General features: G+C 40.5%; 6 protein-coding genes and 1 long non-coding RNA gene across 8 annotated transcripts; all 7 read right to left on the bottom strand.

Annotated features, from left to right (window-relative positions):
- Positions 1-13686: 13686 nt before the first annotated feature.
- LOC117571582 (uncharacterized) lies at positions 13687-17609 on the bottom strand. Its single transcript, XM_034253798.2, has 3 exons — positions 17164-17609; positions 16897-17078; positions 13687-15027 (listed from the first exon to the last, which is right to left on the bottom strand). Exons 1-3 carry the CDS (start codon positions 17255-17257, stop codon positions 13852-13854), a joined length of 1452 nt encoding a protein of 483 aa, XP_034109689.1. The 5' UTR covers positions 17258-17609; the 3' UTR covers positions 13687-13851.
- Positions 17610-18407: 798 nt separating this feature from the next.
- LOC117568515 (uncharacterized) lies at positions 18408-21633 on the bottom strand. The gene is made up of 3 exons (XM_034249216.2): positions 21213-21633; positions 19898-20073; positions 18408-19831 (listed from the first exon to the last, which is right to left on the bottom strand). The coding sequence occupies exons 1-3, from the start codon at positions 21382-21384 to the stop codon at positions 18716-18718; spliced, it is 1464 nt and encodes a 487-aa protein (XP_034105107.1). The 5' UTR covers positions 21385-21633; the 3' UTR covers positions 18408-18715.
- A 150-nt stretch (positions 21634-21783) lies between these two features.
- Positions 21784-24409, bottom strand: LOC117570642 (uncharacterized). Its single transcript, XM_034252412.2, has 3 exons — positions 23688-24409; positions 23066-23238; positions 21784-23006 (listed from the first exon to the last, which is right to left on the bottom strand). Exons 1-3 carry the CDS (start codon positions 24271-24273, stop codon positions 21906-21908), a joined length of 1860 nt encoding a protein of 619 aa, XP_034108303.1. The 5' UTR covers positions 24274-24409; the 3' UTR covers positions 21784-21905.
- A 335-nt stretch (positions 24410-24744) lies between these two features.
- Positions 24745-25321, bottom strand: LOC117569664 (superoxide dismutase [Cu-Zn]-like). Its single transcript, XM_034250911.2, has one exon. The coding sequence runs from the start codon at positions 25286-25288 to the stop codon at positions 24821-24823; it is 468 nt and encodes a 155-aa protein (XP_034106802.1). The 5' UTR covers positions 25289-25321; the 3' UTR covers positions 24745-24820.
- Positions 25322-25416: 95 nt separating this feature from the next.
- On the bottom strand, positions 25417-27451 carry LOC117569663 (glucose facilitated diffusion protein-like). Of its 2 annotated transcripts, XM_052005512.1 has the most exons (4): positions 27334-27451; positions 27088-27273; positions 26741-26916; positions 25417-26681 (listed from the first exon to the last, which is right to left on the bottom strand). In XM_052005512.1, exons 1-4 carry the CDS (start codon positions 27449-27451, stop codon positions 25545-25547), a joined length of 1617 nt encoding a protein of 538 aa, XP_051861472.1. In that variant the 3' UTR covers positions 25417-25544. The 2 variants fall into 2 exon arrangements, with proteins under 2 accessions (XP_051861472.1, XP_034106801.1); XM_034250910.2 differs by having other exon boundaries at positions 27088-27451.
- Positions 27452-28131: 680 nt separating this feature from the next.
- LOC117569666 (uncharacterized) lies at positions 28132-29643 on the bottom strand. Its single transcript, XM_034250912.2, has 2 exons — positions 29335-29643; positions 28132-29279 (listed from the first exon to the last, which is right to left on the bottom strand). Exons 1-2 carry the CDS (start codon positions 29641-29643, stop codon positions 28158-28160), a joined length of 1431 nt encoding a protein of 476 aa, XP_034106803.1. The 3' UTR covers positions 28132-28157.
- Positions 29644-32844: 3201 nt separating this feature from the next.
- LOC127565693 (uncharacterized) lies at positions 32845-33580 on the bottom strand. Its single transcript, XR_007955019.1, has 2 exons — positions 33125-33580; positions 32845-33067 (listed from the first exon to the last, which is right to left on the bottom strand). It is a non-coding gene; the product is annotated as an uncharacterized LOC127565693 (long non-coding RNA).
- Between the last annotated feature and the right edge of the window lie 18443 nt (positions 33581-52023).

Below are 52023 nucleotides of genomic sequence, written 5' to 3' on the forward strand. Positions count from 1 at the left end.
ACCACATATACTAAAAATATATTAAATATAGGTACATATATATATATAGTAAATACGATTTGTGCATGTTATACGGCATGCAATCCAGAACCCAGGTCAGTTATCGAACTTCCAAGATGTTGTATATACATTATACGTATGCATATAACATATACTTACAATACTACTTACTATCCACTCGTGTGTACTAATCTAGCTAAGTAAGTACTTATGACTAATGTAACTCGAACTAACTCTCGACAACTATTTGAATACTAATCGTGTATTAATCGACGTACATATTTAATGTATGTAGACAGTATGTAGACAGAGGTTGTAAGTACTACTATACTATACTATATATATACAAGTATATATTTCCTTTGGTTTATATCTCAATATCTGATATACTGATATTTGAGTCGATTTCTCCGTTTCCGAAAACTGCATTTTCCAATTTTGTAAAACGAGGAATTTAACTCAAGACATATGCTGTGTACAAATTTATATATATTTATGTATGTCTAAAAATATAAAAGGTAGATTGGCTCTCATGTACATATTCAAACACTATACACAAATAATGATATATCCAAATATACACTCAGAACATGATAAACCTTTAGCTGTTATTCTGTACATAGATCCCAGTAAGATATCCATTATGAAACAAAACCAAATGACTGACAACATTGATGAAAATACCAATAAAATGATAATGATAAAAGCAAAATCGATAAATAATTGCATTACGATGAGAGGAGGAAAATGTTAACTAAATGTATTTGATATATTCAACGCATATTCAGCGAATACACGAATGAATCGCCAGCTGAATCGAATCAGTATTCATATATGATATGACACGATATCTCGTAGTATCTTCACACACACACACACACACACATACACAGAATTTAGTGTTTCCATTACAATAAACTGTCGTTCGTCAACGTGTAGATAAATGTTTTTAAAAACCAAAACGAAAAACAAAAAATGAGAATTCTAGAAATCAAATAGCAAGTCGTAATCAAATATTGAGACACACATAAAAACACACACGTACACACACACATACAGACATAAGAAATGGCCAAGTTAAGAGCAGCAAACTACAAATTAATATTAACAAAAGAGAAATTACAATTAGTTCGTATTGAGTAATCCACATCATAATTAGCTGTATTTTAACAAATGGAAAACCAAGACAAGCATTAGCAAAAGAGATCAATAGAACTTTGAGAACCCTTTCGGAAACCATGTGCCAAAATTTGTTTAAGATCAAACTCAAATCAAGAACAAGAAATCGTATTAACAAAATATACAATAACTTAACAGCAAAGAGTTATAGTCTTAAGCGCCAGAAATAACAACAAAACAAATATAGATATACAAAAACAAAAAAAGAAAAAGAAAAAACTATATAGCAACTACAAGACAATTTACAGATCACAGTCGAGGGCAGTTTTATAGATGCCTTTGGCAGCCAAGAAGTCTGTAATTAAGAGTTTCATTTGCTGCAGCGTTAGAAACAATTAACAAACTATGGAGAAAACTAACAACTAAAAATAATTAATAGAGTTTAAATGCAGCACTTTTTTTAATCATTTTTAATAATTATACTCAAGCGAGGGCGCTGCAGTATTTTTATTCGTTTTTATACGCATTTATTTATATAATATGTAATAAATGGTTTATTAAATTTAACATCGAATTTTACGAATTTATTAAACGAAAAACGGAAATGCAAAATCACAAATCAAAAAAGAAAAAAAAAGATGGCAATTAACTTAAAAACCAAAATAATACAATCAAAATGCAATACAACAAAACAATATAAGATGAGTAAAAACCAAAAACAAAAACATTTTTATGTTTAATTATATAATTAGCACAACAACTACAAAAGTAAAAACAACAAAACTATTAATGTAAAAAAAAGAAAAGCATTAAAAAGTATAAAAATAATTACTAAAATATTATATCGAGTTTATTCTCTTTCTTGTGACTCAAATCTAAGCAAACAAAGTCAACGCCAGCAGCAACTAAACGTTGCAAACGTTTACTGAACAAACATTAAACGATACAGCGATAGATGATAGAGATGGTTGAGGGGGGGAGCAGTTGACGACGCTTTTAAAACGTTTACCCCGCCGGCTATTTAAGCTGTGGAGCTGCGACGCCAGCGATATCAGTTTGATTTGTGTATTCAGTGGAGCATCATCGGGCCCAACGGCAACGTAAGTTGAACTCTTATCAGTGCCGTGTGTAAAAAGTGTAAACTAGTGCAAAAATGTCGCATGCTGATAACACGGCAACTACTCGTAAGTCTGGGGCAGAGAGACAGCCGCCAAAGGGCTGCAATGGCTGCTCTGGCTTACAGCCACGCCCACAACTTGTTGACTTGGAGGACATGGATAAAATTGCCCTAGAAACGCTTATACGCAAAGCGAATATCGCTCAACATATGCTCAAGGATCTCATGAAGCAACTGTCGAGCATGCAGACCAGTCAAAGCAACTTGATTGGATTTCAACTACTGAAGGGATTGAATCACAAGGATTGTTATATCTGATAATAGCAGTAGATTAATGGTAAGAACTTGGATTGTGTGGCTAAATATCATGTTAGACTCAATGGATTGTGTCAAAGAGCAGCAGTTGAGTATGAACATGGATTTACATATGTATATCTGATATTTATGCATAAACTGTGTATTTAACGAAGAATAAATTCTGGTGTCATGTATAAATAATTATCCTAAATGTTTCATTTGTAAAATTATATAAAACAACATTTCTGTCTCTCAGTGCATTTGAAATTAGCGGGCGATATATATATCGATTAAATTTATCGACTTTGAGTGCAATGCTTCTAAAACCTGTTTCATTTATTGGTGGTTGTTGCCTCTGCTAAGGGCAGTTTTTCACACCTGATTTGTCCTCGCTGCTTCAATAAAGGACTTTTTCTTTGGTTCATGCACAGCCTGAAAAATTACCCCATTGTTAAAATGTTAATAACAGTGCGGGGAAATTTTTAAATGTGGACCATGTCTCGGCTGTTATATTCTCAACGACTGTTCTTGGCAACGTTCTAAACATAACGAACATTAACAGCCCTCGAACCCAACGACGCTTTTTAACAGCTTGGTTCTACACCCCGCTAATTGACGAGCACGCTCCACACCCAACGGTCTCTGTAAATTGTTATACGCAGTCTTCTACTAAACAGGCCGAAGAAGTACCAATAGAGTGAAATTTAGCTTGGTACTTTAAAATTGTATCTAGAAAATGTCCAAATTATAATATAATTGGCTTGTCAACTGTAGATTGGCCAATACATATTGGCAACTGTTTGGCGTGCGACGAGGAAGGACATCATCAATCACCAAGGCCACTTACACACACGCACGATTCCACACACACCCACACATAGAGACAGAGAAAGAAAGAGAGAAAGAGAGAGAGACGCCCACCTATTGTCGCCATGACAGACAAGTTTTTGTGTGCGTTAAAATGTCGATCAAGCTAAGACGTTGGCCAGCCAATAAATAAAAAGGGTTATTTGAGGCAAAGCGTAGAAGCTTTCGAATAACCAGCTAATTAACATGCAAAGCAGCAACGAGCTGCTGTGAGAGCTGCGGACTATCAAAAATATCTATTTATTTTGGTTTTTCCTTCCGTTGGCCAAACTCTTGACCACAAAACGCCTTTGGCGCCATAACAATTTTATTAAATAACAATTTTTTGCACAGCCCCGGAAAAAAAAGGCGAGAAATATAATAGATATATGTGAAATGGGCAACGAACTAGGCGAATTTGGCAAAAAAGGAATGAATTACTTATATCTATCTATAAATACATATAAATTGGTGAATGGGTCGAAGGAGTTGGAAACCAATTCGTAGTTCTTCTTCTGGTTCTTTGTCATTTGCCAAGCAATTTTCATACGCAAAAACAGTTTTTGCTGTCTGGTCAGTGCTGAGTGTGTGTGTGTGTGTTGGTGTGTGTGTGGCACGTGACCATAAATGCGTCTGTTTGTCTTTGTTGTCGTTTTTGGGCTTTTTGTGTATTTCAGTCATGTAACGGTAAAAATTGTTTGCATATTGTTTTGTGCTTCCATTGTGATTTCCTTCTCCAACTGAACCGAACTGGGTTGAACTCAACTATTGCGGAACGTGTGCCAGATTGAATAAGGCAAATGAAGCGATCGTAATGATGATGAAGATGCCATTGCGACACATCGACAACTTTCACTTTCGCTTTTGTGCGCTGGCTTTTGTTAAACAAATTAAAATAAAATATTTGCTGCTCGGTTATAGGCCTTGCAACTGACGGTTTGCCATTGGTTATTCCTCCTGCCTGCCTCCCTCCTGCCTCCCTTCGACTGTCGACTGTCGAATGTCGCATGCTCTGGTCACGCACGTGCGCCTGTGGCTATGCAACATTTCTCGCCCATCCGTCTGTCTGTCCGTCCGAACATTCGACTGCCTCCTGTCAGCCTGGCTGGGAAGTCGGCACACTCAAATTAATGGCTGCCATTGCCATAAGTTATGCAGCTGCATATTAAACGCATGTGAGTGTTTAAGAGCGAGAGAGAGAGGGAGAGTGAGAGGGAAATTGAGGTAGGATGTCAGGGAGGCAGTTGCCCAGATTGTGCCAGCTTTTCCCCTGCCAATGCTTTGCGGCATTTACACCAATTATCAATACTAGCACACATACTAACACACACACACACACATGCACAGGGGCAACCAACAAGTTATATCATACTGAGATTGAGAATATATTGCATTGCTAATGGTCAATTTTCACACGCCTGCTTAAGCAAATGTTGGTGAAACCAGTTTCCATGCTTCCAGAACTTCTCCTCACTTATCCCTCCCCCTCTGTGCTCTCCAGCGATGTGCGTTGCATGGACAAACAAACAAACTGGCTGCTCGAATAGACACGCCAGACAAGCAAATAGTCGACTTAGTGTCCTGGTTACATATTTGCACATTAAGTGCGATCATAAATCAGTTAGATTCAATTCACTTGCGACCATTGCGAGTGCTAATTTCAGTGAGGGAGACGAGCTGCCTGGAAATAGATGTCTGAACATCAAGTTGCCGCATCTATTTTTATTCCGATTTAAGCCAAGAGTCATGTGATGCAACTCAGAACTCGGTCTTTAATATGGCGCAGCATTTTAAATGTGATTACGCGCAGTGGCAGAAAGTGGAACGTAGTCGAGCAGGCGTGTGAAGGACAACGACGTCGTCGTCGTCGCCATGTTCAGGCAGTGCCAAACAACGCGTAAAGTTGAAGAGCAGCCAGGAAAACACACACAGACAGACGGACAGACAGACGGACAGACGGAGAGGGGGACAGACAAACAGTGAGGCTGTGGCAGGCGTGTTCTCACACTATGATGTCCTGTGTCTGTCAACAGCTTCGCTCAACGCCATTTCAATGTCTTGGCAATGTCTGCAATCTATCTCTCCCGCACTTTTAGTCATCTCTCTCTCTCTTTCCTTTTTTTCCCTCACGCTCCCTCTGATGGCATTTGCTGATGATGCGTTTAAGTGCGTTGATTGCACAAAAATTGAATCTTAAGAACATATTTGCATTTGATTATTTGTTGCTTGTAATTTATATGCAAAATTAGACCAGAAATGTGCTCTTTACACTTGTTACGTCTGCCAGCAAATAATATTTATAAATGTGCCCCCTCCTCTCCACATTCCCCCTCCCCCTGCATCCACTGTATTACGTATTCCAAGTGTGCTCGTGACACATTTTATTTGATTGCATATCGTACTCGAAATACCGAAGAGAAGTCTTCTCCGAATTCCCAGCCAAACAATTCATTGCCACCAAAAAGTGGAAGAGCAACCAAATGCCTATCGAGATGTGGAATAAGCCAACTGGAGGTTGCCCTGAAATAAACATATTTTGTTATACAAAAATAAAAGATATATAGTAATATAATACTTGGAAAAATGGAAATTCAGTCTTGAATTTAAATCGATTGTAAGAAGTTTTGCTAAGATTCGTTTATATTTGCATCTCTGTCTTTATCAATATCTTTAGTTTTATGCTGTGTCATTTTTGAGTTCATTTGATTTTTTCTTTTCTTTAAAATTGATTTATTCTTTCAATATTCAAACAGCAAAAGATACTTATTACTGCCTGAGAATGGAATATTAATACTTGAGTAATATTAAATTAAATTGATTGCAATAAATTCCTAAATTCTTTAATTTGTGTGTCTCTATCTCTCGATATACTTAGTTTTCTTTTTATGAATATTTAGTTTTACTCTTTTATATTTTGATATTCATTCTATTAAACTTCGAATTTGCTTTCCAGCTTACCTCCTTGATTTAAGATTTCTAAGCTGTATCATATGTATGTATGTATCACAATTTTTTAATCAATTTCCTCAAAATCCTGTATATTTTTATGTACATAATCTGAATAACATATCCTTTATAATCCCATTCGATTCTAATCTTTGCTATTCCCAGCACCTTAATCTCTATTCCTGTTTCGTCTTCCGTGTTACAAACTCGGTTTCAAAGGCAACACAACTTCAAATTGTTAGACAGACAGCATATAGTATGTTTATGTTGAAAGGGGGGACAATGATGAAGGAGGAGAAGAAAGAGGGTGAGAACGGAGAGGGGGAGGAAGGCTGTTACCGTGGGGTCGATTTGCGTATAAAAATTTGTTTGCCTGAATCAACTGAGTCAATGTTGAAGGTTGCGGATCTGTTTATTCTGTTGCCTGCGCTCAGATGCAGTCACTGATATGTAAATGCTTTAATTTCACAGCTGTAACATAAAAATCAGTCAGGCACACATATACACACAGAGTGAGAGAGAAAGAGTAAGAGAGACTGAGACAGCGATTCAGGCTCCCCCAAGTTTGTCTTGGAGTTCACTCTCCTTCTCCAATTCAATCGACTTCCTGCCGCCGCATTCGTGTTTGCGGTCGCCAAAAAGCGCGTTGCATGTTCTTCCCTCTCTCTCACTCTTTCTCACTGTCTCTTGGTTGAGCGAGAGTGTGTTGAAAACAAGCCAACTGATGTGGACGGGAATGGGAATGGGAAAGAGAGAGGGGAATCAGGGGATGCGGATGTGAAAAACACGTAAAGCAAAGTTGCACTTGCGGAAAAGTTTCAGTTTCTCCACATTTTGTTGCAAATAAATTAAGTGCAGGCGACGTTGAGGCTTATTGGCACAGCTTTCGCTTATTTTGTAAACAAGAAGCAAGAACGCACAGCACGATGATGCTCCTTGGATGGTTCTAGATGGTGTAGGGGTGCACTCTGTGGGCGTGGCACAAAGCGAACTGAGACAAAACAGCACTCAAACCCTTGGTCTGACTGTGCTTGCTTCCGTTTCGCCAGTTAAATAACGGTGAGAGAATATGCTCGATGCCTTTGCAGTCGCAGTCGCAGTTAGTTGTCAATGCCCCCAACAGACATTATCGAAGTTATTTCCCCTCCCTGCTGGCTCTATAATTGTCCCTGCTGGTCGGATGTTAAACTGGGTTGCAGCTTCACTTCATTGCGTGTCAAAGTCAAAACATTGCCACAATGTCAATTCCTTATTCATTTCGCAGTTCGCATTTTTCATTTTTCATTTCCCATGCTCAATTCCATTTCCCCTGCTAAAAAACAAAAAGAGTGCCGAAACCAGATGAAAACCTCGTTTAAAAAAGTGAAACCAAAACCCGACTACGACCCGATATATAGTTAATTAGCATGCAGTGATTTTTAATGGCGTTAATTACATGCCATAAATGATACTCTTTCTCTCTCTCTCTCTCTCAGTCTGTGTCTCTCGCTCTTCCTTCATACCATCGGCTCAATTTTTGTGTTAATAAAAAATTTAATTAACAACAGTTGCACGCACAAAAACAAATATTCAGCGGCGGGCTTCAAGTGTATCGCAAAGTGGGCGAAAAACAATTGCAGCAGGTATCAATTACTTAATACGCTGTAAAGAAATAAAAAGGAAAATATTAAATGTAAAAATGTATATATAAAAATACATATTATTGTAATGTAAATATATTTTGAGTTTTGTATTTTATTTATATTTTTGTAGCGCATCTGCAAGTCGTCTACATCCAGCTTATTTGTTCGGCTTAAGTTAATTTACAGCGCATTCAATATTGGCAATTATGATGATGCTATTAAAATGCTTTCAGCGTGTTGATTGAACTTGCTTTGAATTTCTTAATATCTGCAATGCTTTTGCAAAATCCGAAATTCCATTTACAATTGTTAATTATTAGTTCGATTAGTTGCTTGAGAAACACTTTTCACTAATTCATATTCATATTCATATTCATTACGAGCTGCAAAAGCAGTTTCCGGTTCGTTATCGCTTCCTCAGTGCAATGTGCCTTTGAGCAACTTCTTAGTCGCATTCTCGCAGTTAACAGTTAAGTAAATTGTTGAAACACATGAAGCTATCATAACTGCAAGTGGCTCTTAGACGACAGTCTATGGCCAGCTAACTGGCTGGCTGGCTGGTTGGCTTCTCGTCTGGATTGCAGGACAAAGTTTGCCAACAGGAAGTGACAGTTGATTTAACACGAACATACACTGACGCATTGTGAATAGAGAGCTGCAAACACACACAGACACACAGTCACAGACATAGACATAGACATAGACATAGACAGAGGCAGAGGAAGAGACACGTGCACCTGTCGTCAAAACTTGCATAAGTCATGAAAATGCATGCACTTCCAGATCTCTTCCTCTTTTTCCCGCTGTTGTTGTTGTTGTTGTTGTTGTAAAATGGCACACAGTCTTATTCCTTTTGGTTCATACTGTTCCCTCTTCCATTAAAAATGTCAGCTCGAATGATTTCCTTGCTCGCTTTGCTCTTCGCTCTGCTCTGATGCAAATGTCAGACCACAGCTTCGGCTTCAGCTTCATCTTCAGCTTCTCAGCTTCAACTGCAACAAAATTTATGTCAACTAATTAAATTTAATGCGCTTTGTATGTGAGTAGTTTATGCAGCCAGCTTGCTTGCCGAATAACTGCAAAAAGACTTGGCCTGAGTCTTGGCCATGTCAAGCTGCATTGCCAAAGTTTCGCTTCAATTTTTGACAATCTTTTTAAGCCTGAAACGTGTCGTCGTCGACGTCGACGTCGTCGTCTCAAGTCTCTGCCCTATCAAATTGGGTAAATTAAAACTTTGTGTGCTTCCTTGGCAAAAAGTTTGCACTGTGCCCAACTGTTAACCTAAAGACAATACACTCAAATTGACAATGACAGGCAGCAGACACAACAACATGGCCAACAGCATTAGAAGCTGGAGCACTGGCAAATGAAAACGTGTCAATTTATGTGCCACAAAAAGCAAAAGCGACTTTGGCTGCAAAATGAAAATGAAAATGAAAATGTAATATGTGACAATTTCGTATCCGAAACGAAATGAAACGAACCGAACTTATATATTAATTTCATATTTGTCTGCTGACTTGACAACTGTTCAAATTAATTCGAAAGCTTCCAAATTCCTTTTGTGCTCTAACAAAATATCATATTTTTATGCGAAATGTGATAGGTGGGTGGCACATTGTAATGAAAAATTGTGCAAAACTAGTTTGTGAAAGGCCGAAGAAATTGCCTGCAAAGTTCTATCAAGCTGTGTGCTAAATTTTTGCCTCAATTGCTGGTTATCATCACAACTAAAATTTGCTAAATATGTTAAAAGAGAAGAGATTATGATTTTATAACTAATGTAAAATTTGAGCAGCAGTGAAGTAAATCTTAGCAGAACAAAAAGGTTATGTTCAGAAATCAATTCAATTTTGTAGTGCCCAAAAATATATATTTATATATAAAGTGTTCTAGTATAAATGTATTGAACATTTAGAGCACAATTTAAAGTCAGTTCACATTGAAAAATTCAACTATTTATTGGTGCAAACATTATATATATTTTTAAACACTATTTTGTGGTTAAAATATACGGAGTCAGCATTTATAATTGGCTAATCGAAAACTCTAACGAATTTTGAATTTTGGTTGCTAATTTTAGCTAATTTTCGTTTCACTTTTAAATGCATTCTCTTTTGTGCTCTTAATACCTTTGTAACTCACCTGTCATATTAAACGTACTCAGACCCAATGGCCAATTGATTAAAGCTGCTAATGAAAAGTAGCTGAACAAAAAAAAAAGGGGGAAATATGCGTATAGTATTTCTTTTGCATTTGCAGCACAAAATTTATGAGCATAACGGCCAAAAATTGGCAGTCAAAAACCCTTTGGTTTATAGATTGCGCTGTTCCTCCTCCCCCTTCCGCCTTCTTCATCCTCCTCTACTCATATCGAGAAACTCCGTTGAACACCGCCAAATACCCGACCACTTTCAGTGTTTATGTGCTTATTTATTATTTCACTTTTATATGGGGCTACATTACTTTGGTTGTGGTTTGCCAAACGATTCGGGTTGCCATCGCCATCGCCATCGCCATCGTCGTCGTCGTCGTCGTCGTCTTCTTTTGGGTTTGGCTTCATTTTTATGGCAATTTGACGCCATTTTATTGTCACACCGCAGCGCTGGCCACTTTAGAGTTGTCTCCGGCAGTCATAAATTCCGCCACGTCGGCCATTTTGTGGCATGCTGAGACATTAATTCGATGCCAATGTCCAAACACATTGTTGTTGCTGTTGTTGTTGTTGTTGCTTACAGGTTTTTCTCTTCCGCTCGGCGTGAGAACATAATTTATTTACACTCGTTTTTGCTGTTAGAAACTTCATTTTTTGTCGGTATTGGTTGCTGATTGGAAATCTACACACACACATCCATATGTATGTGTGCTATAAGCATAAGCATCTGCAGAGGGTTTTTCAATTTCATGTGAGGGGGCAACAACAACAACGAGAAAACATAATTCCAAGTGCAGCCAAAGTTATGGCAGCCAAAGCAGCACCTAAAGAGCAGTGTTAACCAGCGGCAAAGTAGAAACATTTCTCTCTCTGTGTGTTGTTGTTGTTGTTGTTAAAGTGTGTGTGTGTGTGTGTGTGGGTGGGTGGGACTGAAGGACGCAGTAAGCAGCAAAATGCCAAACGCAAATGTCGCCAATATCCCAATGGCAATCGATGAAAATTTATAGAAAATTGCGCACAAATAAAATTTTACGTTTGTTTGCTTTTTTCATTTACGATGCCGGCACGCAAACCTCTCCTTCTCCTTCTCCTTCTCCTTCTCCTAGATGCGCTGTCTCGCTCGCACATAGCATCTGTCTCGCTTTATTACCAAGTCCGTTTTCTTGGCTTATTGAAATGCATTTTCTTGACTGCTTTCACTGCTGTTTGCTGCAGCTCGTCAAGTTGTGTGTGTGTTTTTTAGCCGCATCAAAACGATTTGCATTGCAGCTGTAACTTTTGTGTGTTTTTGTTTTGCCCCCAACTGGCTGTAGACCACGCCCCCTCCCTCCCCTTTCATTCCTTTCCCCACATGTGGTGCATAGCTGTTGCTGCTGCTGCTCACAGACGCTCACAGACGCTCAGAGCTGTTAATGTTAATGTTTACGATTGTCGTTTTCCATTTCAGTTAATTGAAACATACAAAGGGAAGCAACCTTTCTGGCCCTGAGAGCAAAAGCATATCCTTTCTACTATGTCCTGTCGCCTGCCAAGTGCCAAAAAATACGTATACCACAATATTTTTCTTGTTGTTGTTTTTTGTGTGTTGATGCTCTTTAAATTTCCCCAGCTCAAAGTAAAGTTCTCCAAAGCTGTTGGCGTTGCTTTTACATTGAGCGCTGTCAGCAAAGAGTTCAAAAAGAAACTAAAGCACAGAATGATAGAACGAAAAAGAACGAAGCTGTAGTTCATGCTCTTTGCGCCGTAAAGTATGCTGCACTTTTTCCTACTAAACCAGTGCAGCGCTGTGCACTGTGGAAAGTTGCCCTTTTGTTAAACTGTGTTAAACTTAAACAGTTGAGAAACTGCAGAAACCACAGCCAAGGAGATACACATCTCTATTTGTCCACCATTGAGGGTTAATATGCCAAACTAATTGGAACACTCGCAAATTGAAGATGCTTTCAGAAATGGCAAACTATATTACAGCAAATATTAAAGAATTGTTACTGAATATTTCGATGCTAAAGAATATTAATATAAATAAGTAATCAGTTTGAATTTCTTCATAAGTTTCTGCGCTTATTTTTATCTGCGTCTATAGCATATTCTCGTCTGTAATTTGTTTATTGCTTCAGTTTATCAGTTTCGTTGTGTGTGTTCGTACTTTGGGCAATTATGAAAGTTGTACCTTGTCGACTTAATTAAATGCCTTATCGTGTATATTTTTATGTGTAGCGAAATAAAGCGGCAACTTTCGTGGCTCAGGCTCTGCATAATTAGCTTAAACTTTAAGTTTTTCGCTGGGCCGCTGGGAAATGCTACCAACAACAACAACAACAACAACTGAGAATAACAACAGAAACTGTAGAAAAGATGTTGCTATTGCTACTGCATAAATAAACAAATTTCGCACAAGTTTGCATATATTTTTTGACTCAGTGTAATTAATACAATTAAAAATTAAATAACTTTAAACTCAATTCCCGACGCTTCATTTAGTCCAGCCTTTGCCTCCAGGGTGCTTTTAGTCCTTTAACCCATTGTTGCCATTGTTGTTGTTGTTGTTACTTGTACTGGCCGCATGTTATTGGCCTCTGAGTATCGGTATTTACCGCAACGGCTAATTGTGGGCAGGGTCCAGGCAACCAGGCAGGCAACGTAAGGCAAGGCACAAAGCAACCAGAACAACCGCAAAGCAGAAGACACTGAGCCAAAGACAGAGAAGGCAAAGGCATGGAGACAAAGACGAGACCGATAGAAACCGATAGCACTTTATGCACAAACGAGACCCCAAAGTGCTCTACACCCCCTCTCTCTATCTCTTACCCTTGGATAGGAAATGAAGATGACTGCAACAAAAACACAAATATTGCATATCAATAACTTTTCATACATATATGTATATTGAGCATTTTTTGGGTGGGCGAGCAAATTTTCCACATCATTAGATGGCAGAGCACTCGAGTGAGCTGTCCGGGGAGTTGTTTCACTTGTCTTTCCCTTTCCCGTTGCCTTTCGCCTTTCGCCTTTGGCTGTGAGCATACGCGTTATCCTGCAACGGCAACTGTTTTTAGGGGCATTGCTTCGAGTGCCATTCAGACTCATCACACGCCATATTCATCAACTTGATTTCTGTTTTTGCCATCCCAACCCAAGTCGCAACTCTTCTCTCTCTCTCGGACTCTCTTCTCGATGTTTGTTCTCTCCGGTTGTGTTTGCTCTCTTTATGAAATCCTGCTTAAGTTTACAATATGCCACATTAGAGGGCAATGCCAATCCCAATAAGTTGTACAACTCGATGAATGAGCGAAAAGCTACTCCAAAGCCGGTTGAGGAAAAAAAAAATATTGTTTACAAAGCGAATATGGGTTAATTTTCATCAACTTTCCAGCGAAAGCTCTGGAATTGAAATACTGGTTACAGTTATTCAGACGATTATAGCAAGAAGCTTTGCACAAAGCTTCGCAAGCTTAAGAACTTGATGAACTTTTACCTTCGAAAGCAACCCTTAACCCATTGGTGACTCAAAAAAGCTGGCTGGTGCTTTTCAGAGTAAGGAAAAGTTGGAAATGTATTTGAAAATGTAATACTACAATCATGTCTCAATATAAGAAATAGTTCTATTCATGCACAATAGTTTTGAAATGGATAGTCACAATAAATTGCTACTAGAGATAAATGCATACAACTTAGCATAGGGATAGGATTAGCTAACAATATGTGATAGATACCTGTCATGAGGATGAGGATGAGGAGAAGGAACAAGTCTAAGGTACTTTCTTAAACTTCAGCAGACACTCGTAGAGCGTCAGCTGCCGCGTCTCTGGCATCAGCGTGAACACGAGCAATCCGAAGACAAAGCTCAGGCCACCAAAGGTAAAGAAGAACACCGAATCCCTCAAATTGTGCTCGAATGCAGCCACCATGAGACCCAGATGCAAGGCCTGCTCGCAGATGAGGACGCCGGCCAGACACCGCGCCTTGTGGGCCACGCTGAATGCCTCCCCAGTGTAGACGAGAGCGGGCACCGCGACACCGCCGGCGACAATTATCTCGAAGAGCAGCATCAGCAGGGCAATGGCCTGCAGATTGATGTCGTAGTAGGTCTTCCTTGCGGTCTCCAAGTGCTCAAACACGCCGCCAACCATGACAATGAGAATGCCCGCCACAAACAGCGACAACGAGCACAACTTACGCCTTCCCTGCCAGTCCACCAGCAGAGCACCGCCCAAGCTGCCCAGCAGACCACAGAATGCCAGCCAGTAGAGACAATTCATGTCGCACTCCAGCCCATGCCAGCTGACCGCGAGAAAGGCGCGATTGTAGGGCAACGACAGCGCCAAAGCCGCAAAGCAGCGCAGGAACAGCACCTTGAGCAACGGCAGCGTCCGTCTCCCCCAGCGATGCCAGCGCGGCGAGTCCTCTGGCGTCTCTGCAAACTGCTCCCAGTCGCGTGCATTGTGCAGCTGGCGGCAATCCTCCCGCAGTCGCAGCAACTCTGTGCCCGACTGCGACTGGCCATGCAGCTGCTTCAGCGTATCGCCCAGCGCCATGTCTCGCTCCTGGCGTAGGAGCAACAGCGGTGATTCCAGTCGATGGGCCAGGCTCATGACAACAGCCGCCAGACCCAAGGCTGCCAGCAAAATGCCATGCAGCTGATCGATGTGCATTGTGTGACCCCGTTCGATGGGCTCCAAGGCATACCAGAGGCGTGTGTAGAATATTTGTATCGACACTCCCAGCCAGAGAAAGATGCGCTCGCAACTGAGCAGCATGCCGCGTATCGACTTGTGAGCCACCTCCGAGCCAGTGACCAGCGCCTGCACCTGGGTCAAGCCATAGGCGGCGCCCACGCTCACGCTACTGTAGCAAGCGGCGCAGAAGTTCCGCGGAAACGCCAGGTTCAAAATGCCAGCGACGAGCAGCAGAAAGCCGCTGGATGTCTGCAACAATCCAAAGAGCATTTATTAGCAATTTGGGAATTTCACACAAGAATGGATAAACAATATTTTATTGTCTGAAAAATTCCCTAATATTATTGTTTTAGTATTCTTAAGATAACACAATATCCGTCAGACCACAAGGGTGGCTAAAATGCTTGGAAGCTGATCAAGAATTGTGGTCACTCCAATTAAATGTTCATAATGCATTTAATTATATGAAAAATTTTAAGATGGAAACCTTTGTTGATCAATTTCAACTTTTAATTTAAAGAAATTGTTCACTGCAATAAATCCACATATAAAAAAAAGATTGCTTTGAGTGACTCTAAACAAAACAATATAAATTACTAACTCACTCAATGCAGAGCATCTGCAGAAATTAATTTTAATTCATAAAAGTATTATAAAAACAAGTAAGGAAGTTACAGTCGAGTGTGCTCGAATGTGAAATACCCGTTACCTATTTTGAATAAAGGCAAAATATTGTGGTACTTTATTCAAAATATACCAAAATACTAAAAATATACCAAATTGTATATTTGGCATATCGATATAGTACCACATTCAAAATATACCACAGACGACACAATATACCAGATTGAAAGCCAAAGCAACTAAGACCCCTAGTAAGTGGGCGTAAGTGGGCAAATGCTGTCGACAAAAAATTATAGCTCTATCGCTTATAGTCTCTGAGATCTAGGTATTCATACGGACATACGGACAGACACACAGACGAACATGGCTATATCGTCTCGGCTGTTGGACGCTGATCAAGAATATATATACTTTATAGGGTCCGAGATGCCTCCTTCTACCTGTTACATACATTTCCTGTCAGCACAAAGTTATAATACGCTTTTACCCTATGGGTAGCGGGTATAAAAAATCACTTAAGGTGAAGCTTTTCTAACAAAAACTAGAGCTTTGCATTTCAATTTCATTCCATTAAACATTTTATAAATTTAAGATTGATCCATTCAACAAAGCAACTTTTAATCAAGTGCAGTTTAAGTAAAATTAAAATGCCATTGTTTGATCAAAATTTGCATGAACTTTTTTCAATTTATTGGAAAAATTCCAAAAAAGCGTTTGTGCTAGTATTTGAAAGATAATAAAAATCAGCTACAATTTCTCTGCCTACACTTTGTAGCCTAAAATGTATTTCTAGTTTACAAAAATATTAAATAAATAAAACTCACTCAATGCAAAGCTCTTCTCAACAAGAATGCACTTCAATCTCTGCCCATTAAATATTTTAAATATATAAAGTCAACAACAAACAACAAAAACCATTTAGAATCAAGTGCAGTTTAGGCAAAATAAAAATTCCTGTTCAAGCAACAAAATTGGAATTTGATATCCAACTGCTGCAAAATATTCCATTCATTAATAGAATGCCTTCACGAAATATGCAAGTAATGTTGTTAAAGCCTTTAAAGTGTGCGCTGGTATCTCTTTAAAATATAGTACTGTGCAATTAAATACGCTTTGACTAGCCAATTAACTAGCTCGTAATTTGAGATTGCCCTCAATAATATAGTAAGCGTTAAAAACGCTTTGATTTCATGTTCGTGTTGTTGTAATCTGAGTCATCAAATAGCATAATATTGGTGGGAGATTCGTCGAAATCTGCGTAGGTTTTGAGAGGGTGCTCGTATTTCGCCCCGAAAAATGTGTCGGGGGCAGAGCTCTAATTAAGATTGTCAGAGTTAATGGCAATTGCGATTTGAAGTTTATCAGTTTATCATTTTATGGATGTGAGATAAGCAGCTAATGGCTGGCAGGCAGCCCGCCAGCCCGTCAGCTAGTTAACCAGCTAACCAGTTAACCAGCTGGAGGCAAAGTTGAAGAGGAATTCTGCGTACTTACATAGGCCACGTTTTTGGTGACGCGCTGGACGAAGGCGGCGGCGAGGAGAGCTCCAAAGGCGGCGCCAATGAACCAGCTCATCATCAGATTGTGAGTGCTGTCGTTGTTGTGAAACTTGCCAGCGGGTGTATCGAAAATGGACCAGGCCAAGCGCATGCCGCTGCCCACAAAGACAAGCGAGGCTGCAGAAGAGATTGAGATAGAGTAGAGGAGGCAGCTTAAGGGTCAGAGTTGAGGGAGGTCAGGATCAGGAGGTCAAGGATTTACCGGCGGTCATCGACTGAAACTGCAGGCGATAGCGCCACATGAGACGCACCCAAGAGAGCTTGGCCTCCTCCTCGATGGTGGGTAACAATGGCATTTTGCACTAATTACGCTTAAACTGCAATTTCCTTTTGAATGAGCACAATCGATTTGTTTATTTCATTTGTTGCTTGCCGCAATCACAATCGGAATTCCAATCACAACGACGTAGCCACTACAATATGTATGTTATTTTTGTTTGTTTTTTTGCTTTCTTATTACTTAGAAATTGCAGAACTTGTCACTTGTTATTGCTTGCGTATCTGTATCTGTCATGTTCACATACTGCGGCGGCCTCAATTTTAATTTAGGGAGTTTTCGATCTCGCGCGATATATTCTGTTGCCCGTGCGGAGAGAGATTGGCGAGAGAACTGGACAGTTGCTGTTCGCCTGACCGACCGGTTGCCTGTGCCTGTGCAGTTGATAAACGGAAAGCACACACAACACACAACAGTTCAGCTCAGTTGTCTGAAGTGCTCGAGGCAGCGTCGAAGTCGAGTACGTCGAAGCTCTCGCTGATAAGATAAATACCCTGCAGATACAAACAAACAAACAAACTGGCAGAACTGGCAAAACTGGCAGACGCACAAAACTTTTTGGCTCGCTCACTTATCAATATGATTACTGGATATATAAATGGTAAATAAATTAATTAAATTTGAATAGTAGGCGTCCCAAGTGGGTAGAGTGGACACGAAGTCCAATGCACGAATAGCTTCCGAATAAAAGTGTTTGCAATACACCGAATTGGGCATGCTCTATACAAAGTTTGAGTTGTAGTAATGTTAGGACATTTCAGTAAATAACATATATATTAATATTTTGTTCATGAAATTTATTTGTTACATATGATATTGATATTGATAAAAATATACTATAGAAGTAATAAGCTATATAATAAATAAATAATAATTCCAAAACTAATTAAAATCAATTGCAAATTTTTTAAAACTTCTATGATAATTTCCACATATTACTTCGATTATAGAACTTTAACTTTACTAAACAAAATAAACGGACAATTTCTTTATAAGTTACAATACACACATACACATATTTAATAACATAATATATTTTAATTTAATAATTAATTAGGAACTGTCTAGAACTGATAACTTATTTACCAACAGATAAATATAAACAAACACCCATAATTTAATCTTCTTTCTCTCTATGACTACTCATCAGTTTATGTTTTATGTTGTTTTCTCATGTGGTTCAGAGTTTACTAGAACTTTTATTTCGTAGTAATCACTATTCACTAGAATTTGCCAATAATTCGTCGAATGCACTCAAGAAATCAAGGCGATTGCTCTCTGATTAGAAAGTCATCATGTGCAAGAAGTTGAAAAGCTCGCTGTTATTTCAAGTGGTTTATCAGTCATTTAATATAAAAGTCTATAAAATACACACATATTTTAATCAGGCAAGGTTTTTATGTCTAAATATAGCTATAACATTAGGTGGTAGATAGTCTTTGCTGTATGTTGTGCCTACTTCTGGGCTGTAGGTTGATCACGAGAAGTCCCGAAACTTTTGCTGTGCCTGGCGCAGAGTGAGAAACTTGGTCTCTGGCAGATACCAATGGCTAAATGCAAAGCCCAGCAACAAGAAAGTGCCGAGGCCGAAGAAATAAATGCTGGCCGTATGCAGACTCAAGTCCAAGGTGAAGACCGCTATCTGAACAGCCAGCTCCATCACATAGGCGATGGCAATGCAGATGCGCTTCACCGCTAGAGGAAATGCCTCCGAAAGATAAACAGGACTTGGGGCAAAGCTGAGGCCAGCAAAGAATTGGAAGAGGAGGAGCAACCAGACTGCCATCCTCGAGTCTGCAGTTCGCACAAAGTCGACGCCACTAAATCTGCTGGCAATGCCAATCGATGTGCCACTGCAGACCATAAATCCAATCAGCTGGGTTAGCTTGCGACCCAAAGTGTCCTGCACAAAGGCGCCACTGCAGCTGCCGGCCAGACGCAGCAATCCGAAGAGCACATACGGACCCGAGCTGATGCCATAGACACTGGTGCTGGTCATGGTGAGTGTGAGGACGATCAGCATGCTAGTGCTCAAGGCGTAGAGGGCACGCAGCAGACAGAGACGCAGTAGAGCAGGCAGAGCCTGACACCAGGCTTTAGTTGTGCTCAGCGAATGGTTGTGTCCAATATAGGAGCTGTGTTCGGTGAGCTGCTCGTTGGTCTCCGTTGTGACAGCTCGAGGATACTGCAGCCGTATCAGCGCATCGATGGCCAGCTCCTGCTCGTCCTTGGCCAGCAGCAACACCGGCGACTCGATGCTGAACAGCATCGCCAGACACCAGGCAATGCTGCCGTAAATCGCACAGAGTATGCCCTGAAATTGGTCCACGCTCAGCTCGTATTCCGTGCTCCAGCTGACGCTGATAACGATCTGCATAAATATGCCCAAAGTGCAGGACATCTGCTCGGTGGCCGAGGTAATGTTGCCACGCTTATAGCACACTGCCAACTCACCAGCCATGGCCAAGGTGCTTGGCAAAGCCAAGCCATTTGCCAGGCCATTGAGGTAACGTGCTGCCAGCATCGACTGCACATCCAGATGCGAGGCAGTCAGAATGATGCCACCAATGACGACAAGCAGACAGCACAATTGCTGCAAGCGGAGAATTCTTGATTAGCAACAGTTTCATAGCAGGGGAATTGATGATGCTGCACTTACCATGAGCAGCTTGTAGGTGAAACGATTGCCCAGCAGAGCGCCGAATAGAGCTCCTAGAATGGCACCGAAAAACCAAGCTAGACGCAGATGCATGCAGATCACCAGCTCATCCTCGAGACTGTCGAAGCCAATGCTCCAAGCAATGTTCATGCCGCCGGAGAGGAAGATCAGTGCAGCTAAAAAAAGAAAGATGTTTTAGGATGATATATTTTGTGTAGTAAGCGTTCTTAGAAATATATTTATTGATTCCTTGAAATTGATGTGAACAAAGTTCAGAGCACCTAATAGTACAAAACGGTTTTGTGATTCATATTTAGTGTAGTAAACATTAGCTAGCAGTATAAATGTTTACCACAATCAATATTAGGTATTCACATTGAAAACAGTTAAGAGTATAAAGATGTTATTCAATATATTGATATGGTAAGTATTGTTAGAAAATGATTGCTCCAATGCAAAAGTATAAACAAGTTTAACGATATGTTTATGTAGGAACAGCCCCCAAGTTCCAATACATTATGAAGTTAAAAATTCACATTGAGAGCACTGAGCATTGATACTGGAAGTAGTTAAAAGTACAGAGATGATTCATTATCTCTTTATGATATATTACCTGTGCTAAGCATTCCCAGAGTAATGACTGTTCACAATAATAATAGGTAAAAGCAACAAAGAGGGTTAACGCTTTGTTTATTATGTATTTGGAGACTACTCTAACGCATTGTTTAATTTAAAATTCATATTAAGAGCAGCTAAAAGTACAAACAGGTTTACTATATACCATATTGGGTCTAGTAAACATTTCGAGTCGTATTATTGTTCCAATGGTTATTGAAATGGAAACAAACATGTATGTGAAAATAACAAAACGGAACAGCTAGAAGAACAATGCGATACACCATTACGAGTATTATATACTCCCAAATTTAGAAACAGTCATACTATACACTGCTTTATTATGCAAAAATAAAAACTTGATAAATTCTAAGCAGTATTCTGATGTATAGTATAAATAGTATGACTGTTTTACTGTTTTATTGGATGCACAAATGAAAACAGGTTTTGCGACATCCGATATTATCGTAAACATAGTAAACATTTATAGAACTCTCTTTCATGACTCTTTCGCTGCCTTGAGTGTGGTGAATAATACAAATGTTTAGTATATTCCATCAGTCGAGCAGCGTTGCCAGACTGTTGCACTTTTTAAAGAACCTTCAACATATGTTACACATTGAACGGAAGTGGAAATAACAAACCTCTTTTGTCGAGTACAATGCACAATAATAATTCAATTATTAGTCACATTTCTCACCTGCGCCCAAGCCATTGGCCTGTGGCTGATTTCGCATATCCCTATTGCAGCAGCTAGAATGCAGTTGATATTGATGAGGAAAGGTTGTTTCGATCCGACTTGGCTCGGGCAACGGTGAATAACCCACCGTGGACTGCGACGCCGTGCGTTGATATTCACTTCTGGGTTCCATCGTATGCTGCTATTGTCTCCGATGCGTCCAGTTTGATCGAGCAGCCAAAGAGTACTGCACGAAACACAAAATAGCTACATTCTTTTTTGGGTGCTCGTCATGTCGATTGTCGAACAGGTTTCCACTTTGGTTTAGCCATTGACATAAACGAATCTTATCGCGTATTGATTGATAAACGTGGGTGGTGATATTGCTATCGCGAACGCAACCTTTCTAGCTGCGCTCTTATCTGTCATTTGTTTATATTGGACTCTAGGCGAGCCAAATGCGAAGCATATGTTACTTTTGTTTTCCATTTGAATAGATAGAAAACGCAGGTAAAGCCCAAGTTGTTCTCTTTTCTTTGTGTATTTTACTTGTCTCTTTCTTCAAGTTCGTATCTCTTTTGTCAACAATGTAATTGTTTATTTTTTCTTTTTTTTTGTAAGTAGTTGGCTTTATTACGTTTAGTTTATTACAAGATAGTTTTATTACATTTTTGCATTTATCGTTAGTCGTATAACAAATTCGGTTATTTCGTATTAAGAATTATTGCACGTTGAAATAAAGGATCTGAATCTCTGCTGAGCAATACGTAGCGTCGTCCTTCGAGTCTCGGGCAGACACAATATGCTAATAAAAAATGCACCCGCGCAGATGCCACCGACTACGTATAGGAATACATCAATTAAATCACTCAATCCTATAATGATGAAGATCACCATTTCGAGGATGAAGGTAAAGCTCAGGAAATGCTGTTTGACTTTGAGGGGATAGGCCTCCGATAGGTATGCGGATGTCATGGTGAATGCCAAGCCAGCGAACAGTTGAAAGAAATACAGCCAAAAGATGGCATCTCTATAATAGTATTGACTGGCAGCTACAAAGGCAAAGATTGCAGTCCCAGCAAGACCCACAACTGTTGGCCCCTTGCGTCCCAACGAGTCCACAATTAAGGCGGCAATGCAGCTGCCCAGCAGTCGAGCCGCTCCAAAGATAAGGGCTTGTTGGTCATTCCAATAGGAGGAGTTTCTGTTGGCTAAAAACAGAATGTCGAAGATGAAACTTGAAATGCTAATGGCACTGATGCAGCGTATTGCAGTGAGCTTAAGAAAGGCAGGAATCGCCTGACTAAAACTCTCCTCTGAGGACATATTCGTATTCTCGGTCACATAACGCTTGTGCTCCTCCAGCTGAGCCAAAGTCTCCTCTTGTGCTGTCAAAAACGGACGCTGCAGTCGACGCAGAGCATCGGTGGCCGCCTGTTCGCGTCCAGTGGCCACCAAAGTGACTGGCGATTCGACGAACATTATGGCAGCCATAACTAGTCCCATGAATCCGAACACCGTAGTTATAATGCCATTGACATACTCGGGAGCGAAGTCGTAGTGGTCTGGAATGTAGGTCGAGGCAATAATGATTTGTAGAAAGATGCCAAGGTTGAAGCTCAGTTGCTCGGTGCTTGCGGTGATCTTGCCACGCATGTAGAACACTGCCAGCTCCCCTGCCAAGGCTATTGTGGGAGCAAATGCTAAGCCATTGGCAATTCCGTTCAAGTAGAGGTTGGCCAGGACAGCGCCGACACTGTAAAAACTGCTCCAAGTAACGATGCCTCCGATGAGCACCAGCATCGAGCAGAAGATCTGAAAGATAGAATGCAATAAGCAGACGTTTTCAATTTTCATTCGACTTGTTTACCTACCGTGATCAATCGTCGAGGTATCACTTTGGGCAAGAATGCTGCAACGGCAGCTCCAATGATGGCACCAATGAACCACGCCACACGAACATGGTCGTTTGCTCTATTGTAGATCCTGTGTCGGAATCCAATGCTCCAGGCAATGTTCATGCCACCCGTGGCAAATATAAATGTGGCTAAAATGATACCAAAATTATGTCAGAAAGTGGTGCCAACACTTGTTCGTTGCCTCACCCAGCTCATTTGTATTGAGCAATAAGACTGTATATTATTTTCGAGTATCTGCTTAATCTAATCTCAATAATTTCAAAGCCCGATAGCTAGACAGACGATGACTAATTGCACAGTATAACAAATTATTATTACGAATGTCGATGCGACTATTCAACAGTATTTAAAGACTATGTATTTAATTTCAAGCGGTTAAAATATTCCTTGAGGCCAAAATATTATAATTGACATTATAATTGGCAAGAAGTCATTGAACAGAACGAGCGGCGTAAATCGGTTTAAGAACGTCAAAGGACCAATGAAAATATTTTCTTAACTCTTCTGACTTTCTCTAAGCAGTTGATGCAATGCTATTATTAACCCTGATTATTTATTTGTTGAGTTTAGCACTTACCCGCACTTAATACGTTCATCTGCGGTCGATTTAACCTGGTTCTTTGATACCAACCAGACGGACGCACCAGCAATATAGTTGGAGGTGGTGGTGGAGGAGGAGGCGGCACATAATGTTGTGCTGGCTGTGCATAGACCTGTCCTGGAGGAGCAAAGCTCTGTGGTGGATATGCCTGTGGTGTATATCCTTGTGGTGGGTAGCCTTGAGGTGAGTAGACTTGTTGAGAAAAGTCTTGTGGTGGATATCCTGATTGCGAGTGTCCTTGGGGTGGATATCCATATGCTGGAGGTGCCTGTGGTGGATATCCATGTGCTAGAGGACCCTGGGGTGGATATCCGTGCTCTGGATGTCCTTGTGGTGGATATCCGTGAGCTAGAGGTGCCTGTGGTGGATATCCATGTGCTGGAGGTCCCTGTGGTGGATATGCTTGTGATGAAAATCCCGAAGTTGAAGGTCCTTGTGGTGGATATGCATGCTGCGAATAGCTTGGCGGCGGATAGTTCTGTGCTCCTTCCGGCGGAGCCGATGAAAACACGAATGCGGGTGGCGCAGCTGGCTCCGGCGGCAAATACTTATCGTTCTTCATTCTTGATTTCCCGCAATAGTATCTTTTTTCGTTATAACAATCGATTGACAGAACAAACTCCGCTGGAAGGTGTGTCGACACTAAAAGCTCGGTGCTTAGGCAAAGCGCTTATAATAATTTCTCACTGAATTGGAAAAACGTCAGGCAACTGATTGATAAGCAAAGCCCAATGATAAAGCAAACAAAAAATAAAACAAAACGCTTTTGATAATAAAACTGGTAATGCTGTGAATTTGTAAAGTCAAGGCTAAACCGATGCAGCTTTTCGAATAGTTCAAACAACTCCGATTAGATAATTCATTCATTTATGGCCCTTAGTAAGTTTAGCTTTTAAACTCTCTGTAAGTATAGACAAATCTAGTCAGCGAACTGTAACTGCAATCAAAATTGAAAATAATAATATTAAAGTGCCGTCAACTGATTGGAAACCCCCTAGATATTATAGATAGTCTATAAAGTATTAACAATGAGCCAGACACAATTGACACTTGTCAGGTTCAATGTTCAAGTTAAATTTATTTTGATTGTTATATTTAACTAATAAAAACTAATTTGCGAGCGATGCAAAGCCAATGACGCCGCAGCCAATGCGTGCTCCAGCATTTCCAGTTGTTTTGCTCAACTCATGTCCACCTTTGCCAAGATCATCAGGATCGGCGTGGACAACCAAACTGCGTCCAATGATGCTATTGGCACCAAAGAGCGTAATGTGGCAATCGCAAAAATTGATTTTTGTTGCTCCGGTTCCCTCGACATTGATGTTTCCCAAATCGCCCAGATGACGCTCGTTGTCTGTGGGCGCACCATGCTGTTTCTTGTGGGGATTAAAGTGTGCTCCGGCGGATGTGCAGCCATTTGTGGAGTCGCCAAACTCATGCACATGAAAGCCATGTAGACCTTTCGATAATCCAGTCACCTCACCTGTAATTTTGACGGCACAATTTTCAGATTTTTGTTCGAAATAAATTGTGCCCTTGGCATCGCCATTGAGCACGCAAACTGCCTTGGTCAACATTTTGCAAAGTAATTGCCAATTTGTAACTTGGCAATATAAAATGTGATTTATTTCACCAGTTGTTGAAATAATTCTTGGAATCACTGAAAAACCCCCTGGAGATTTTGATGATTAGACAGATTAAAATGTTGATTTTTATTTGACATTTATTGCCCAGTTCAATGTTCAATGTTTGAAGTGTTTATCAAAGATGTTCATTGAATGGTTCGATCTGATTCAGGCATATATTTATGACAAGTTACTACTTGTTATTAATTTAGAATCCCTTGCTCGACATGCCCTTAAACTTTTCCTGTGCCTCGCGTAGTGTGGTGCCCTTAGTCTCTGGCAGACACCAAAAGCCTAAGAGAGCTCCGAGTACAGAAAATGCACCGAGGATGTAAAAGTATATCGAGATACCAGTAACAGAAGTAGTGCAACAAGATATTATGAGGAAGACAAGCATTTCGGCCATAAAAGTGAAGCTTATGAAATGCTGCTTCACTCCCAAAGGATATGCCTCGGATAGGTAGACAGAGGATGGGGCAAAGGCAATGCCAGCAAAGACCTCATATACGAAGATGAGGTTAACTATGCTGTCAACAGCACCATACGGATAATCACCCACCATGGATGCAATGCCAAAGGAAAGGCCTCCGCTGACAAGCAGCCCAAAGAGTGTTGGCTTCTTACGTCCCAGAGACTCGGTGCAGAGACTGATCACAAAAGTGCCTATCCAGCGGCAAATTCCAAATACCAAGTACTGCCACATGAAATCATAGGGAGAGTAATGTGTTATTATGGAAAGGAGGAACGCATAGTAGACCATGATGGACAGACTCATGGCATTGAGAGCACGCAGAAAGACGAGTCGAAGAAGCGCTGGCAATCCTTGCGTAATGCTCTCGACAGTCGATATGTTCTTGTTCTGTGCCAGATAGCGCTTGTGCTCCTCCAGCTGGGCGTAAGTATCTGTGGTGATCGTGTGGGGTTGCTGCAGTTGGCGCAGTATCTCAAGTGCGGCCTGTTCGTTTCCATTGGCCAGCGTAATGACTGGCGACTCAATGATGAGAAAGGCGGCAAGAATCAGTGCAATCAGTCCGTAAATAGCCGAGAGAACTCCGTGCATTTGCTCCGAGGTGAATGTGTTGTAGTAGTAAGAGTCCACTCCCCATGCTTCGGTATAAACCAACTGAATGAAGAAGCCACATGTGAAGCACATTTGCTCTATAGATGCGGCAATCGGACCTCGCATATAGGGCCAAGACACTTCGCCTATTAGTGCCAGGGTTGGAGAAAAGATCAGTCCATTGGCAATGCCATCTAGATATAGACTGGCTTCAATGGCTTCACCATTGTATCTTGTTGCGGCTCTAACAATTCCAGCAATAAGCACAAGGGCTGAGGCAAAAATCTGCGAGGAATTTAATTGTTTAGTTATTGAACTTTGATGACATTTTTAGCGTTACGTACCACTACGAATTTCTTTGGAATTTTGTTTGCCAGGAAACAGCTGATGAAAGCACCGATAATAGCCGCAATGAACCATGCCACAGCCAAGTGCAGAGATGTGAAGACGGTAGAGGTCAAGGGGCGAAAACCAACGCTCCAGGCAATGTTCATGCCACCCGACAAAAAGATTAGTGAGGCTGAAATGATACAATTTCCATTACAATCACATTCACACACTCGCATTTTTAAGGAATTTACGAATCACATCAAATAAACAGTAAAACTTGTGAGATGGACTTGGCCTATCTTATCACCGATTGCTGACTAACTCCCCAATGATTCAGCTCACACTCTATTTATCAACCCACCTGCGGCCACAGCGTTCGATTGGGGTTTGTTCCTGCGGTTGCGACTATACCAGCCACCTGGCTGCACTATAACTGGAGCTGGCGGAGGTGGTGCGTAGTTCTGTGGCGGAGGTGGACCATAGTTCTGTGGTGGTGGATTGAAACCTTGTGGTGGATAGTTTTGTGCCGGATATTCTGGCTGTGGAGGTCCTTGTGGCGGATAGCCATGCTGTGGAGGTCCTTGTGGCGGATAGCCATGCTGTGGAGGTCCTTGTGGTGGATAGCCATGCTGTGGTGGTCCTTGTGGCGGATAGCCATGCTGTGGTGGTGCCGAAGTGAACCCAAAGGTCGGTGGCTCTGGAGGTCTATATTTGTCGTTCTGCATTTCGCGGTATTCACTGATCACTTTTGAGAACCGATTGCGACCGTTTGTTGATAGAAACTGAACATATTTGTCCCCAGTCGACCGTTTTTGACGTCTACATTTGATGGAAAGCTTAAGATAAAAAGCCTATCGCATGCCTGATAAGCTTTTGGTAAAATCACAAATACGTATTCTCGAATGCCAATTGGTGATAAGAGAGCTTATCACCGAAGCGTAGGCAAGTCCAGGCAAAAACATATCAAAGCTACTAATACGTGAGAAATGTAAGTACTTGAAATATGGTCAATGTTAGATCTATACTCTGTACTTCCCCATAGTTAGACTTCTAATTCTGGCGAAATTCGTCATATAAAATTGTATGTATTTAGTTAATCAGGTTACGGCAGGTTATGCCAAACACTTTATGGCTACTTGGCAAAAATATTAAATATTGTTGAGCCTGATAAGACGGTTGTAAAATTAATAAACTGTTCGTGTGGCTACCACAGCTGTTTTCAAGTGTTCGTTGATTGTTTATGGTTATATTTGTTGTATATTTATTTATAGCAATAAATAATATATCGATGCTTCTTTTCGATACACATCGATATGAAATACTGCGTGCTTAGAGATGGGAGTTTCCACTGCAATATATTTAGATTGATTCGATAAGTATTTTTTATGTATTCTCGCAGCTTTATTGAAGGCATTAAATGTGATTCATCGACTAGAAATCCTCATTAAACCATTTGCGTATCTTGAGGTGAGCTTTTGCCAGCGATGTGAGCTTCGTCTCTGGCAAACAAAAGATGCCCAACAAGAAGAAGCTAATGGAAGTGCCACCTAGCACATAAAAATAGACGACTATATCCGATGAACTAGGTGTAAAGCAGCAAAGTGCAATCCTGATCGACAACTCGAAGATGTAGACGAAGGCCACGAAATAGGGTTTGACCAGAAGCGGAAATGCCTCAGTCAAGTAGACGGCAGAGGAAGCATGTGTCACGCCGGCAAAGAACTGAAAGCTGAACACCATCGCCAAGGCTGAAATCATGTGAGGTGTGCGCTGGAACAACATAGCAAAGGCAATGGCAAAAACACCGCCGGCAAAGCTGCCAAATAGCGAAGGCTTCTTGCGACCACCCGAGTCCATGAGGAAGACAACACAGCAACTGCCAGTCCAGCGCAGAATGCCAAAGACCGCATAGGGCCAGGTGTGAAAGTAGGGCGTCAATTCGACGGCTGTCAGATAGAGGGCCAACCAGATGAGCGGCGTCAGGCTGAGCGCATAGAGCGAGCGATGGACAAGGATCTTGAGCAGGGGCACGAGACCTCGTTGAATGCTCTGGCACCACAAGAGATCTCGGTTGTAGGCCACATAACGCTTGTGCTCGTCCAGCAGCAGAAAGGTCTCGCTCGTGACCATCGACGGACGTTGCAAGTGCCGTAATGCCACCACAGCAGCCTGTTCGCTGCGCCGCAGCAGCAAATAAACGGGAGACTCGACACAGAGAGTCAGGGCCAAGGCCAAGGCTGCCACTCCAAAGAAGATACTTAGCAAGCCGTGCACCTGATCGGCCACAATCGTCAGATTCCATCCGCTGTTCCAGATGGCGGTGTAGAAGAGCTGTATGAAAATGCCAAAGTTGCAGCTCAGCTGCTCCACGGAGGCGGCCAAAACGCCGCGCATCTCGCGCACCGACAACTCGCCCACAGTGCTCATGGTGGGCACAAAGACGAGGCCATTGGCGAAGCCATCCAAATAGCGTGCTGCGATGATGGCATTCGCTCGCCCGGGCAGCGTGAGAAAGAGCACACCACACATCAGCACGAGGCAGGAGCTAAAGATCTGCAACAAGGTTTACTAGAAATAATAGGATAATCGATATTCATTTAAGACTCACATAAATTGGTCGCTGAGGCGTGCGATGCGTGAGAAAGGCGCTGACCAGGGCGCCCAGCAAGGCGGCGCCATACCAACAGATCTGTATGTGGAGATCCATCTTGAGCAGCTCTACGTGCAGCGAATGTTCTGCGAATCCCGTGCCCCAGACCAGACTCATGCCGCCCGAGACAAAAATGAGTGAACTGGCGCCTAGAGCATTCCATTGCGGTTGATTCTTGCGACTGCGACTCAGCCAATTGGCCTGCTCCAGATCCTTTTGCTCCTGCTGAAAGGAGACCCTCGGCGTTGCTGTCTTATCGCCTGTCATTGGCGCACTACAAGCAGCTAGCCTGCGACCACATGCATTTATTAATAAAGTCACGCATGGATTGATGGGGCCACACACACGGCATTATCAGCTTATCTCCTCTCATTACCATAAACTATAAAGCCCATTGCCCACCATAACCATCAGGCAGCAGGCAGCAGGTAGCAGGTAATAGGTAGCATTCAGCAGGCATCAGCCACCAGGCGTTAAACCCATCAATCTATAAACACAGAAAATCAATATACTACGACGAGTGCCATATTAAGACTTTTAATAACCAGCTACTATTTCTGATGCTATAAACGGGCATTAATTCAAATAGCTAATGCGATAAGCTACCCGAATTACCAGCTACGCCCTGTTCCCTCTGTGCTCTTGACTTGGATGATCGTCAACGGTTCCAATTGTTTGCGTGATTCAGAAATCGCGGCAACATGTGGCAACTTTGTTTGCATGCCTTTGTTAATTAAGCGTTCAAATTCACAGTCTTCAAATCACAGAGTTAATTGATATTCGTTTTAAGTTGTTTAAAAATAGTCGGGATTCATTTTGAACTAAAAGAATGTTGCTAATGTCTTAATTATAGTCTTTGATAAACCCATTTAGTCTGCAAACTTTTTTATTAGCCGAGTGTGATTGAAAATTGGTATTTGTGTGTATTTTATAATTAGCACAAACTAATCGACATTTATTTTAAAATACGGATTTTAAAATTAAGCTTTGGAAGTTTGGCGAATAATTCGTTTCGATTAATAAGTTCCACAAATAGCCGGAGTGAAACCTATTTATATATATATGTATACATATAAAGTGATCCAAATAAAGTAATCAGAATTTTACAACAGCTTTACACGAAACTCTTAGCTGGGAGGTACCTACTATTAATATGCATTATTTATGCTTTAGTCATACTTTATTTTTAACGATCACTTTACTTTAATATTAATTTTTGCCCTCCCTGTAGTCAATCTACATCTTAGATTTTAATCTCGGCGATCACCACTTCATGAAAAGAAACCTCTTCTGATTTATATTTATATTTTTGATAATTTTAATTTCAGAAACTTAAGTACATTAATGTAGATAGTACATATTGCAAACTAACGATGATAGCCACTTAGGTAAATAAATGCAAATAAGAAAGCTACAGACGAATAGGCTCGACTGCGAGATACACGTTACCCATTTTCAATAAAACCAATTTTTAAAAATAATCCAAAATAAAAAAATTAAAAAAAAAATAAATACTAAAATATGTGAAAGATTATATTTAGTATACCGATATATGACTTTAATCATAATATACCAGATATTAAATCAACGCAACTAACAGTCGACTGACTATATATTATAGTCTAGTCTATTCGGACACACGGACAGAATTTATCTATGTATTCATCTTGACGCTGATTATAAATACACATACTTTATGGGGTTGGAGTTGTCACCTTCTGTCATTTCCTGTAGACACAAAGTTATAATACCCTTCTACGCTATAAGTAGCGGGTAATATAAGTATACAAATTTCATATTAAATCTTTGTTACGGATAATTCAAACTAACCTGAATTTTTATTTTCAATATACGAATTCTGTTTTTCACGTTAAATTTATACAATTGAGTTACGCGATACACGGTCTTGTTTCATCACTAACCTGAATTCAGTCTTATTAAATCAACCTTGCTTTGCCAACATTGATTTCGGTTTATGGCCAGCAGCGAAATTCTAGGAAAATTCGCATTGCTATTGGTATTTTTGTATTCGCTTGTATTCCGTTTGTTGTGCTGTTGTGCTATTTCCGCTGCAACGCGAGTGTTGATTAAAGTGGCCACGCCCACTTGATGTCACAGCCGCCTTGCATTACATTTGCCATTGCGTTGCATTTGTCAGCTTGTTTATGCCTTGCATTAGCCGGAACAGCAGCAACTCTAGTAGACTGTTGGCCAGTGGGTTGGCCAAATGGACAGAGGTGTCGGAATCATGCGTTTGCCATTGCCAAAAACTGCCAGCGACAGCGGTAGTTGAATTCACACACAGACAAACACTCGCACACACACACACGCACACACACATGCAGAGAGAAATACAGAAATGGCGCAGAAACTTTTATCGCAGGTACGAGACGCCTTTCCTGTGAAATCTCTCCCATCTTTTACGGCAAATTTAAGCGATTTCCGCCCACAGCTGCTGCAGAGGAAGGATAGACAAACGTTGCCGCTGCCGCTGCCGTTTTGCCTTTTGCCGGGCATTGGCATTCAAGTTTTCAACTAGCAAACTAAGTTCGCGATAATGTTTGACTATGTGCGCACATGACACGCCCACAAGCAGTCCCATTCAAGTGTATTTGTGTGGGTGTTAGCCTGTCTGTGTGCCTCACATTTGGCTGGCGTTAAAATAAATTTAATTTTATCGCTACATAAATAGAGGCTCAGCGGGTAGAGCTTGCCACCAATAGACTTGCCAAGTGACACTTCTATGGAACTTTCGTTTCATACTCTTTGGGCATTGATAAAGCAAGGAAGGATATGATGGGCTTAGATCATAAGAAACGTAGTTGAATTTAATTCATATTTTGAATATTCTTAGTTTTTGTACTAGCTAAACAGCAGTTATTGCAATAAATGTCTATAAGAAAATAAATATAAAATTACAGATAGATAGTAGAATGACAGATAGTATTGTATTGCCCTTAAGGTAAGCATCCAGGGTATCTCTTTCAAGTTCATACTTCGTCTAGTTTGTTTCACCTTGTTTTTGCTTTCTGCTTGTGGCATGCCACATTTTAACATTTATTTACAGACACTGTGAGTTGCAGCCCATAAATCCTTGAATCCTCTGGAACTAAAGTTGCGTGTGTTTTGTCTTTTCATGTCTCCTCTTGTCTTTGTCTGATTGAAGATTTGTAGATGGGTACATGGTTATTAATTAGCCACGTCGATGCGGACTCGTCATATGTGAATGCGCAACATTTTTATGGCCCCTCACGCAAACAAAATATATGTATAAATAAATGTTTTATTGATCTGCCTTTCCAGCACTCTTTAATGTGTGCGTGTGTGTGTGTGTGTGGCATGTTTGTGTTTGGCTGGCCTCGGGGAATTTTGATGGGCAATTTTCCATTTTTTTTTTTTTAAAGATTTACGAGCTTTTGCCCAAAATGTCTATCATAAACATTGCAGCAAGCCGAAGCAGACAAACCATTTCTTTGCCTTGCAAATAAAATTGCTTTCTAATACCAACAAGTCAATAAAAAATAAATACGTGAGTATGTGTGTGTGCATGTATGTGTAAATGGCCGCCAGGAAACTCACACTCGTGGATGCGGCAACTGGCGCTTGTCTCATTATGCTGGTGGTTTACATTGCGCATACGCCGCGTGTGCATAACTTACAATGCACATTATGGGCACAATGCCTGCAGCCTCTGTAAGTAGGAGGTTAGTTCGACACCCTCAAAATACACGACATTACCATCACTTACATGCACAACAGGCGCTTTCAATTAGTCTTGCACCCCAAAGTAATGCTTCAACTTTTGCTGTCGAGTTGCCGAATTCGAAACTTTAGCTTGACAATTTTTCCGCTCTAATAGTTACTCTCGATTAAGTAAACACACACAAACACAGCTTCTCTGTCAACAGTTTGGCAAGAATTTGTCCTTCTATTGCACATAGGTAGTCGGATAGTGACATAGTATCTGAGTCATTGGTTTTCTCTGATTGTTTAACTTGCAACCCTATACGCTCGATCTTAAACTAAAGAGACAAACTTTCTGGCTTTTTATGGCAAGTTTATTTGTTTGTGACCATTGACTGAGTGACAAATTGTGTCACACACACACACATACATACAAACGAATACACAAGATTCTGCTGCTTCGCCATAAACAATAAATCCAAAGTTAATGTACTGAAATAATAGAGTTTTGTAGTTTGCTTTTCTGTGCTTGCTGTGCTTGCTTGCTGTCCCGCTTATCGAGTGCAGAGTTTAAGGTTATATGTATTGTATGTGCCCCGAATGCTGCTTAATTTGCCCCAGGCTATAGAATTTTTATGTTTCCTGCCGAGATTTACATGCCAACCTATGGCAAATGATATTTATGCAAATTTCAATGGAGTTGCCCGTCGGGCAGATCACAAATTAATTTATCTGTGAAAGTCAACACAAATCCTGATTAACTTCCAGGCATGGAATATGCGACAGCATATATAAGAACATAATAAAAGCAGCAGCAGCAGAAAAAAAGGCAAGAAATTTGCCATTTGCCCGCCAGGAAGACGAAACAATTGTGAAAGCCATCTACGCACATAAGGATATGCGGTACGTTGGAGTATGTGTGCACATATCCTTGCACACACACGCAGCTCCAGCTAAAGCGAGTTCAGATGCGTGTGTGTTGGTTAATGCGTGCTAATAAATTTCAGCGACATTTGTACCTTTTTCGGGCTGTTCTTTTTTTTTTTTTGGGGATTCGGCTGAGGCGTGCTTTTATTGTTAACACAAGGCGGCATCAAATTCTTTTGCCTTTTGTCCTTGCTGTCGCTGCCATTTTTTGTTGTCTTTATTGCTCTATGCTATGTGGATCGCAAGTGCGTTCAACCCCTCAGTCAAAGATGCCTGAAAAATGGCAACAATTCATTTGCAGTGCCACTGAAAATCTCGTCACGCCAGCAGCAGCAACCGCAGCAGCAGCAGCAGCAGAGAGAGCAGAAAGCGTCGTCTGGAAGTGCAGCTCCTTTTGCTGGAGCTACGACGTAACGTGGTAGTTGTAAGTTTGCTGGAGCAAGTGATTTGTTTTGCTTCGTTTGGCAACAAATCAGAAGATAAACGACATCGATTGCGGCAAACGACATGGCACCAAATCCGCCACAGTTGCCCCAAAGGGTTGTTTCGGCGCCTCAAAGGCCAATGGCATCGACTACTGCCATACTATCATATAGATGGCATCGATAAATGTCACGGCTATTAGTTTTACGATTCACATTTGCTTATTCGATTTCAGTCTTTGCAGCGCAGTGCGTTTGCGTTCAACAAGCAATTAAAAATGCATTATGTGAGTGCCAACAACTGTTGTTGTGCTGCTTATGTGTTGCAGCCCCAAACATTTTAATAATCCCTCTGCTCTCTGTTGTTGTTGTTCTTGTTGTTTTCTAATTAAATTATGCATAACGAGCGACTTGGGCGACCCACAGAGAGCAGACACAGTGGGACAGAGCGCAGAGGATAGACCAAACCGATTTGCAAATAATTGAAAGCAATCGTATTAAAATGTGCACACAGCGGTTGCCAAAAAGTGAACAGCGCAAAGGTAACGGAAATGAAAGAAATAATCGCCATTTATACACAAATTAAGCAGCTCATTGGGCATGTGTGTGGCTGTGTGTGTGTGTGTGTGCGAGGAGGTCAACGACCTTTGGGATTAGAAGAATGAATACTGAAAGTAGCAAGCGATTATAAGCTGTTTACATGGATTGTTGCACTCTGACCCCAGAGGAATCGTAGCAACAGCTACTAATTCATATTGCATACTTCTCGCATGGAATTCTAGATTAATTTATGCTGTTTTTGGGCCCCCAGCTTCGCGATGTGAGTAATTTGTTTTTCGACAGACAGAGCTTACAAGCGAAACTCTTGCTGAACTCAAGTTCTCATTTACATAAGCAATAACAAAGTTAAGACAATAAAGGCTTATAAGTTAACACCATGCTAAAACACCTGCCCAACATTTGAGCATTAGTAGCGAATGCTACAAAATGTAAATGAGTTTTTGTCGGCTGCCATTTGATTTTCAACGCGTCTTACGCTGCGTATGAGCAATCTAATTAAATGTTATGTTTATGTTATAACGCACTAATACTCGCACACACGCGTAACCAACAAAACTCTTGCCACTTACAAACTTGCAACGTTAATTCGCCCGCTCAGTGTGTGAAGCCTAGTTGAGACTATCATGTGGCTTTTTCGGTTTTCGGGTTGCGCAATTTAACGAGGCACTCAAAGTTTTATGCAGCGTCGTGAGGCCTAGTAAAAGTCATAATTTTTATGGTCGCATTGTCTCAAAATGGCTTACTGTGCTGTGCGTATGCGTATGCGTATAGAGGAGAACTTTAAGCTTAAGCTACCTGCCATAAAGTTCAACTTAGTTGCCAAAACTCAGCCTTCAACTAATGGCCAGAACTGTGGCACGCGCATAACCCTCCACACATAAATCAATCATAATTGTCCTTGTTAACTACAATCATGAATATTTTGGCGTACATAAAGCAAATGACAGTCATGCCATACACACACACACACACACACACACACACACACACACACACACACACACACACACAGACCGCACACATGCCAATGGCTCTCTACTTTCCTGGCTCTCCTCCCGCCCGCAACCGGATTCCTGTCACATTCTCGAATGTATGTGTGTGTGGATTTTGGGTCAATTTTGGGCGATTGCCCTGTCCTAATGCTTGACGTTTACCGGCTCACTCTAATTGTTGACCGGGGCTTGCAGTGAATGCCAGACCGTAACCAAAACTAAATGCAGAGGCCAAAACTCATGCCACGCCGTCGAAAATTCACTTCACCCTAAAGATCGTGGTAAATGAGTTTTAATTAATTTAAAGCCCACAATGTCATTTGACAGCCTTACACGTCACTCCTACTGCAAATGGAGGGCGGAGGTTGACTCACTCCAGCTTTGGTTTTCTGATCTCATTGTTGCTGCGGTTGCTGTTTACTTTAGTTAATTGATTTTCTTTCAATGCGCTGATTTGCATAACAATTTGCTGACCGAACTGAACCGAACCGAACCGGACTGAAGCGAAACAAAACGAGCAGCAAACCGAATCGTTGCTCAACATCAGAATCAAAAGTGAAAGCAAGAGTGAAAGCCCAAAACAAAAAGCAGTCAACGCTTTCCGTTTTGTTTGACAGTTTCATTTGCACTACTGAGAGTGTATGTGTGTGTGTTTTGAACGAGCAACAACAACAAGAAACAACAAACAGGCCAAATTGCCATTGGCACAATTAAATTTAGAAAATGATTTAAGTTGATTGCCTTTTTGTGCGTTGTTTGTAGATTGAACAATAAAAATGTCATTTCGAGTTAGAGCAACTATTTTGGGGACCGAGAATGGTGTGTGTATAATGAGCTTATGCATAAATAATCAATTTGGATTTCAAAGTTTTTGCTCCAGTTTGTTTCAACATAATTGCAAAATTAAATGGGCAATATTTCGATTTATGAATTAATAAATATGTGAATAATTCATTAATTAATTCATTCGTTAGCTTCAAAATTGATGGCAAACATTTTGCAGCAATTATTCTTCGTTTTAAAGCAGCGCTTAAATGAAGAAAAGTGAGTTGAGTTGAGTTGATCTCGTCTCTGCTGCTATCTGATGTCCTTTCGTGTCGCCATGGTCCTGTATCAAAGGACTTCAGCACGTACGCAAGGTGGCACGATTTGCAGCTCATTAGCTGCCACAGACAGGACACATGTCCGAACTGCTAAGCTGCGCTCTAAATCACTGGACACGACAGGACTTGACACGAATTGACTGCGACTTGGACAGGGACAGGAACAGGGACAGGCCCTGGGACAATTGGACGCGGCTCGAGTTGTCCGGCTGCCCCCGTTACCCAGTGCTTGCTTCAATTAGTCAACAATTACCAGTGACAATCCAAACTGGACTGGTCACTGCTGGAATCGCAAGAGAAACCACAGCCGGAATGAGAGCTGAGCTAAGCTGGATGATGCTGGTAGACGAGGCGGGAGAAGCGAGACGAAAGCGAGTTGGCCAACTCAGGTTTTTGTGTGCACGGCCGGCTAATGGCTTATGAGTAGTCACGTGCCATGATGCCACGATGCCAACGCACTCATGGCACTCACATTCTGCATACGCGTGCACAGAGAGAAACACATATGACTAACCAAACTTAAGGGGGTAAAAGTAACTATAAAAATTTGTTTTACAGCTTACCAATTAAATACTTAAATCGAAAAACAAATAAGTAACTCAAATATAGAATGAAATAAGTATTTATAAACGTTTAAAATATATATTTTAAGTCATTTACTTCAATAAAGAGATTTGAGTTCAATAGTGTAGCACTAGAACACTTTCAATACATATCAGCTTAATTATTTCTCTCCGTGTTTATCTATGTGAATCTCTCTTTTGTCTGTGTGTATGCGTGTGTGTATACATGTGGTTGAAGTGTGTGTGCATAGAAGTTTCTATGCCTGATAATGAAGCACGCGAGCTCGCGGCTAAAGCAACATCAACATCAACATCAGCAACGGCAACGGCAACAGCAAGTTTTCAGCTGAAATTTGAATAATTACACAAAATTAAAAGAGTTGTGTCGAGGATGGGGCTGAGGGAGACAGAATCGGGGTCTAGTTGGCCAGATGGGTGCCAGGCGCAGTGACTGAGCCTCTTCTTTCAGCGAGTCGGCAAAATCACTAGTGAATCCTGGCAGGCTCTGCTCAAACTTTTACAGGCTGGCAGAAAGAAAGCAGCAGAGTTGAGCCGTTAATAAAGTGAAGTGAATGCGCTTAATCAACACGTGTGGGCGTGGATGGGGAATGATGAGGCATGCTGCACGAGGCATGTCTGCTCGCGAACAAGGCGCAACAAGGATATTCATTCTGATGCCCTCCTCCAGCTGTCGACTGCTGCCTGCAGTTTCACCTACATAATTTGTTTTCATGCTTTTTAAATTTGCACCCACTCCACAACATCGCACCACATCATCCCGAGTGGCGGGAAATTAATTAAATTTTTTCTTTTTCACACACTTGGCACGCTGTTTCGCTCATAAACTTTCGCATCGAGAGGGTTTTTTATGCATTCCAAAAATAAATATTATTTTTTAAACACTTTTTATCTGTTTTCGGCGCTCAAGACTAATAAACGAGCCAACGGAAAAGAATAAGAAAATATGAACAACAAAAAATTGAAGCCAAATAAAATAATAAAAAAAGTTGTATGCCAAAAAAACAAAAAAAAAAGCCAAAAAGGCGGCACGGTAGCGAGCACAAAAGCCAAACTCGTTGCCATTAAAAACGCATTATCCTTTGTGCTTTTTTATTACTTTATATTTGAAGAGTACGAAGATTAAGGCACACAACACACATACATACACTCATACACGCACAGGGTCGAGTTTTCCCAGTTGCGTGTTTATGTGCTGCTGAGCTGTAAACGAAACACAATACGATAATGCATAGAAGGCCCAAAACAAATTATTGCATATGTATATGTATGTGGGTATGTGTATGTGTATGCAAAGTGCGCGGAAATATTTACTTAATAATAAGTACGAGCAATTCCATTTAAGAAGTAGTTAAGAGACAATATTAAAACACGTCTGCCAAAATAGAAATCAATTGTCTTTCGTTCCGAGACACACACAGAAACGAAAAATGGAAATGTGACTTCGATTGCGATTTCGAATTCGACTGTGAATGGCAAATTGGAGTGAAGAGAATGAAGGAAAAGTCTCGACTGAGATGGAAAACATTCGATGGGTCTGCCTTCGGAGCTGCCAATTTGGGCGCCCTTTTGCGCTTGGCTGCCAAAGGATTACATTGGATTTTTATTTGATTGTTAAAATGAAAACAAAAATACAAGGCAAAATACAAAAATACGAGGAAAGAAAAGTGGCTCAAAAGTGAATGCTCTGGGGAATTGTGGAAAGTGGGGAGTAATGATTTACAATGTTGCCAAAATAGAATGTAATCCAAATTGGAGCTATCTGCATCTCTTATCCTAATGGGAATCTTACGTTTGCTGGATTATTACATCAGTTTCCCTGTTCGGCAAATTTGGGACCAAGGTCCCCGAGAACCGGAGGGCTTAATGAATCTAAAACACAGTCATTAGACGTAACTCATTACGATATGGGATTGTTTTGAACCTGTTAAATACCTTAGATTAGAGTGACAGCAATATATTCATTAATAATAGTAAAAGTTTAAATACTTAAGAGAGTCAGGGCACAACTACTGCTTAATAAAATATTGGACTTAATTTAATAAAGCATTTCTGTTCCTAATTGAACCACTTTCCTTCACATTATTTTACAAATGATGTTTTCACTTTCACTGCAGACAATTCTCTTATGAGAACTGAGATAACAATTGTCATAACAAATAAATAGCTAACCATCACCACATCTTTCTTGAGAGCCATCGAGTCGGAGTCTCTGCTTGGGACACTTAAGGGTTATGGTCACAAATGGCAGACACCGCATTGTTCTTATTGTAACCCTCTTGGCTTGTGGCACGTGCATTGAACGTAGCAAATTAAAAAGAGCATAAGTAATGGGGCAATATCTGAAGAGCACCCACTGAATATGAGTATGCAGAAACATTTGGGAGACGAACAAGAACAAAAAAATGCGAAAGTAACTGAAATTAATCGGCGACGCATATGAATTTATAATAAAAGCACAAACGAGAACATTTTGTGCAGCTGACTTTGAAATAAATTTCCACAAAAGAGCGGCAAACTTGAGCTCAGCTCGGGATTGTGAATGTGTATGTATGTGTGTGTGTGTGTGTCGGTTAAGACGCCATTCATAATTCACCAGCATAAATTGTAAATATCTGTAGGGAAAGGGAATGGGAAGGAAGGGAGGCTGGGTCAGTTCACTGTGTACCTGTGTGAGCTCTGAGCTTGTTTTTGGCAGCCGTGTGTTAGGGTGCCACGTAAATTTTGGCTAACGATGCACTTTGCAGTGGCAATTCGCAGGGGCTTCGCTGCCATCCAACCATCCAACCATCCTGCCAACTGTTCTGCCTGCCACAATCAAGTGCAATTCATTTTGCGCCACGTCAGCACACACATGTGACACCAGGACCACCTTAAAGCACTGAGCACATCCAGACTACGTCGTTGACTGCGAGTTGTTGGAAACAATAGATGATGCCAACTATTTTTTGTGTTGTCGTGGGCCTCCAATTGGCCAAGTGTCGTATCCATTTGTTTGGAAGAGGACTTTTCAATTTTTCATCTCTTGAAGTTCAGATTCATTTTTCTTTTGCCGTGTTTCATTGTTTCATTCAACATCACAACCATCACAGCCAACCGACCCGCCCAACCGCCTGGCAGCCATGTCGAGTAAATAATTTATTTTATAAATTCCAAAGTAGGATTAGCACTGAAATATGCAGATTTCCACAGGCGCAGTCAAGTGTAGCTCAACTGTGTGTAACCGTGTAGTCTCCACCCGAAAAGGGTCAGATGGAAAAGCAAATGCAAAACAAAGCAGCAGTGAGCAAAATCCCAAAAGGGTCAGTTTTGCCTTTTTGCCTGGACTTAAACCTGTTCCTCAAGCAGATTAGCAACCAAACAGTGTTAAGCCTATTTATATAGTTAAAATGGCTGCAGGTTTTCTCCACCTCTTTCTATTTCGTCTACCTCTCTGTTGCTCTCTCACTTTGATTCTCTCTTCCTTTGGCTGTCAACTTTTCAACAAATTAAATTGAGTTTGTTTTCTTATAAATGTAAAAACATTTCCCAGCACTTTGCAGAACATCATGTAGCTAGCTCACACATTCTCACTAATACATACTAGAACACACATACGCACTGTTGCCGTTGACAATTATTGAGCTGATGACAAATGTTGCCCAGCCTGAGAGTCCTTGCTGTCCTTGCTTGTCTGTCCCTGTCAGTGTGTGGGTGCTAGCAATTTGCAAAAGGCAAAAGGATAGAAAAGCATTTGGTTTACAGTCTATTTGTATCGCCTGCTTGAATATTATAAATTGACTTGTTGCTAAAGAATTGTTACACGCACAAAACTGACACAGAAATTTAAATGATTTATTCTACATGATTTCTTTTTTGAGGAATTGCAGTAGGTTTTGTAGTTGTCTTATGGCGGATACTACATTCATTGCATCATTCCAAGGGAAACCTGATTAAAATATGACTTATGTGGCATCGAAAGCTAAAACTAACTGGATTGAGATATTAGCAATGTTGGTTAAGTATAGGTAGGTTATTTATATTTCCTAAAAATGCTTTAATATATTTTGACGTCAAGATATTGTAAGACAAGTAGTGAAAAAGGTATTCTGTCATGTGGTTTATGATAATGATTGTGATTGGTTATTGATAGAAAATTTAACAATTTAGTGCAAGTGTTAATAGAATATTTACATTGAAAATATGTCTAAAAGCAATATAAATCTGCTCAAGTTGTTTTACTCTCTCTGTTAAATTGCACTTCAGTGAAGCATAATATATTACTTTCTAGCAATGCTTAAAGCTTTACTTCCTCCATAGACACTAAAGGGGTTTTCCGATGTTGGCAGCAACTACGCCGCAATTGAGCGCCAACCAGCTACATGTGTATTAACTACTGCAATAACAAGCGATAAGAGAATGCCATTGATTGCGAGTAACATGTGTTTTTCAGCGTCGCTTTACAAGTTTCGATTTCGGCCTTGTCTGACACATTGACAACAAAAACACACACATAGAGAGAGAGAGAGAGAGAGAGAGAGAGAGAGAGAGACAGAGAGAGAGACAGAGAGAGGGAGTGAGGACAAAGCGCACGCTGGCAACTTTAGCGATAGCGTTAAATTAGACATCAACTTGGCAAAGTACACAGACACAAGTCACACTCACATTCACGACGCGTCGCACCCCCCGCCGCACACTCACCCATTCAAACTGACACTCACACTCACACTCGCACTCACATTGACATACTCCCACTCAAATGCTTGTAGTCAGTCAGCTAGCATTGATACCCCGTCGAGCTGATGTCTGACATCGCTTGTCGCTTATCAGCTAACGTAAACAACAACAGCAACAGCAACAGCGACAGCGACTCATGGTAGTTGTATGTTATATACTGTCTTTGAGCGCCTTGCAAAAACACAAAGTGCAGCGTGCACAACATTTAGTGGGCGTGGCCCAGGGAGTGCAGCACATGTTAAAGGCGCGACAGACGTCACGTCACGTCTGGCTTTCTGGCTCACACGCCCACGCCCACTCTGCCACTCTGCCACACGCCTCGTTTGCATATCCAAGTAGCCTGCATTCATATGCCATTATCAGAGCCAAGGCATCGCCATCGCCATCGCCTCGGCATCGCCATCGCCATCGCTTAAAACAAACAATGGTGCCCATTACTCAGTTCAAATGTATGACCAGAAGTCGTGTGTCCATGTTTATGGCTCTATGCGTATGCCATAGCTACATCTAAAGCTATAGCTAAAGCTATTGCTATATACTATGCAGCTTGGCTTTTGCTGCTATCTATCGCTGTGTGGCACAGATCTCGCCCAAGATGTTTGGCTTCGGGCTAATGGCAGCACGCACATCAAAAGCAACTCGACCCACGCGCTGTCTTGCTTCAGCCACAGCAAACAATTTTCATATAAAATATATAGTCAACGAGATAAGTAAGCTTTTCATTTGAATAATTCGAATTTTAAATACAGTTCTTCAATCACTGCTACGCATTTGATAATAAAGTGACGAATGGGGAATGAATGTATTTATAATATGCTTTAGTTTATTTATATTCCATTTAACATTAAATTTAAAATAAGTGGAATTATTATAATTTAAATTGAATTATATATAAGACAATTTAAACAATTTTCATATAAAATATATAGTCAACGAGATAAGTAAACTTTTCATTTGAATAATTCGAATTTTAAATACAGTTCTTCAATCACTGCTACGCATTTGATAATAAAGTGGCGAATGAGGAATGAATGTATTTAGAATGTATTTAAAATATGCTTTAGTTTATTTATATTCCAATTAACATAAAAATTTTAAATAATTTGAATTATAATAATTTAAAGTGTATTATATGTAAGACAATTCTTATTCGTATAAATTAAAAAATTGCAGCAATTAATATAAATTTTATACTATATGTAATTCAATTTATTTATTATTGTATATACTTGTAGATATCACATTATTTCATTATATAAAATATTTAAACTAATGAATTGTTTTCTATTAGAAAATTAAGGTTAAGCATTTAACAATAAGAAATATTTACTTAGTTGTAACAACACACACTTGTACGATATGCGAAGCTTTTGCCAAATTCACAGTGCCCTTTTTAGACGCATCAAAATGAAACTTTTGGCACGCGTCACAGCTAAAGTCTGCGAATTGTTCGCTAGAAACTCAAAATGAAATTTTGTGCCATCGCGAAATACCGAACGAAAGGATGGAGGTGAGTGCAAAGAATCAAAAGGACTAAGAGCAACATCAGCAAGAAAAAAAACTTTTGCTCTGTTTTTCTTTTTATAAATGTTTATTTAGCAGGAGAAAAAAAAAGAAATGAAAAAAGGCAAATGCCAAAAAGGTGAGCACAACAACAGAACAATAAGCTGTCCTTTTTGTCTTTAAGCAAGGCCAACGTTTCTTTTGGTCATTTTCTTGTGCGCCTTCGTTTCATTTATTTCGCTTGAGCTTTTTGTCGATTTCGTTCTTTCAACAATAATTTTGCTACTTAAACGGATTTTTGTATTTGTCTATCAACATTTTATTTGCTGACAGGTGTAAAATTATTCTTTCAACCCCTTTTCACCCGCTTCTCTACCGTCTCAATGTCCGTGCTTCGCTTTCTTATCTACAGAGCTTGTCGGTGAGTTTTGCCCCAATTGCTTTTACGCCAGACATTCGCAACGGATAATTGCCAAAGCGCAACAAAAGCAGCAAAAGCGATTAGCTTAATAGTTGCAATTAATGTTGTTTGCCTGAGCAATCATTCTGTTTGTGTCTGTAGCTATATTACGCATTCGCCATGTTGCTTATTGGTTGCATCAATCAAAGCCAGACTTGCGCACAGCTGATACATATATAGGGATACATCAATTTTCAATATACACACAATAAATAATGTTTGCTACTGCTGTTGCTGTTGTTGTTGCTTTTGCTGCCGATGTTTTCCGCGTGCCATATTTTCTGATGTCCCGGAATGCTTCACACATAAAAAGTGCCTTCTTTCCTCTGCTTATCGACGTCAGCTGCAAACTGGAGAGTGCGTTTGCCAGCAGTTGCTCCTTGCCACTTGCCACTTGCCACTTACCATTTACTACTTCGACTTCTTCTCATTCCACTAGCTTGGCATATGTGCATTGCTCGCAATTTCGCCGTGTTTGCCTTTCCCATGCACGTGCAATTTTTTCCATTTCCTATCGAAAATGTTTTGATAAATATGCACAACTTGAATTTTGAAGTGCAGCAGAAGGGCGAAATGGGAAATGCGAAGAATGCCGGCAGAAGCTGGGAATGTTGCTGAAAATATGAGTACGAGCATCAAGCATGTTGCTTGGCGTTGTTTGCGCAATTTGATTGCACAAAGTTGGTTTGGCAATATGCAATTTCAGTGCAGACATTCACAAAAAAAATTGCTTGGAAATATTCTATATGCCAAATACCCATAATGAACATATCAATAAACGAGACTGTACAATTTTGATTTCAAACACATTCTTCACTTTGACCTTTTTCTTCATGTTCGTTCTTGATATCAATCATGAAATTGATATGCAGAAGAAACCAATTTCATAATTCGCAAACAATTTTAATTGAATAAATCTGAAAGACAATGCTTTCGTATTCTTATTGCCATCGTTTTAACCACTTAAAATCACATAAATTTAAATGTGGAAATTGTGATGATGCCAATGATAAAGGGATAATAAAAGAGAGAAAAACGAGAATGCGAACGAAATTAAAGATCAGCAACATAACTTTCATAAAAGGCAGCAAGAGAAGAGAAGACGCCACAGCCGAGAACACAATTTTGACTGAAATAATAAAATAAAATTAAATTCATTACAGATTGCTGTTGCGTGGCGCAATAAGCAGGCAAAATTTTGCGAAAAGGCGCAAGCAGAGTAAAACCAGAGCAGAGCAGAGCAGAGCCAAGCCAAGTCGAGCCAAGCAGTTGCGCTGAGTGTTTATTTAAAAAAAATAAATTACATTTTAAAAGCATCATAATTCAACGAAAACATTGCCAAGCAGCAAGAAACTGGAGGCAGCCAAGGCAGTCAGGCAGCCAGGCAGGCCAAGCAACCAGTCGGTTAAGGACCAGAAGCTGAGCATGAAGCTGCTGCGCCAGTTGAAATTCATTAAGCATGTTATAAATGCCTGAAATTTATAAGTAATTGTAAAGGTTTATGCGGTTCGCTATGGTTTGAACGTGTTTATCATCACAAAAGCGATGGCAAAACTCAAGGCATGCCACATAATTTATTTAAGGACCAAATAAAGCGTTCTCTCTCCCCTCCTCTCCCCTGGTTCCCCATATCCCGTTGGCTCCACCACGACTGTCCGCCATCCTTAGCCCCAGCCACTTTGACTGACTTTGGCCCTGAGCATAAAACGTTTAGCGCAAATAATTGTGAGCAAATATTTGTTGAGCATCTAACCAAAAACGAATTTCATTCTGCGGTTGCCACACACACACACACACACGCACACACAGAAAACGTAGAGCACTTGTAATAGTTTCAGCTTTTGGCTTCAACCCACACACACACATAGAAAGTAGGCATTCGCTTATGTCCTTAACGATTCGTACTTCAAAGCAAAAAGTATTCACTTTCATGCATTTTAGCTTTTAATTACATACTGAAACTGATGGAACTGAAGAACCCTAAGTCCACATGGTTTCGGTGCTTGACTCGAATCGTTCTTACATACGAGTATGTATGATATACATATGGATGTTGTGTTGCGTAAGTAGGCTCGGAAATTACGCATACGCCTCGTGGTCTGAACTATGGGTTTCAATTTCACATCAAAAATCGATTTCAAATCAAAATATCAATGTTTACCTCGAGCAGAGCCTACTGTTTACCTCAAGTGTTGTTGTTCCCGCTCTCTTCCTAAGCTGTTATCAAACTATTTGTAGGTGAAAGTACTAATGCGTGTGTGTGTTGTGTTGTGTTTATGTGTGTGCATTGGTGTGCATTACAGCTCATAATTCAATATAGCTAAGTGAACTGCGGTTTTCATTTGAAATTGAATCAGCAATCGTAATTGAGATGCCCCATTAACATATGCACATATATATTGTATAAATACTTTATCCTATCAAATCTCTCCTTGATTTATCGATCTTGGAATATGATATTTCTCAAGATAATTTGCCCGCTGCTGAAAGCGAACTTCCTTTTGAAATAAATAGCATGCCAGTCCAATGGCAATGTGAGTAAATAATTTACATGGCGCTTGGCTCAAATTAATGGCGTTACTTTTGAAACCTTTTCTACATGCTAGAAAGGCACCAAATTCCACCAAAAACACACAGCAAAAAACTAAAGCCACAACAACAACAACAAGAATAACAACAAGAGGAATGCCTACGCAAAGCAAAGCTCGTAAATTTGTTGGCCATAAAAATCAATATGTTAATGGGCAAAAGTTTGCTACAGTTATTTGTATGTTTGTCCCTCCACATGTGTGTGTGTGTGTGTGTGTGTGTGTGTGTGTCTGCGTGCGAGTGTGTGTGACACTGTTGAAACATAAATCCTTCTGTCAACAATGGCCAACAGCATTGACGTGCCGACGACGAGCAACGACGACAGCGGGGACATTTGTGGACGAGGATAAACTGAAGCGGCAGCCGGGCAACGGGAAACGGATGAGGATGAGGATGAGAAGCATCCATAGCCAGCGGCTGCATTGACCGCAGCGTTAAATAAATACAATAAATACACACGCTGACATATGAATACGAATGCGAATGCCAGTGTGAATACGAATGCGAGTGCGAGTGCGAGTTTGAGTATAAACCCGCAGATGTGAATACTGTAAAACCTCATTAAACTGTTAAATCTTTTGACAGCGCCTGACGCCAATGCGGACTGCGGACAACGGATGACGAAAGGGATTCCGACAGCCACAACCGGAGAACCAGAGAACCAGAGAATCGGAGAATTGCCAAGCCAAAGGCAACCGGAGAATCGAATGGACTGCGCATTTAAAATATGCATGAAAAACAAAAATAAAAGGCATTAAATTAAAATTGCAATTAAGCGTGGGAAATATGCGCAAAGTGCTGAAATGTGAGCTGACGGAGCGGCGCGCTTCCAATTGAAATTATTGACCAAGCAACGACTCCAACATAGACCACAACCCATAGCAAGCACCACAGTGAGCAAATAAGCCAAGGATGACTATGAAATTTATGTAAAGATATGCCAAGCCATGCCTCCACTAAAAACTCTGCCCTCCATAATCTCCTTTGCTCGTCGCTTTCAATTTCTGCGAGACACTCGTTGAGCTTGGAGCTCTCAACTGGAGTCGACTTGAATCAACTAAAATTGATTTATGGGTATTTTTAGAGAAGAAGCGAGTCGACGACGTCGACAACAAATGGAAAACTTTAAAGCGTGTTGCGTGTCAAGTGCAAATATCAAAAATCGACATTCGACATTCGAGGCGTGGTCGTAAAACCGCTTGAAAATTATAGCTTTCAGTTTGCGCGCGAATTGTAATAAATTTAGAAAACTTATATACACATCGCGAGCGTTTTTTGCTCCCCTTTTCGTAGCCAACCCCCTCTGGCCATTTTCATAAACTTGGCTGGCAATTGCAGCTTAACGTCGTTCCCTTCTCGTTCCAGTAACGCTCAAGCTAGGCGCTTGATTGCCCCGCCCCCACAGTTTGAGGCCAGCAAACGAGCCTTACAACTAGCAAAGGTCGTTAACAGCTGGCAAGGCTTAAGCCTGGCCAATGCAAAAAAAAAAAAAAAAAAAACAGGAACTGAAAGTACGGTAGGTGCAAACAAGCGTGCCATAGAGAGTGGCTGAAGAAAAAAGAGAGCAACAGCAGCAACTGTACAGAGAGAAAAATTGTGATGGGAAATGAATTTCAAGTATTACACAAATTTAAGAAATTCAACATCGAAAGAAGAAATCAGACAATTAATTTGAAAATCATGCATGAAAAACTCTTAAATAAAAAACGAAATATTTTTGGAAAACTATGTTGAAAGCAGCATTTCTGCATCTACATTGAAGCACTTTAAATACTTGTGTGTTTCAGTTTACTTTTATTGTATTTATCTGAAGTATGGAATGAATTTCTTTTAAGTGGTGAGTAAAAATACTTTTGATACAAACAGTTGAATCTCAAATGGGATACATTAATTGAATTTATTTTCTCGACTATTGATTTTATATTCAGGAACTTGAAACTTTTTTCTCTCCGTGCAGCAGCAGAGGATGTGGCATAAAGTGCCTGACCTCGACCATGGTATACGCTGCAACGCCCCCAATGCGCAGAAGAAGAAAGAAATGGACGCCGAGGCAATCAAAAATATGCTAATGTGAATGTTATGACTACCAACACCAACTACGAGGCACTAGATGAGTTGTAGTTGCAAACTCTTGCAGCGGATTAAGCTAGGTGAAAGTGGAGAAAATGTAGCAGATATGTTAGTAGTTATGACAATCAAGCAAAACAGGCTCTAGCATTGAAGTATCCACATGGAGAGCATACACTAATTCCACATAATTGCTGGAATTCCCATGGAAATGGAATATTGATTGACTGCGAGTGATAGCTGAAGTTGAACTGCGGCACGCCTCCACTTCAGCTTGTTGCATAGCTGCAGACAAAATAATAATACCCTTATAATCCTTAGCATACTGCAGGGCATCAGAAACAACTTGCCTAAGTAGTGAGAAAGAACTTTCAGACGACTTAACACGCAATCCAAAAGGGGCTTAAAGGTTAAGCATTATAATTTTGTGCACCTTTTTTTTCTTCATGTTGTTGTTTGCTTCTACAATTCATTTGCCGTTGATTTTGGGAGCCTACAATTGCAAAAGTTAAAAATAGTTTTAAAAACTTGGCCGCCAGGCGTTTCTCTGGCCAATTGAATTAAATTGAAGGTGGCGGCGGCGTCGGCGTCGGCAACCATTTCAGCCAATTTTAGGGGCCAGTTAAAGCGTACGAATGCAAAAATGTGTCTAATTTGTTGTTTAGCCTTCCCATCTCGTATAAATGGGATCGAGGGGGAAGGAGGCCAACTAATTTATGGGCTTCCCTCCAGCTATAGAAAACGACTTTGTAGAGCAATTTTGCGATTGTATTGCTTGGTTATTTATTGTAAAATACCCGAACACACACTCCAAAAACTGTTAGATCGATACAGGAGGCGCAATCAATGGGCAGCGGAAAAGAAGAGTGAAGGGAAAGGGGAACTGATTGCTCGTATTTAATAATAATTTCTACATTTATTTATGCCGCTTTTCGGCGTTGTTGTAATTGCTAGCAGTAGCAGCAACTACCCGGATTGGGGCCAACAGACATGTTCGAACAGTCGCTTTGGATTTGTAAATGCCAGACTGGCATTTTAGGGGTAGCTGCCAGTTAGGATTTTGATCGGAGAAAGGGAGCCAGCCAACCAGCTTTAGGGCATTGGCGTGCCAAACGAAAATATTTAACACTTGAGTCATAAACTATTGTCAGCTATTTTAGGAGAATGGGAGCCAAGCAGTCGGCTAGCCAGACGTTTGTAATGTAGGTCGTGGTTATGATGCCGTCCAAAATGCGTTTAAAATCCGCAAAAAAAAAGAATTAACCAAAAATTTACTCGTATTTACAATTCCCTTTAATTCACGCCTGAATTGTTTGCATTCAGCGATGAATATGGCCATTATTTGTTGAGCACTGCAAATATGAACAGGTAGCCAATTTGTAATTGTAAAAGTGTTTGACTAGTAAATACCCTGTAATATCCTTTGCTTTATTATGAGCAGCAAATATTCTATCGATACTTCTCTTTCTGTTGATGCTTCAAATTTATAGGGTGGCAAATGGTTTTTAATGAATCATTAATATACTCGATCAGGGCAGCAATAAACAGAAATGCTTTCTCGTCTGTTTGCCAATTTATTAATTTTTAATTATCATTATTAATATAATCACATAACATTTCACATGCCATCATGAATCGCAGTTATTTGACAATAGAATATTTCTGCCATGAAATTTCATTTTGCCAATGCGCGTTACATTTTAATTGCACAGATTTCTCGGATTTTCCCCAGTTGTCGCCATCTAGTGAGGGAAGAAGGGGAGGAAATGGGAGGCGTAAAAATGCCAGATGCTGAAATTAATTCATTTGAATTGAAATATTTCGCATTTATTTATTTGCGCATTTTTGGAGTGGTTCATATAAATATTGACACATACACCATTGGGTTTTGCAATACATTTATATTGCAGCTGGTTAAGCATTATGTGTTCTCTGTGTGTAATGCAATGCAGATAACTGTGAGACGTGTTTTTTATATGTAGGAGGTGCTGGTCATTGGGGTGATTCAAGAACTGAGGAATAAAATAAATGGCATAAATTTAGTGTTTTAGTTAGATGAATTCATATTTTTCCAATTAGATGAATTCATTTTGAAATATTATTTACATTATTCGAGTCAAATTTGTTTTTGCTGCACCCGCTTGAAATCGATTGATTGTTTTTTCACATTACTCATACGCAGCGTGGCACGCACTAACCGTACAAACAGTCGCTGAAAAACTACAATTATATTGTCGTTTTGTGACATTCCAATAAAAATCACTCTATCTACACTTTGAGTTTTTTTCAAATAGCATATTTGAATGCATCATTTATGCGTGCGGCGCAGAACTTTTTGCGAATGACTTTGCGATAAGGCAGCAAACGATACGAAAAGAAGAGTATGAAATAAGTGCAGTCTCATGATAATTGTTGTTGCTAGAAAAACGAGAGAGGCAGGGAAATGAAACAATGAGAACAGCACTGAAGCTAAATACAAGGTGCTTAAGATAGCGCACAAAAGGCTGACAGAGAACAACAGCAACAAGGCGGAGAGAAGGAGAGAGAGAGATAGAGTTGGCAGTTGGCGGACAATGAAGTCGGAGCTTAGCATAAAAAAGACGCAGTTGCTTGTGAGGGAAAAAGATGAAGAAGAAGAAGACTGAGCAAGATTTGTGCCATAAAAGACAGCAGCTGCTGGTTATTGGCGTTGCTTGTTTCGAGTGCGTCTGCCAGACGCTCATTACGTAATTAATTATACGTCACGTTGTACGCCTATGGCCTGCAAGGCGTCTTCTTTCCCAGAAAGCGGCAGAGCGATGTGGTGGTGATGGAAACGGAGATGGAGCGAACAACTAAAACCACAAGCATAATGAGATAATCTGTACAAATGGCGCATACGCCATGGGAGCCCTAAAGGGGTCACCTAAATATATCTGCCTTTCTCTCTCTCCCAAGTATTTTACTATCTCACACTTGACTAACACCGAGCAACAGCAACACGAACACACCAACGAAAAAAAGTGTATAGAAAAATGGTGGCAGAAGTGAACTTTTGGCTTT

The sequence above is a fragment of the Drosophila albomicans genome, chromosome 3 (genome assembly GCF_009650485.2).
Source record: "Drosophila albomicans strain 15112-1751.03 chromosome 3, ASM965048v2, whole genome shotgun sequence".
NCBI classification, from domain to species: domain Eukaryota; kingdom Metazoa; phylum Arthropoda; class Insecta; order Diptera; family Drosophilidae; genus Drosophila; species Drosophila albomicans.

Coding starts and splice junctions, on each gene's coding strand:
- LOC117571582 (XM_034253798.2), bottom strand. CDS start 17,257: ATGCCATTGTTACCCACCATCGAGGAGGAGGCCAAGCTCTCTTGGGTG. Junction 17,079..17,163: donor GTTTCAGTCGATGACCGCCG/GTAAATCCTTGA, acceptor TCTCTTCTGCAG/CCTCGCTTGTCTTTGTGGGC. Junction 15,028..16,896: donor TCACCAAAAACGTGGCCTAT/GTAAGTACGCAG, acceptor GGATTGTTGCAG/ACATCCAGCGGCTTTCTGCT.
- LOC117568515 (XM_034249216.2), bottom strand. CDS start 21,384: ATGGAACCCAGAAGTGAATATCAACGCACGGCGTCGCAGTCCACGGTG. Junction 20,074..21,212: donor GGCCAATGGCTTGGGCGCAG/GTGAGAAATGTG, acceptor TTCTTTTTTTAG/CTGCACTGATCTTCCTCTCC. Junction 19,832..19,897: donor TCACCTACAAGCTGCTCATG/GTAAGTGCAGCA, acceptor CTCCGCTTGCAG/CAATTGTGCTGTCTGCTTGT.
- LOC117570642 (XM_034252412.2), bottom strand. CDS start 24,273: ATGAAGAACGATAAGTATTTGCCGCCGGAGCCAGCTGCGCCACCCGCA. Junction 23,239..23,687: donor GATGAACGTATTAAGTGCGG/GTAAGTGCTAAA, acceptor GTATCATTTTAG/CCACATTTATATTTGCCACG. Junction 23,007..23,065: donor TACCTCGACGATTGATCACG/GTAGGTAAACAA, acceptor TCTATCTTTCAG/ATCTTCTGCTCGATGCTGGT.
- LOC117569664 (XM_034250911.2), bottom strand. CDS start 25,288: ATGTTGACCAAGGCAGTTTGCGTGCTCAATGGCGATGCCAAGGGCACA.
- LOC117569663 (XM_034250910.2), bottom strand. CDS start 27,451: ATGCAGAACGACAAATATAGACCTCCAGAGCCACCGACCTTTGGGTTC. Junction 26,917..27,087: donor ATCGAACGCTGTGGCCGCAG/GTGGGTTGATAA, acceptor GTATCATTTCAG/CCTCACTAATCTTTTTGTCG. Junction 26,682..26,740: donor TTCCAAAGAAATTCGTAGTG/GTACGTAACGCT, acceptor AATTCCTCGCAG/ATTTTTGCCTCAGCCCTTGT.
- LOC117569666 (XM_034250912.2), bottom strand. CDS start 29,643: ATGACAGGCGATAAGACAGCAACGCCGAGGGTCTCCTTTCAGCAGGAG. Junction 29,280..29,334: donor CGCCTCAGCGACCAATTTAT/GTGAGTCTTAAA, acceptor ACCTTGTTGCAG/ATCTTTAGCTCCTGCCTCGT.